The following is a 72,089-nucleotide window of genomic DNA, read 5'->3' as shown; positions in this document are numbered from 1 at the left end:
AGGAATCTCTTTGAACTCTATTATTCTCCTACGTACAATTCTCCCAAACAAAATACTGACTTTAGCATCAGAGGCTCCCAGGACCACCACCAAGCCCACATTTGTCTTTGTGATTGCAAGTAGAAACATCCCCGCCTGAGTTGCAAGAACTTAGCCCAGATGTACGAAACACGACCTTAAAAGTGGCACCGTCTGTGGGACTCTAATAGACTTAACGTGTCTTTCGTATGCCTGCTACTGCACGTTCACAGGCAACCCGTGAACAAGAAGCGATGTCAATGAACATGGAAGGACGTTTCGTAGAGATGGAAAAAGGTATGAGAAAGATAGCGGAGGAAGTCAAGAACCTTCGCCGTAAAGTTGAAGCTCTAAGACAAGTCAACACTAAAATGCAGCAAGGCCAAGTAGGAATGAGCAGGAAGAATCCCAGAGTATTGGCGGGGTAGACATCGGTGAAGAAGAAAGAAGGAAGATGCACCATGAGTTGCGGAGCCTCATGAACAAGTATGAAGAGATGGTGAGGAGGATGGGCGACTCCTCATCAGTGGATCAGCTGCTCACTAATACAAACTTACTCTACAGTGCTGAGGTAATGGTTGCACGGTTGCCACCAAAGTTTAGGTTCCCTCAAATAGAAATGTACGATGGGTCTAGGGACCCCTTTGAACACCTAGAGACCTTTAAGGCTCATATAACCCCGCATGGTTTCCTCAGGAAAATTGCTTGCAGAGCCTTCCCATTAACCTTGAAGGAGGCTACGAGAGGGTGGTTCAAGTCATTGGCACCCGGATTAGTTGACAGCTTTGGAAGACTTGCTCATCTGTTCCTCACACAGTTTATGGCCAACGGGGGGAAAAGGCGTCCAGCAGCGTACCTCCTAACCATCAAGCAAAGGAAGAATGAAAGCCTGAAGGCATACCTCTCCAGGTTCAACAATGAGCGTTTGAAGACGGATGACCAAGATGAAAAAATCACATTGGCAGCAATCATGGGAGGCGTATGGCCCCGAAACCAATTTATATCAGGGTTGGCAAGGAGAACCCCCACCATGCTACGGGAGTTCATAGATTAGGCTGATGGCTTTATCAATGCCAAAGACACACTCCGAACCTTGATCGAGCCCAAAACAACAGAGCTTGAATAAGCAAACAGAAAAGCCAAGGCGTCTAGCAAAGCTAAAGCCCCAAAGAAGGCCAAATGGAGCCAGCAAGACAAAAGGCAAGATAAGGCGCTCCTCCCAAGAGGCCTAGGACCTCGGTAACTAAGCCTAATTACTTACGTAAGGGTTGTTCATCTTCTTCCTCAAGTCCCTAACGGTTTCTGCAGCCATGATTTGTTTTTTGTGAAGCTCTTCCATGTTACTACCTCCTCCCCTCAGCCCTGTCGGACTGAATTGCAGTTTCCCCAGGGAGACCAAACCGCTGCAAAATCCTCCACTCCAACAGCCCCAAATCCTCCACAAACAACTGTGATTGCCCAGCCCCTACGTTGCCACCCTACACAATGACCCATGCTACCCAGCCAACACCCGAGGGCAAACACCATAGAAACTGCCACAACCCTACACCATGAACCACCATGGAAATAGCCAACGGAAACGCCCTATCTTGCTACCCCCGGAGCAAAGCACCCATACCCATAACCCAGCCGCCACTGCACCCTTGAACAGCCCCGCATACCAGCCAACAACCAAGGATGAAGAAGACTGGCCAGGCCCACTAATGCTCTACCCAAGTCCCTGTTGCACAACCACCCAACCCCATGTCCATACAAATTGGCACCAAGAGGAAGAGAAGCCAACCACCCTGACCCTCACTCCCATGTTCAGCCTCTCCAAGATGCCACCGTTAGCAGCAACAGAGCACGTCGGAAAGCAGCCTCTCACAATGCTACCATCACTGCATGACATGCACTGTGAGAAAGACCCTATTCATACCGACGGTTGGCTCGCTGTGGGTTTTCACCTCTATTCACCGTCGACCACCATAGGGAAGGGCCCCGTTAGCCAAAAACTACCGGCCATCACCCCTCTTGTACTATGCTGCTAACCACCTTCGGCCTCCGCCTAGCTCACTACTTGGTCGCATGTCCCCTTCTCTCTTTGTAAGCCTCTGCCGCCCCTCTGCTACCCACAATGAACGTCGGCCTTGTTTTCAAAAAAAAAAAGAAAGAAAGTGAATTCTTTGAGTCTTGCGTAAAGTCTCTTGTGCAAAGTAGAGTAACTTTTTGAGATGAAATTACATTTATGCCCCTTTGAGTTACAAGCCAAAGCAAATGTGTTTTCAACTTGTATGAATATTTCAATTATGTTGTGCCAAAAAGCTTTTGAATATGAATATTTTTAATTGTAGCTCTGATCTTTTGATAACCTGTTTCGGTTCTACATTCTGAAAATAAAAATATTATGTTCTGCATTTTGAACTTTATAAATATTCATATTTACATACTAGTATATGATCTCAGTTTACTAAGTTGTTGATAACTCACTCCTTATCTCCAGTTCTCCACAAAAATTTGAGACAATTTTGATAGTTTAGCTGGAAATCAAGAGTAGGAAGCAGGGATAATGCTAAGTGAGCATAGTAGACTAAGTACAAAAGGATTACATAGTTATTAGATAATTTTATTCAGTAGTTTTGTTATGCTCTATTGACTTGGTATTTAAGAAGGTTGACATTCATATTAAGACTTTAGGGTGTTCCTAGTTAATTTTTGGAGAAGTTGGTTTAAAACAATGAGATATATATGTTATCAAGAATTTGGAGTCTATAAATATATGTTTGAGATGTGAACTTAAGTGACAGGTGATAACTCATATAAATAATAAGTGACACGACACGACACACACAACCTAATTGATAATTAATTTTTATTGGGTTAACATAAACACGACCCATTTAACTTATTTTATATAAATGTGTTGAACTAAAACATATTTATTTTAATCCAGTTAATATAAATTCATATATACTACATATATAACTATATAAATTGTTCATAATTACAATTGTATTCGTTATATAAGATAATTAAATAATCAAATATTAATATAAAATTTCAACAATAATAAAGGCATAAATCTAAACACTTATAAAATTTGAAAATACAATTTATTCATATTATAAGGGTTGATTGTAGGTTTTACAATTTATTCATTTATTAATCGTGTCTTATCAAATCAATTTTTTTTTAACTGAAATTCGTTTATATCAAATTTAAATATACTTATTTGTGTTGACTTCACAAAATGTATCATATATCGCCTCACGAAAGATATAAATATAAAATAAATGTACCAATGCACTCGATGTATCTCTAATATGAGTTTGTGGTCGTACACGTCAGTTCCAGGTATATCTGAAGATTATTATACTAAAGTTTCTGACAATTATTATAAAACAACTTGACTTTTGGATTCACAGTTGTCATTTTCCAAGAATTTGGTATTTTTACTTTTAAAAAAAAATCATAATTATATTTCAACAGAACAATCCTTTCCTTTTCCTTGTACCCGTAAAAGTAGTTCAGACTGTTCAGCCTTGTTTTGATTTTGGGCCCTTTGAGATTTTTTTCTTTTTGGACTCTTCTTGGAGAGAAAAATATTGCAAGTTCTTCTAGAGCGGCCAAGCCTACTTAATTCTTGTTACCCCTTTCAATTATTTGAGTTATGGGTTTGCAAGTAAATGGGCAAGGATTTCTCCTTTTTTTTTCTTCTTTCTTTCTTTTTTTTTAAACTTTCTGAGGGATGCTTAGTTTTTAAGCCCAAAAAGTTATACAGTTCATTATATATATATATATATATATCTTTTATATAATAAAAGTGCTATCTTTAAGTGAACAGAAATAAATAGTAATTTGTATTTGACACTTTATTTTCTATTTCCGTCCTTATATAGCTTTTTATTATTACATTTTTGTTCTGACTCTTGTATTTTACTTTCTGTTTGTACCCTTCTATGAGTGATCTTTATTATGACTTTGTTCCTGATTCCTGTGTTATTTGATTTTTTTTGTTCCGCTGATGCCCCTATTTGACTAAGTATTATTACGTTTTTGTCCCTGATTGATGAATAGCATTTTTTCGACCAACATTTTTTTTTCAATTCTGTTGTGTTTTTTACCTAGAAATTTCCTTCCCTTTTGTGTTTTTTTCTTCATTTCACCAGCTTATCTCTTTGCCTTCCAATTTTATCACTCATGTGGTGTCGCTTCTTTCACAGATTAGTCTGAAAGTTATGTCTCTCTCTCTCCTATCGAAAATAATTTTTCGCAATTTGTATACAACCTTGTACATTGTAGCTATCCAACACTTAAATTGGATAGCTAATTAACCCAAAATTATATCTCACCAAAAATTTACTGAATAAACAAGAGGGTGGGGAGATTTGAGAAATCAACAGCAGAAACCATTCCAGTGGGCTATAACCATAGGCATCTTGCGTCATTTCTATTAAGAGTACACACTGTTTTGTTTGATTTTCAGATGGGGCAGAAGAAGATGTCATTCGTTTGATTTTTAGATGAAACAAAAAACCATTAAAGACTAATAGACTAATAGAAAAACATAAACTTTTTTAGAAATGGTAGAAAAATGCAAACTTTCCAAACTTCTCATTTTTTGTGTTCGATCCGAAACGCCTCATCTCAAACATCCAACCCAAGACGCACAATTTTCCCGTAGATTTTCTCACATAGCTTAGATCTAAAAACATAGAAAAAAAGAGAGAAACAGAATAAAAGTGATGAAATTTGTGGAGAAAAAAGTGGGAGAGCAGATAAAGGAAAATGCTTACTCTAGGAGAAGGAGGGAGAGAGAGAGAGGGGGGGGGGAGTAGAAAAGAAGAAAGACAATTGTTTTGCAACTGTCTATGTGTCCTCTCTTCAAGCTATGAAGTAAGAAAAATGTTTGGGGTACCCATTTTGAGTCTGAGCATTTCTACTGATTATTTTTTTTAATAATGATTAAGTAAGCATTTTTTTAATGATGTGGTAATTTAAAAAAAAATGTTTAAGAGTATAAAAAAATGTATAAAAAAATATGAAAAAGAAAAGTTCATTTGGCTTTATCAATCAGACCTCTCGTGCTACACGATTCATGAAGTAATGATCAACGTTCCAAAGGATACATCATTGAAAGTTAACAATTTTATAATATTAATTTTAATAAAAATTTTATTTATCATACCCTAAACCACACACCACATGTCTTTTAATTTTGTTTCCTTTTCTCATAAAAAATATATGTGATATATAGATGATGAATAAAACAATTCAATTAGTTTAACAAAAATAAAATAAAATCATGTAAACAAAGTAAATTTTAAAACTATATTATTTTCATATTCTAAAATTTAAAGAGTCATATTTGAAAAATATGTTTTGTTCATTAACACTACAAATATATATCCCATTTAGTTTGGACTTAATATTTAGAAGATTTTCAAACACTTGGCTTAATTTAAAAGTCATATGCTAGATTTAAAATAAATACTTGAGATAGCAATATTTTTCTCCAAGATTTTCTAAAATTCTAAATTTATTTCATGCAAGAACATTTACCCTATTTGCAAAAAACATTGCGATCCATGCTATATATAATTTCATGTAGGAACAACGACATAAGAGATTTAACATGCTGTCCATTCATCCAGTGACTTAATCAACAACATAAGTTTCAGGTATATATTGCCCTCAAACTACAACAAAACCGTTTTGTTAACTTAAATTGTTTTTTACATTATATATATTGTTCACAACAATTTGCCTCTGAAGAGCTTTTTTGACATTTTTTTATACATGTTATGAGATTATGATGTTTTATTATTTAAAATTTTTTTCTTAATTTTTACATTATTTTTAGATGAATATTACTATAATCTATTTATGTGAAAAGATTTTACTTTTTTATATATCTTTTTTTTTTCTACCAACCGGGCATTACGTACAAAGGGCATACGTGCCGTGCACGTACCACCCATACATACATATATATATATATATATATATATGTATATAATTGTTCAAAAAAGGAGTTAAAAGGGTTATAGAAGTAAGTGAGGTTGAGGTTATAATTTGATAAATGTTTTACTCACAAGTTTTTTTTATAAAAGTAAACTTATAAACTGATATCGCTTAATGTTATTTGTTAGATTGTAAAATAGATCTAACATATAACATGAAACTACGTTAATTTGTGAGTTTACTTTTATGAAATATTTTTATAATTGTAATACTTCTCTTATAATTTTTTTGGGAGCCAAACCAAATTTTGAGATGGGCGAATCTTAAGTGAGTTGCGATAAAATAAGTTGAAATGAAAGTTGAAAGTTGAATAAAATATTGTCAGAATATTATTTTTTAATATTATTATTGTTTTAGAATTTGAAATAATTGAATTGTTTATTATATTTTATGCAGAAATTTAAAAAAATTATAAAAATTAGATGAGTTGAAATCAACTCTGAATCTAAACGGAACCTAATGTTTAGGTCCATTATATATGAAAATATTAAATTTCAACAAATCTTTTATTTCTATTTTCTAGAGGATGAAATATTTAGAAAAATTAATCTTTCAACAATTAAAAATCAAAACTTTTGATTTGCTTTCTCACCAATTATGAAATACTTAGTACTTAAATACAGTACCTACTCAACGAACTGATCTACTCGATCGGTAACAATTTTTCAGATCATATCTATCTTTTATCTCTGTTAACAATTTATTTACACCAAAATTGTACGGCATCCAGCTTAGTAATGTTGGAACTTATTGCAACGTATCGATGCATGTTGTCAAAGTAACCCCCACTAGTACTTGTATTTTATTGCTAGCTACAACCCTACAAATCCCAAATATATATCTTTTGCGCATGTACTTTGTAAAAATATAGCTTTTACTAAAAAATAATGAGTTTTTTTTACAACTTTTTCCTAATGAGATCTATATTTTTACTAAAATATTACGCATGATTTATCTATTTACTGCTTGTAATCATTATTCCGTATTTTATCTTCATGCTCTCTACGGCCACCACGAATTCCATGCAACGTACTATGCATAATTCAAAACGACAAGAAACAAGTTAAAGGATGCAAACAATAATGAACCTGAAATATATCATCCTAGCGACATCATGAGAATTTTTTATAGGAAAAATGCTAGTTTACTTTTCTAGTGCAAAAGTGTATGTCATGTGTTTCTATTTTTTAATATTCAAGCTCCGTTTGGAATTTAGATTGAACTGATATCAACTCAATTCAATCTAATTTTAAACTAAATCTAACATCAAAACACTCAATCCTCAAATCATTAAACTTATCTCAATTCAAAAAATCTTTACACATGAGACTCACAACTTTTTTCAATTCAACATCTCTTTACACTCAAGATCTATAGCATTTTTCAACTTTTCATAAATACATCTAAACTCATCTTAACATCTAAATTTATCTTAGATAGGTCTTACAAAACTCACTTCACAATCTCAACTTACTAATATTCATAAAAAACTCAGCTCATCTCAACATCTAAACGGAATCTTAAACAAAATTATAGGAATAGTCACTCTTGATGGCATTCTAGAGCTAGAGTAGCAGCTCCCTTTTTTATAAGCTTCACCAAAATTTGAATATCAAATAAGGGAGGAGGCCGCAAGCCCATCATTCAATCCTATCTTTTATTCTCCTCTTAAAATTCTAGAAATCAGTACCATTTGATATAGTATTATCAACCAATTCTTCTCTTTTTTGTCCTAATTCTTATGTTATTTAAACTGATAGAAGAATTCAAGTTGAAAAATGTGAAATTATCACTTATCCTAGAAGTTAAAATTGATAGAAAAGAAATAGATCTAATTATTTATATTTATCTAAACACTCATTTTCACATGTAGGTCAAACTCTCACTTAATAAATGAGCGAAACATGTAACATATTTAATTAAATGAAGTAGAATATAGAGTCAAGATTCGAATTCAAGATTTCTGCTCATATATTATGTAAAATCATCACTTATCTCAAAAGTTAAAACTAATAAAAAGAATAGATTTAATAATTAATATTTGTCTTTACAATAAATATAAGCACGTCGTACACATAATCAGTAGCCTTTTCGAGTATATGTATGTATGTATGTATAGGTATATGGCCTGTTGGATGATATTAGATTCCAAAAAATAAATAAGCAAACAATGTACGTCCATATGGCTTTTATGGAAGGTAAACTGTCGTGCTGCATGATTGTTTCAATTTTCTGTTTTGACAAGTGATTAAGTAAGCCTAATTACATTCCAAACATGATTTGGACAGCCAATAATCCCAAGTGTTTGATTTAATTGGTAAAATTAAGGAATGAATATTGTCAAAGAATAATCAATATATATATATACATAAAAATGGGTACATAAGTACGTATGAATTTGACTAGGCCTTTGACTACAAGTTGTATGTACGAAAAAAAAAAAAAAAGGTTTCTGTCATTGCACTGGACCATATGTCTAGAAAGATGGGTTGGGAGTTTTCTAGGAAAGTGGCAAGCCTTGGCATAAAGCTATATATATCGTATTTCGTAATCGAATCCGAAGGAAAACTCTTGCATTATAGCTCTGCACAAACTTTTTCATGGATGAGTTGGAAGGTTCTTGGGAGCCTCCATTTCAATGAAACAGAGACTCCTTCACATCATGATTTTGGTAAGGGACCCTTGAGTCAATTTGTATTATTTGTGACATTTGGATCTACATTCAAAAGCAAAAAATCTTGTCGCATTAACAGCAAAAGGACATACATATTCATGTCTGTTCTTGTCAACTTGTTTGAGTTTGGTTAACACTGTAATTTTACTTATAAGTTAAGTGTGTAAATCTTTATAAACTTGGTCAAAATATCGATACTTATAAAATTATTTTTTTAAGTATTTGTATATATAATCGTGATGTGCGTAAAATTATTTTGAAAAAGAGTGGGTTTACTATTAAAAAATTAATTTTTTGTATATAAATCTCATATTTTATTTACTTTTTTTAAAATGATTATGCAAAAATTATATAATTCACAGTTATAAATATCTTTTTTCATATAAAAAAATTTAGAATCTATCGAAGCCGACCAGGAAGAAACATGATTAATCATATCAATTTTTTCTATAAATCTACTCTATTTTTATCTCATCTGTTATATTATTAAACAATAATAAGAATCATTGACCAGTATCTAGAATTTTGTGCACGTAATTAACAAAAGAAATGATTTTTTTTACTTAGAGAGGCATGTATTAGAATATAGAACTTATAAGCGGTGGTGTCTGATTTCTGAGCCATGGATGGCAGTGGCAGTAAGTAGGCCAGAGCAGATAGATAATTGGCGAATGCAATGCATACAGATAGAAGCGTCCCCATTTGGGACCAGCGAAAGATTGGGGGATTTCTAATACCTCCTGACCAATCCCATCTTCACGGAAGCATCGCGCTGGGCGCTCCCAGACAATGCCATCACCCGTTCGTACATTTTATCTGCATTTATTAACAAAATGGCTGGAAAACTGAAAAGCATTAATCATACAGATCTTCCAGCTTTTAGTGATTCAAAATGCCCTTCTTTTTTTCTTTTTCTTTTTTCTTTTTTTCTTTTCTGGATTATTCAAACGAATGCCTGGAGCACTTGGGTTCCTCGATTTGTTTAGGAATGGATGTTGACAGATTTGGACATGTGTATGCTTAATTCAACTCCTAATTTGGCTTTTGGGTTGGCCATTTTGAGCGAAAAAAAAAAAAAAGTTAAAAAAAAGGGTTCATACCAAATACATTTTAATAATTATTAACAATATTGTAAATAGAGGTCCAGATGAGGAGTTTTTTCAATCCATGTATTTTTATTTTGCACACAAGAAAATGCTTTTCCATGACCAAGCATGCAGTACCTTCCCATGCAACTTCGAGGAAGGAGAAGTGGCTCAGACCATGAAACGGCCACAAATTATTCACAGCAAAATCCCGGCACTAACCTCTTGTTGAAACAAACTCTCTTATCTTATCTGTATCTTTGTTCTCATCCTAATCAACCTCTCCTTCCTCGAAAACTTCCTTTCAATTTCCTTGGGTTTCTTCTAGATCGCATCCTCCTTCTTCGTTTCCCTGCCGCGTGTATATATATGACCTCCAACCTGGTCATCTTTCCATAAAATATATCCGAAGCAAACGTAGACTCCCGCACAAATTTTAAAAGTTGTTTGATATTTAGTCAAGTACGTACGTAGTTCCTAAGCTCTCAATCAAACTTGGTTAATTATCATCAATGGCGTCACGCAGTGGGGTTGTTTTCGAAGACTTCTTTCCCGCCATGGTCGAGAAGTTGGGTGCTGAAGGATTCATGAAGGAGTTGTGCAATGGGTTTCGCTTGTTGACGGATGGAGACAAGGGTAAGATCACGTTCGAGAGCTTGAAGAAGAACGCGGCTTTGCTGGGATTGCAAGGTATGAGTGATGAGGAGGTAATGTGCATGCTTAGAGAAGGAGATTTGGATGGGGATGGAGCTTTGAATGAGATGGAGTTTTGTACTCTGATGTTTAGGTTGAGCCCTGAGTTGATGGAAAGTTCAAAAGAATTGTTGGAGGAAGCCATTGTTAGTGAATATTAGTTAGTTTCCTTTCCTTTCCTTTCCTTTCCTTGCAATCCAAACCCCCCCACCCCACAAGAGAGAAAGAGAGAGAGCTTTGTTCCTGTCCTTTACTTGGGGATTAATCTTCTCTGTTCTTACTGTTTTCCTCGCCGGATTGGGTTCTCTGTTCGTTCGTTTGTTTGCTTGTTTTTTGTAGAGTCCTCTGTTTGTTAAGGAAGTTTTTGTTACAGAGACACCCAAAAGAACAAAAAAAAAGAATGTAGTGTCTCTGTGTTCTTCTAATGAGCATTATCTCTCTCTTTTTTCCAATGCTGTTATTTCTGTCTGTTTGATAAAGAATCAAAGCTTGTGTCCTCTGTTTTTTATGTTCCGGAAACATTACATCGACTCTGTTCCTACCTTAAATCAACACAAGATGATAATTTGGCTTTGCATATTTGTTAGCTGATTGCACGTGTAATGAACAAGAGAGACATGCAAATGACAATCAATATTCCTGGAAATGAATTCATGTATTAATGATTGAACAGTTTTAGTGTCCTGGATCAAATCAGAAGACAGAAATCCTTGAAACTCTACGAGGAATGAACTTCCTGTATCAAATGAGACAATCCCTCTTTATTTCTATTATGGTTGGGCATGGGCTGGACAAGGATTGTACTTTCCAGCTTTTCACAAGAAACCGCCTAGTTTAAGTTCAATTTGGATATATAAAATTATCTCCTCTTATTTTATCTCACTTCATAGTTATAATTTTTTATCTCACATCGTCGTTATAATTTTTTTAAATTTTTATATAAAATATAATAAATAATTTAATTTTTTTAATTTTTAAATAAAAATTATATTAAAAAATTATATTTTAATAATAATTTATCTAATTTTTAATAAAATATCTTATCTAAGTTGTATAATCAAACGAAGTATTAGAATGAGGCTGGTCAATGAAAGGTTGAGAAACAGATCGTGACTGACTGCCCACACTTTATGTTGGTCCCTGTTTCGGATGTCAAAAACGACAAAGGTTCAAGTCATTATTGGGGAGGTTATTAATTTGAGTAATTCTATATACAGTTATAGAATATATAAATATCATACAATCATTTTGAAAAAGAGTGAAATCTATTATTAAAAAATTAAATTTTTTTTATGTAAATCTTATATTTATTCACTTTTTTTAAAATGACTATACGATACTTGTATACTCATAATTACAAATATCATTTCTCTATTAATTTATACTAATCCCTTAGTCTCTTGACGTATTTGTGACTTCTTACAAAATTTAAAATATATATATTTAAATTAAAAAGTCGTTAAAAAATATGAAGAGATAAAAATCAAAATTTTGGTTTCTTTCTCTTTTATATTTATATTTTTAACTTTTTAATAAATCACATTAAAAGAATTAAATAAATAATATAAATAAAGAGACATAATAACATTTCTCTTATTTATAACTCCATTTTCTCGAGACGTTTATGATTTTCCAGCTTTTATATGGATTTCATCACGACTTTGGGCCTCCTTCCGGGCACTGTAGCTGCCCCATGGCCGCCATCCGAAGCGTGGCCAGGCCTAGAGTTCAAGCTACCGGGAAATCTAAAACAAAGAAGAGGATCGTGACGGTTTGTAGCCCCGGTTTGGTTTTACAATGTTAACGCATAGAAAATTATATTTAGAGAAATGATATTTGTAATTGTGTAAGATGTAAATATCATAAAATTTTTTTGAAAAAAAATGAATAAGTACGATTTATATGAAAAAAATTAATTTTTTAATAATAGATCTCACTCTTTTTTAAAACGACTGTCAACTCTTATATACTTTACGACTGTATATAGTATTACTCATCTATTTATAAGCAGGTATAAATAATATATTTGGTAAAGTACTTATATGACATAATTTGATTTAAAAGATAAATCTAAAAAAAAACTAAATTTTACAAATTAAATCTTATTATATAAATAATATGGATTGTATATTGTACATACGTGTTTACACAAATAGAATAGCTTTTATGATAAAAGAGAGAGGAATATGATCCTCATAATTATTTTACAACTATTTTATTATTCTATATGGAATGGGTGGTAGCTTTGAAAAATAGAAAATGATAGATATAACGAGAAAGTATACTTATCATTTAGATTTTATCTTCACAATCTCTTCACACTCTACACTCTATATTTTTTTTAATTTTTATTATTTTTTATCAAATATTTATTATATGAATAATGAATAGAAAATTTGAAATAATTTAAACAGAATAAACTCAAAAAAAATTTAAAAAATTTAAAAATTTTAAAAAATATAGAGTGTAGAGTGTGGTGGAGGTTGTGTAGCAAAACTCATGATATACCGATTAGGTTTTTTTATTTTTTAAGATTTGTGTTTGTTTAGTTTTTAGTATTGGGTTTTTTATTTTTTTTGCATTTTTTAAAAAATATATAAAAAAAAATGCTTCAAAAAAAGAAATAAAAAAAATTTACATTGTTGGTACAATTCTTCGGTAGGTTTTCTCGGTGGCCCAAACATTATCCGTGTAAAATTGATGTTTATTTTCAATAAAGTGACATAATTGTATTAATTGATTGTAAAATTAATTCTAAAAGAGTTAGGTGTATTTATTATCCTGAAAAAATGATTAACCAATTACGATGATTGGACAATGGACAACAACACCATTTAGCAAAATCGGATATGACTATGTGTCACGCATCCATTATACCTTATACTTTATAGGTCTCCCGCAATCCCCTGACCGAATACCGCATCCATCTAGGGATGAAAATGGGTCTGGTCTGGGGGTTATACCATTATGGTCCATCATTTTCCCGGACCACCGGTCAGGTCGGTCTAGTTTAATTATTTTATTTACTTTTAAAATAAATTAATAAAAAAATTATTAAAATTAAAATTAAGTAAATTATTAATATGAATTACGTAACTAACTCATTAAAAAAATATTTAATTATAATTATATTTATGATGTTAATAATTACTATTTACTAACTTAGACTTTACTCTTTAATATGCATAATTATTAATAATGTCATACATTTTACATATGATTAATGAATATTAAATAATATCATTGTCACTACAATATAGTTGCTTTTTAGTTAGTGACGGTTAGAAAATTATGACAGTCTCCAAACCGTCGCTAAAAAGTATTTTCTGTGACGGTTTGTGGAAACCGTCACTAAAGGTAGATGAGTTTTCTTTTTTACGTTCGAACGGAGAGCAAATTTACATTCAAACGTCACATATACGTTCGAACACTGTAGCTACCTACGTGCGAACGTCAAATGGTTTGACGTCAACGTTCGAACGTTAGTAAGTAATGTTTGAACATTAATTGTAAGTTTAAATAAAATATGACTCTAATGTAAAAATAATGTAGTTTTTTTAGTGCATAATTTGTGAATAAGTCTAAAAAATTGTAATATACATTTATATACACACAATTTGTAAAATATAATTATATATTTATATGTATAAATATATTTATGTTTATACATATAAATATATATTTATATATACATATATAAATATATATTTATGTTTATATATATTGGAAGTGCAGTAATTTAGTATTAAAGTTGGAAAATCTAACATTAAAAAAGATTGAGAATTAAAATTAAAAAACAATAGATATATTAAATAATATTGTTCCTTACATATATTAAAAGCAAAATAAAAAATATGATAGAATTTCGTAAACAATATTCACGTGAACGCGTTGTTCACAAAATTCGTACTTTGTATCTCTTCAGTCAAGCTATCAATCTTCTCATTGAGGATACCTACACAATGGGTTATCTCATCGACAAACTCCTCTACAGTCACGATCTGTCGATCGATATGTGCAGTCAACTATGAGATCACCTCATCAACCCAAACAGGCCGCGCATCTCCAGCAGATGTACTTATCCGCTGCTGACTACTACTCCCCACACTGGGCCCAGGTTGCGTCGGAGAAGCTAGATCTACTACAGGGGGTGGCTAACGTCGAGGATACCCCATCGCATGTCCAATGCTATGTTGATGCGTGCTCATATCAAGGGGGCTCATTTGATCTGTGACCCGCTCATCCGGCTAGAGTGGTACTCTCTAAGCAAGTAATAGATGGCTGATGATGACACCGTATGAGAGGTTGTCCTTGGAGACGATACTCACCTCGAAACGGATCCTTTCAAAGATGCACAATGGCAAATCGATGGGATCTCCACGTGCCACTCGTATCAAAAAATATGCCCGAGTTCGATTAAATGTGGTCTTATGTGCCACAAGATCCAGGTTTGTTGCAACAATAAGCTGTAACATGTGGAAGAAAGGTAGCAGGTGTATTTAGTTAAAGGCATTCTTCCTCTCAATCTGCGTGCGGTCTCTCCTGGTGAGACGTAGAAATCCTCGTCTCTGTTATCATCCCAAGCCTCATGGTCAGTACTCTCAACCTCTGACTAGTCTGCAACTCTGGCATCATCTACTGGCCCAGTTGGGCTAGAAGATGATGTAGAAGTGCCTACATCTGCATTGAGTGTGTCGTGTGCAGATGTAGATGTGCAAACGACGACTATGTCGCCAGTCTGAGAGTCAGCTGTAGTCGATTTATCAACTACTCGATGAATCCCGAGTAGCTCGGCGATCACATCCGGTGAAATCTCAAACGACATACCGCATACAATCACGGTGTGAGAGGATGGGTCCTGAGACATGGAACACATCCCCATATAGAATTCTCAAACCATTGAGGGGTATACCTTCCCCCTCAATGTGCAGATATTTCATCAGCCTCTACTGATGAACTCATCTCTAAGGTTCGTCTGCTCTCATCTGAGCTCGTCGAACTCATTGATCAGGACTTCTCGCTCCACCATAACAGTACGAGCCTCGATCCGAGCAGTGTCCGAAGTGGCTCATTCCCTCCCCCATTTCCGGGTATGTAAAGGATGAGTCATATCCTGAAAATAGAAAAGAAAAAAAAAATTATTAGTACTATTGATGCATCTTTCGTATTAATTTTAAACTACTCTTCATTAATGTTCAAAAATTATATAACAAATGTTCGAACGTTTTATCTAAAGATGCATGTTTATTAGATAAAAATTATATTAACGTTTCAAACATAATATAATATACACGTTTGAACGATAAGGGCATAACGGATAAGAATTTTGAAATGTATTGCGTTAGAACGTTATGCCTTCCAGTTCGAGCGTATGGTTTTTACGTTCCTTCCAGTTCGACCATATGGTTTTTACGTTCGAATGTCAATAACTTACATTCGAACGTATGTTTTGTAGTTCAAACGTATGTTTTTAGTTCGAACATATGTTTTTTACATTCGCACGTATGTTTTTAATTTGAACGTATGTTTTTACGTTCGCACATATATTTTTTACATTCGAACATTAACATTAAACGTTCAAACGTAAGTGCATCGAAAAGTATTGTTCGAATGTAGAAAAGATACATTCGAACGTGGAAGGGATATGCAATTGTAACGTCATATGTTTGAACGTTTCGACAAAGAATGGGCAAGTCGACTCAGCCATTATCGAAAATCACGTACGACAGTCTAAGTGGTCAAATACCACCATAGAAATGAAATATACACTTCAAGAAACTTTTCTACGATGACCATTTGGCTAATGGCAACCCGTGGTGGCCGAAAAATGGAATTGAAAATCCGGCTACCAGTAACATCCAGTTTACACAAAATCCTACTAAATCTTTAAGAAAAACATATAAGAGGACAAAAAAGGGATGCCTACATTTTTGTGACGATTGTGGCAGGGTTTGACGGCGGAGGCGACGGTTTGACGGCGGCATGCAACGGTGGAGAGATAACGGTTTAGTGCTGAGAATGATGTTTCCTGTTTCGGTTTTGGGCTTAAATACACGTAACATTCGAACTTCATTTTGAGTTACGTTTGAACGTTTGGTGACTTAATTCCCAAAAATATATATAATAGAATACAGTGTATTATATATATAATATTTTATATACTATATTATATTGTATATTATATATAGTTAATATAGAATATAAAATATTTTATTTTATAGTATATATTATAATATATACTATATATATAGAATACAGTGTATTATATATATATATAATATTTTATATACTATACAAAAAATATATAGTATTATATATACACTGTATATAATGCTATCTACCATATATAGTATATTGTTGTTGTTAGTATAGTAATACTATATAGTAATGCTATTAGTATACAACATATAATATTAAACTAATTCTATACTAATATATTATAGGGTATAATGTTATAATATATAACATAATATATTAAGTATTATATATATTATTGTATAATATAATAATAACTATATATAATAATTCTAATTCATTAAAATGTCTAGATTATAATTTAAGACTTGAATTAGAACATTTGATGAATAATATAAAAGATCTTAAAAGAAAATAACAATTAATGAGATAAGACTATACATTCCAAAATGTCTAAATATCATATATATTAAAGTAAATAAGCGGCAATAGAGGAATGAGAAGCTGATTGTAACTTCCTAAGAAATGATTATCATTTCGTATCATATATAATGATGTTTAAATATCATATATACTAATACTATACACTAATACAATTAATTATGCCTTTTTGCCATTAACAAATCCTAATTTTCGGTTAGCTATCTAATATTAATATTGGTATTACTATATTAGTACATAATACTAATATTAATATAGTAATTACATAATATATAATACTAATATACTAATATATAGTGGAGAGATCTATTATAGCAATTATATAGTAATATAGTATTACTATATAGTATAGTAATAATATATAGTAATGCTATTAGTATATAACATATAATATTAAACAAATACTATATTAATATATTATATGGTATAATGTTATAATATATAGCATTATCCTAATATTATTAGTACTTATGCTAATACTATTAGATATATACTAATACTATACATTAATACTGTATATATAATGGAAAAACAATTTATAGTATAAGTAAAGGATTGTATGCATTTATAACAAGACATTAAATTATTCTAATAATCTTTTTGTAGACCATATTTTATTGAGTATAAGTTAGAATATTACTAACAACATTATCATATATTAGTATTGCATATAGTCGATTATATCGGCTATTTTACATGCCTTCATGTGTATGGCTAATTATACCGCCTATTATTATTTTTATTATCATATAATATTATTATTAGCTATTTATTACCTAGGATTTACGTCTTTGGTATCATAGTCATATGCGATTATTTTATTATATTATTGCTATATCACATATTATTGTTACAGGACGACCAACTGGCCAACTAAAAGGCTGGTGGGATCATTACCTTTCAAATGTCGCATCTCCTTCTCAAAATTACTCACCCTGGCATTCACCTCTCAAAATCTTGAAAATGAACATTTTTCTCCAACATATTCACAAGTGATTGAAGATGATGCCCAAATATAGACCTTGAGTTAAGAAGAATTTAAAATTAACAAAGAATATCTCAAACAAGATTATATGAAAGAATAAAATAGTCACAAAAGGTTAGTATTTTTCTCAACTTTTCAAAAATAAAAATTAAATTATATTCAAGAGAAATATTATGAGTATCTAGAAAAAACACATATATATAAATATTATATTAATAAATACTAACTACTGAATAACGTCCTAAAGTAACGTTCGAACGTACATTATTGACGTTCTAACGTTTCAGTATAACGTGCGAACATGAATCGAGATATATGAGAGGAAATCAATTGATGTTCGAATGTTACATTACATTATAATACGTTCGAACACGAGAAGAAAAATGTGAGAAATTGCTCGCCTGATTTCGCCCTTATGTGATGATTTGAAACGTTCGAACGTTAGTCGATGAAATTTACTGAGAATTTATAAACATTCGAACGTCAAATTTCCGTACGTTCAAACATGAAAAGAAAAGTGCGAGTAATTTCCTGCTAGATTTCGAGCTCTGTCATAGTAAGATATGTTCGAACATGTATATTTAACGTTCGAACGCCATTTGAAAATTGGGCAGGATATTTTAACGTTCGAATGTACAACTTAAACTTTCGAACATTAAATCTAATGATTTAGTTTTTGCATGAATACACGCATAGGAGGAAGCAAACTCATTTCCGCTACTTCTCCCGTGCTCACAAGTAATCGAGAGAGAGAAACGGTGAGAGATAATGGGTCGTGGGTTAGAGAGAGGGGGTTAGAGTGAGAGGAGGTTAATATTTTGGAACTCTAGTTCCATTGATCTTGGTAAGGAAAAACTATTTTTCTTTTGTATTTTTTTGAATTTTATGATATTTGTCTTGTGTTTTTTTATATATATGCTTCTAATAAGTTAGTGTTGTATTTTTTTTAAGAATTGGTTGTTTTGGCAAGTTGAAAGCTTTGATTTGTAAGAAGATATTGTGAGTGCTAGGTATATTTCTAAACTTTAGCAATATGTTTATACATTTTGTTGTGATTTTATGCTTACTCTTGAAATATTGTGATTATTGTTTGTGAGTTTTGTGAATAGTTTGTGTGTTTATGGTGTTCATTGATGATGAATTAGTATGTTTAGAAATACTATTATGAGAATATTGTGAATATGTTGTGATATGTATTTGAAATATATTGTGTTTAGGTTGTGGATTTAAGTGAATTTTTTGATATAATAGTTTTTGGTGTTTTTTGAATTTGTGAGTTTAACAAGAAAATTGTAAGTTTAGAAAATTAATTCAACTAAAGATTAAAAGCATTTAATATACATTTAATATGAGAATTAATATGTAATATTTAATAATTATATATAATATATTCATACTAATTTAGTTAGAATATGATTATTATGCAAATTATAAGTATAGTATAAAACTTAATTTAAAAAAAAAAGAAAAAAAAAGTATATAACTTAACTATATATAAAATATAATATACATATAATAACTATAATTAATAATTACTTATTAAATAAGGATGAACTAAATGCTTATATAGAAATTATATACTTATTTTCTATATAAATAAACAACTTACTCAATTAAGTATAACAGTTAACATTATAATTTAGGAATGATAATAATTAAAATTAGATAATAACCTTTAAAATTATATAATAACAATTATAATAACAATTAAAATTACGTAGGTATCAATTAACAATGTCCTAAGATATATAATAATAATTAAAATTATAATTTAGGAATAATAATAGTAAATGATTGACTAAATTTTAGTCTAATTGGTTGACTGTCGTAGTCTCTCCGACCTTGAGAGTTGTCAAGGTCGGAAAGTTTGTGATAGTTAAGTAATTAGACTAAAATTTAGACATTTTTTCAAGATCATTTTCCCTCATTATCTATTCATGATAGGAAACTTGTGAATATATTCTTTCATATCTCTCTAGTTTAACAATATAACATGCACTACTATTTGTTTGACATTATTAATTCAAACAACATGCGGATATTGTTTGTAGTATTTTTTTTATAGATATGGTGTGACATTGCATAAATAACTTTAGACCCATTTGAGAATTAATGTACATTTATGTGTCCACTAATTCCTGAATTGTTCAGTGTGGAAAATTTGAGATTATATTATCTATATTGCACATTTTTGTTACTTTTAATCTCCACGTTTAATATAAAGTTTCGGTGTTTTCCTCTACTATTCTTCCGGTATAATGTTCGTAAGGTCACAATTCCTCTATTTGAACATGTATACTTGGAAAACTATGAAGAAGTGCTGCTGAAATTTCTACTAACGTGGAAACTAGTAGAGTAACGAGATTTGTGCTATATGGATAATATAATCTCAAATGAGATAGGACCAACTACCTTATCAAAAAAGCAATGTGAATTGAAGCATGACATGCATCTGAATTTTCTATATACGTGTTATTAATAGATAGATGTTTTTAGAAATGGACAAAAATTAGATGCGTCTGGACGATAGACTCAGAAAGGATTACGTATCGCATGCGCGTGGAGTAAGAACCTTTGTTGATTTTGCAGGGGCCTCTACTGATAGTTGTGGTTATATTAATTGTCCTTGTCAATGGTGTAAAAATTTGTGTACAATAGGATTGGATGAAGTTGAAAGTCATATATTTGTGAAATGTATGGATCTGAGGTATACCCAATGGGTAATGCATGGTGAGCCGTATGAACAGTCAGCAGATATATTGGTGGATCATCCAAATTATTTGCGGCACATGGATGATGATTATGAGCAAGATGATATGGATGAGATGTTGGGTGACATTGGAGCTGAGATGTTTATGGATGAGGTTGACGATAATGCCTCAAGTGGTCGAGGGACTGATTGTGAAAATTTTGCTGCAATTTGGGAAGATGCAAAGCGCAAGTTTTATCCAAGTTGTACAAAACATTCCAAAATGTCGTTTATTGTGTCGTTGCTTCACATTAAGTCATTATGTGGGATGTCGACGAAAGCAATAAATATGGTATTGGACTTATTTCACGAGGTGTTTCTCGAAGGGTCTGCATTGCCGAAGAACTTTTATGAAGTGAAACAGTTGAGAAATGGATTAGAATTTGAGTACAAGTCCATACATACATGCAAGAATGATTGTGTTTTGTTATGGAAGGAGAACAATGATAAACAAGCATGTCCTATATGTGAAGAGTCGAGGTGGAAGGTTAAGAAAAACGTGCCGGTTAAGGTGTTGTAGTATTTTTTCTTGAGACCTAGGTTGCAAAGACTATATATGTGTAAGAAAACAACTCACGATATGAAGTGGCACGAAGAGAAAAGAGTTAAGGATGACGCATATATGAGGCACCCAGCTGACTCACTTGCATGGCAATCTTTCGATAATCAATACCAAGAGTTTGGGATAGAAGCTTGGAACGTACACCTCGAACTCACAACCAATGGATTCTACCCTGTCGGGAATATGACTACAAGTTATAGCACTTGAGCCGTAGTGTTGATTCTGTACAATCTTCCACCATGGAGCTGCATGCCCAACTTTTTGTTAACTTTACTTATCCCCAGCCCAAGATCACCTGGAAATGACATTGACGTATTCTTGCAGCCGTTGATTGAAGAGCCGAAAGAGTTATGGGAAATAGGCGTCAGTGTGATACCCCGTATTTTAGTATATTTTAATTGAATGAGTACTTTAATTAATTTAAATATTGATTCTCTTGTTTTAAATTTATCAGATTTCTCGTTGGTTTATTTTTATGATTTTTAAGTTGTAAAATTTATTTTAATATGTTTTCTTAATATTCATTATTGTTTTGCATTTAAATTGCTCTTTACTTTAAATAAGTTTAATGTTAGACTTTAAAATTTTTGTATTGTTGGATTTTTATTATTATTTTATTTTAACTAGTCACTGCGTTTAAATTATTTTATTCAACTTGCTGTTTTGAAATTCTTTTTGGTGGATCAATTTTGTAACCCAAGTTGTGACGATTGGACCTCATTTCTTTCCCTCACTTTTTCTTTTTCCCCTTTTTCTTTCTCCTCTTCTCTTTTTCCTTATTTTCCTCTCTCCTTTCCTCTACTTTTTCACCCGCGCTCGCGCCAGCCCCTCCCCTCTACCCGTCCGTTTCTTCTTCCTCCTAGTGCGCTGTCGTGCACCATCCGTGGCCTCCACTACCCCTCACATTTTCTTCCCCTTCGATCGGTGACCTTCTCCCTCGCTGCCGTTAGCCCCACGCAATGCTTCAAGCTGCAACCCTCTTTTGTTCCAGCGCCACCATTGGCCACCATCTTTTCACCACAGCACTAGTGGCCTCCCAGCTACCTAACTCACCCAAGCTCAGCTCCGATCCACCATCGTTGAAGCCCCTCTAGCTCATTTTCCGATTTGGGTGTTTTGGCTTTCAATCGCCGCCCATGCCATCACCCACGGCCAACCACCACCACCAATAGCTTCACCAACACCCCTAAGCCCTTACCTAGCCATCCCAAGTCTTCGTTTGTCTTCGTTCAAAAGTTGAGTTTTTGAGACCCACGACCCTTGTCCACTTTGCACTGTTGCATTGTTGTGCTGCCACTTCTAGCACCTCATTGATCCTTCGAAAGTTATATTATAGCGCTGTAAGTATATTTTCAAAGAAATTTTGAGATTTAAATGTATTTTTGCGCTAACTCATATTTACTGTAAAGTAGTTGGTTATGCCGGACTGAGTCCAAGGAGTAAGGGGGTCGGTTGGATTAAAGGATTGAGTTGTTGTGTGATGGGATTACGCGGGAATTTGTTGGTTGTTGGATATTTGTGTCGTGTCTTGTACATTGCATAATTGCATGCATGTTCATATTTGTAATGGGATTATGCGGGGATTTTTTGGATGTTGGATATTTGTGTCGTGTCTTATACATTGCATAATTGCACGCATGTTCATGTTTGTAAATGAAACATGGGTTTTTGCATAATTGCATACATGTTTATGTGTATATTTGAAAACTAGGTTTTCATGTGAGAAATGGTTTTTGGGTGTATGAGTATCACGACCCCAAGGCGAGATGGGGCATTATCTCGGTGGAGCTCCTCTGATCACTCGAGAGCGGAATATACTGAGTGACATCCTCTAGGTTGTCGTCGAGCGACAACGGGATCGGACGGAATGGTAACGCTCTCGTGTCGACTCCATGGTCCCTCTTGCTGTTGGGGGTTAGAGGATTCTCGGCCACGAACGCCCTGGGCACAAAACTCGGCGTCACTTGTTACGAAGTCACTCGCATGGTCATTACCCGTGGTGTGACGAAGGGAGCCGAGGTGTGCGGATGGTCCTTAGGAGAGATCATGGTGCATACGGTTAAAATGAATTATTGGGCTATTTTCTGGAAAAATTGCGTGTGTTGGATAAAATGATTTTATGAGCACCATTTTCTGGAAAAATGGTGAATTATGGTTTTGGGCCATTTTCAAAGAAAATGGCGGGAAATGTTTTCATGAATATATTTTTGGGCCAAAAGGGGATTTTGACGTGCGTTGAAAAATATTCATTTTCGAGGAAAATAATGTTTTGGGTCTAATGCATATTTCATCATATGCATACATAATTGTTGGTTGCATCATTATGTTTTTATCTATTGGGTTTCTTGGTTGATTACTTGCTGAGATTCATAATCTCACGGTATTCGATACCCTGAGGTACTGTCTTATAGTATCGCAGATTTTGATACAGATGATGCTGATGTTGAGCTTGAGAATTTGGCTCTACCGAATGAGTGATATGGGATCACTCGCTCGTGTTTGGGATTTGTTTCCCGCTTGTTGAATTATGTATTTTGAAAATATTATGTTTTTATGGGAAACTGCATTATCCTTTAAAACAATTTTGTTTTTGTGAATTTGTATTAAGCAATTCTTGTACTTAGTCGACTTATTTGAGTTATCCGCTGCTTTCTTTTGTTATACACTGTTGCATGTACACACACTTGGCACTTATCATCGGGATGTGTGACCGTGTTGTCATCATCTAGGTGTCTCGATTCCCGAATTTCCGTACGTGGGGGTCGGGGGCATCACATGTGAAACTTATGATGCATCCATGTCGACATCTTTTCAGATGCATGTTCCGGTAATGTAGACAATAAATAACTTTCTGACATATGGGAATCTTTCCGACTGGAGTATGAAAGGGAAGTTAGCGTATCCGACGTGTAATAAAGAAACTGCTAGTGAGTGGTTAAAATATTCTCAGAAGTTGTGTTTCATGGGTCATGACGTTATCTACCAGCAAATCATGCATGGAGAAGAGAATGTGCTAAGTTTGATGGAAAAGTAGAGGACAAAATTGCACCAAATGAGTTGTCTGAGGAAGAGATAGTGGAACAACTGGTACATGTTAGAGTGAGCAATTTTGGTAAAGGTCGGGGAAAAAACACAAGAAAATGAGGAGCAGAATTGAATTGGACAAATCGTAGTATTTTTTTTTACTTGCCGTATTGGTCGTCCTGCATGTTGCGACTTAATTTGGATGTAATGCACATAGAGAAGAATATGTGTGATAATATACTGAGTATATTAATGAGCATTAACAAAAAGACAAAGGACACAATTAAGACGAGGAAAGATCTTTAAAGAAGAAGAATTAAACATAATCTACATTTATGGGTGGAAGGCGATGGTCATGCCGCATGCATGTTTTACGATGACAGGGGAGGAGATGATGGACTTTTGCAAATAGTTGCAAGGTGTGAAGTTGCCAGATGGTTATACTTCAAATATTGGTAGATGCGTGAGCCCTGATGACTGGAAAATCAGTAGATTGAAAAATCATGACTGTCACGTATCTTTGTAGAAGTTATTACCTATGGGAATTTATGGGAAGCTGACATCTAATATACGTGTTGTTATATCCGAACTCTGTATGTTTTTAAAGGATTTGTGTGCTTGGGTAGTAAATCGAGATATGTTGCAGAAACTGGAAGAAGACATTGCTACTATATTATGTAAATTCGAGCAGATCTTTCTACTATCATTTTTTAATGTCATGGTCTATTTAACAATACATTTACCTCGAGAGGTACTGATATGAACCCGCGGGAATGAAATACCTTGAACCCATAGTCAATTTGAAAACTCCCCAAGAAAGTTAAAATCAAGTCAATGGATGGAGAACCTAGACCCGATGAGAACTCGTTTCAAGAACTTAGATTATATTAAAATCTAGACCCGTTGAAGAACCCGTCTCAAGAACCCAGATTACAAAGAAAGAACACCACAAAAGTTGTGATTTACCTTTGATAAGTTCAAAAGTTCAATTAAGAACAAGAGGAGTAAAACTCAACTCACAATGAATAAATTCATCAAATTTCATAAACTTCATAAAAACTTCTGAAAATGAGGTTACAAAGAGTATTTAAACCAAAACCTAATTAAAACCCTAGATAAAATAAAACCCCATCTTCCAAAAATACCCCTGAGTGAACAGTGCCGCGGCTACAGTAACCCTAACTCTAGTTCAATAAAATAATAACTTTCCCAACATGCCCTTACATAAGCATAAACCCAATTATTCTAAGCAAATAAAATAGGTCCTTGAAATTAATTAAATAAGTTGAAAGCCTTCAAGTGCCCAAAGCCTATAAGTCATGTTGTTGACCTTTCCATAGCTTATGAAATTAATCAAAGCATAATCTTCATCGTTTAAGCCCTTGAACTTGTATTTGCTACATCTGGAACTTGCAACATATCTTTAAGACTAGGCCCACATTGGTTCCCATCACAAAGCCTTTAAGTCTTGTCGTTGCAAAACTGGATCTTCATCCTTCAAGCCCCATCTTGAATGTTAGGCTCTTGCTAAACTTGTTCCAAGTGAATTGCTTCAATCCTTACATTGTCTCCTTGATCTTCTTGGCCCATCCGAAACTTGCAAATGATCTTTAAGACGAGGTCCATCTTGGTTCCCATCATTAATGATATGAACCCGCAGGAACGGAATCCCTTGAACCCACAGTCAATTTGAAAACTCCCCAAGAAAGCCAAAATCAAGTCAATGGATAGAGAACCTAGACCCGATGAGAACTCCTTTCAAAAACCTAGATTATATTAAAATCTAGACCCGTTAAAGAACACGTCTCAAGAACCCAGATTACAAAGGAGGAACGCCACAAAGGTTGTGATTTACCTTTGATAAGTTCAAAAATTCAATTAAGAACAAGAAGAGATAAACTCAACTCACAATGAACAAATTCATCAAATTTCATAAACTGATTAAAATAAGGCTACATAGAGTATTTAAAGCAAAACTTAATGAAACACTAGCTAAAATAAAACCCCATCTTCCAAAAGTGCCCCTGGAAGAACAGTGCCTCGGCTACAAAGTGCGCTATAGTAACTCGGCTACAGTAACCCTAACCCTAGTTCAATAAAATAATAATTTTTCCAACATGCCCTTGCATAGGCCCCCTTAAGTGCTTTCCATAATAAACTCAATTATTCTAAACTAATAAAATAAGTTATTTAAATGAATTAAATAAGTTGAAACCCTCAAGAGCTCAAAGCCTTTAAGTCTTGTCGTTGCCCTCTTCCATAGCTGATCAAATGAATCAAAACTAGATCTTCATCCTTCAAGCCCCATCTTGAATGTTGGGCTCTTGCTAAACTCGTCCCAAGTGGATTGCATCAATCCTTGCATTGTCTCCTTGATCTTCTTGGCCCATCTGGAAGTTGCAAATGATCTTTAAGACTAGGCCCATCTTGGTTCCCATCATTCCCTCTCTCCTCAAAAGGATTCGACCTCGAATCTCCACCTAGATCAAAGGGAAAGTGGTTAGTAACATTGAAAATAGTAGAACCAGGATACTTACCTGGAAGATCCATTAGATATGCATTTTCATTAATTTGTTCAAGAATTTGGAATAGTCCATCCAAGCTACTCATATCATCAACTGGTGAAGACTTTAAATCTAAAATAGAAAATAGATTAAGTCTATAAAAAATTTCAATTGTTGAAAATTTAGTAGTGGCATGAACACTCCAATTATATGTAAACTCAATGAATGACAAACAATACTCCCACAAATGTTCATGAAGCACATCTAAAGTCTTCCTCAAACCAAAATAACCACTCCAATATGCAAACTCAATGAATGGCAGATGATACTCCCGTAAATGTTCATGCAACAAGTTAATGAGTGGCAAATAATACTCCCACAAACGTTCATGCAACACGTCTAAAATCTTATTTTCACCAAAATGACCACTCTAATTATATCCAAACTCAATGAAACGCAAATAATACTCCCGCAAACATTCATGCAACACATCAATGTATGGCAAATGATACTCCCACAACTGTTCATGCAATACATCAATGAATGATAAATAATACTTCCACAAACATTCATGCAACACGTCTTTGAATGGCAAATGATATTCCCACAAATATTCATGCAACACAACAAAAGTCTTCCTTACACCATGGTTACCCAACAAACTACCATGTCTATCACACACAAGTAACTTACGCATAAAACTAGTAGGCACACAAAATCTATTATTTCTAAACAAGTACCAATCTAATTTATAGAACTTACCAAATGATGCTTTCTCACATGTTCCATACACACTAGCAAAGTCATCATCATTAGCATGCAATTCCTTATCATATTCAAGTCTAAAAAATTTTGCATCTAAAATGAAGACAAGCACATACCTTCTTGCTAAAGCATCAACCACAAAATTTTCCATACCTTGTGTGTATTTGAATACATGAGGAAAATTCTCAATACAATCCTCCCACTTAGAATGCATTCTACTCAACAACTTACCTTATCCATTCAAGTGTGTCAATGACTCATGTTTTTCAAAGAAAGGTCGGGTAGGAATTGTCGCACCTGGCACAAAATCAATGTAGTGCTCTATCTCCATAATAGGTGGCAATCCACTAAAAACATCACTTGGAAACACGACCTCATATCCCTGCAACAAAGAGACAACAATACTAGGCAAACATACGTCAAGTTCGTTAGGATTAAGACTCGCCTTAGTATAAAAATTCACCTTTCTCTTTACTTTTCTCTCACTTTCTTCACACTCTCTTTTCTTTGCACTCTCTTTTTCTTTTTCTCTCTCTTTTTCCCTTTCACACACTTTTTCCTTTTCACTCTTTTTTTTTTTTTTTTTTTTTTTTTTCTGTCACTCTCTTTTTCTTCATCTTTTTTTTTACTCTCGACCTCACAATTATTTTTCAACTCATTCTCCCTTTTGCTTGACTTAGTCTCACCCTCTTCTTTTTTCTCTCTCATTTTTCTCTCTTTCTCCATTTCAGTCTCATTATTTCTTTTCTTCTCAATCTCACATTTACTCTTACTTTTCAGCTCAATTTCACTTCCACTCTCACCTTCACTCTTGCTTTTTAGCTCATTCTCACTTTCACTCTTACTTGTTTGCTCAATCTCCTTTTCACTTTTTCCTTTTTTATCACTCTCACTTTTACTCTTTCTTTTTTTATCACTCTCATTTTCACTGTTTCTTTTTTGATCAACCTCACTTTTCAGCTTCAATTGATCCCCATGGACCTGTGTTGGAGTTAAAGGAGCAAGTTTGATTATTTTTCCATCATTTTCAAAAATGTACATGTTCCTTAACCCATCATGGATCACCTTCCTATCATACTGCAATGACTTCCCCAAAAAAATATGACCAGCATGCATAGGCACTACATCACAAAGGACCATATCCTGGTATTTCCCAATTGAAAAAGAAACTAGGACTTGCTCATTTACCCTAATCTCCCCACAATCATTCAACCACTGCAACATATATGGTCTAGGGTGTTTCAAGGTACGTAAATTCAATTTCTCAACTAAAGTAGTGCTATCCAAATTAATACAACTTCTCAAATCAATGATCATACTACATAGCTTGTTGTTGATGTGGCATCTAGTATGAAAAATATTTTCACTCTACTGCTCTATATCATCCATCTTAATTTTTGTATTGAGTGTATGCCTGGTAACAAGAGAATCAACATAGTCTTCATTCTCATACCCATTTTCAACACTAAACTCAGGACGCCTCCTATCTCTCCTGCCATGAAGATTTCTAATTACCGCATCTTGATGATCCATCCTATCCCTCACTTCACCCAACACCAAGTTCAATTCCTTAAACTGTTGTTGCATGGCTTGCAACACAAAGAATGGGTTATCTGCCACACCCTTTGATGATGAGTCACTTCTATGAGACATCATAAAATGCTGCACAAAAACAATGTTAGTAGAAAATCTCACACACTCACTTACGTGTTTACACTCGAATAATGGCACTCCACTTGTGTGTCACTCTTAATGGCTTTTTCCCGATAATAGTCTCGCACTCTCTTGCCTTTTACCTCAATAGTTTTCCCGCCCAAGTTCTTTAAGAACTAGTTGAATTAAATCAAGATAATACAACCTTGTATTATTCCAACCAGTAATATAGATCAAAGAAATAAGGAATGAATAAAATGACACGAGACTCAATGCATTTATATGAGGGAAAGAGTAATCATAAAACAAGATACCAACTAGAAAGATGTAATCAGCTCCTATGATAATAAAAACTCAATCAACAAATACTTTATTTCTCTTTGTTGTAACTTTGTGGCAACTTTGAATATGCTACATTCTCTTTTCTTCTTCTTTTTTTTTTCTTTTTCGAATTTTTTTTTCTTTTCCTTTCTTTTTTTTTCCTTTCTTTTCTTTTCTCTAATTCAATCACAAATAGCAATATTCAATTGTGAAAATCAAGCAATTGAATTCAAGCAGGAGAACGAAGTAGAAGAGAATCAATGGAATGGCACTCCAAGCCATAGATAAACTTAGAGATGCAGGGAAATCCTAGAATTTTGAAACCCTAGGTGATGCAAATTTCAACCAAACCCAAAATCCTAAGAATTTCGACAGCCAACTTTTTGTTTCTATTTTTTTTTTTTTTGACAACCCTAGAACAATGAAACCCTAGAATTAAATTTAAAAATGCAAGAAATAAAAGATAGAATCAAACCTGATTGGAAACCTTACTCTGAATACCAAATGATATGAACCCGCAGGAACGGAATCCCTTGAACCCACAGTCAATTTGAAAACTCTCCAAGAAAGCCAAAATCAAGTCAATGGATGGAGAACCTAGACCCGATGAGAACTCGTATCAAGAACCTAGATTATATTAAAATATAGACCCGTTGAAGAACACGTCTCAAGAACCCAGATTACAAAGGAGGGACGCCACAAAAGTTATGATTTACCTTTGGTAAGTTCAAAAGTTCAATTAAGAACAAGAGGAGATAAACTCAACTCACAATGAACAAATTCATCAAATTTCATAAACTTCATAAACTGATTAAAATAAGGTTACATAGAGTATTTAATGCAAAACCTAATGAAACCCTAGCTAAAATAAAACCCCATCTTCCAAAAGTGCCCCTGGATGAACAGTGCCACGGCTACAAAGCGCGCTACAGTAACTCGACTACAGTAACCCTAACCCTAGTTCAATAAAATAATAACTTTCCCAACATGCCCTTGCATAGGCCCCCTTAAGTGCTTCCCATAATAAACTCAATTATTCTAAACTAATAAAATAAGTTCTTTAAATGAATTAAATAAGTTGAAACCCACAAGAGCTCAAAGCCTTTAAATCTTGTCTTTGTCCTCTTCCATAGCTGATCAAATAAATCAAAACTAGATCTTCATCCTTCAAGCCCCATCTTAAATGTTGGGCTCTTGCTAAACTCATCCCAAGTGGATTGCATCAATCCTTGCATTGTCTCCTTGATCTTCTTGGCCCATCTTATAACGCCCGTCCTTGTGGTGGGACTTTTTCTAAAATATTTTTATAAAAAGGACGACGGGAATTACCGTCCTGTTTAAAACTTTTCACTTGCATCCCCAGGGTGCGAGACTCTACACTTATAAATAAAATGTGCTTTGATCATAAAAGAGGGTTACAGCGGAAAACATAAATCTTATAATAAAAAGGCCTTGTACGTTTAAAACTCGTGCCTAGACTTCCGTGCTCTTCCTCATGGGCCGTGTCCGTCCTGATCGTGCAGTTCCTGTGAGGGGGAGGGACATGCATAAAAACTAAAATGAGTCGAAGACTCGTAAGCATTACTTCATACGGTTAAAATATAACAACATAGGTTTTCAATCATGCATTTGTCATTCGTACATACTATTACGTGCGTGCCTACGTGTCTTGTGTGCGTTCGTTTGAAAATGTCACTGGACGGGGCTTTTCTTTTAAAAGGCTTTTCTCTATTTAAAACGTATCCCCCGTCACTGCCTTCATTTCTTCAAGAGTCGGTGTACGGGATTTTACTTTAAAAAGGGCTTTCTCGTCGTAAAACGTTTCCCCCGTCAGTGCCTTCATTTCTTAAAGAGCCCGTGCTCTTGTGCTCTTGTGCATACATGTGCATTCGTGTGCTCGTGCGTGCGTGCGTACATCCATTCTTTCTTATCGCTTTCATAGGCCAGTACACACAATTACGCCCCGTGTGTTTGGGGTTAGCGGTCTTCCTTTGGACCCGGATTCCGCCCGTGGCCACGGATTGGGAACCCCTTTTCATAGGGGCAGCACTGGGTGCACTTCCAGCACTACTTACCCGGCATTGCAATCTGCCCATTCATCGGTACCCTTTCATTCATGTCATGTGGCCGTTACGTGTCTTCATACATTCATGCTTTCGTTTCTTTCTTTTCATTCATTCGTTCATGTCAGCTCGAATGAGCTGACAGCTTTCATTCAGTTCGTTCTTTCATTTAACAGTCCTTTCTTTTCGTGAGAAAACATTTCTTTTCGTGAGAAAATATCGTTTGGGGCGTAAGCCCGAAAATGGTCTTTCCGTTTTCTTTTTCAATTTCATTTCAGCTCTATCCTCTTTTTAACAAGGAACATACATGGGCTTAAGCGTCAGCTTCCGTGGCATCCTATAAGTGTCACCTTGAACGTCGTCAATCATGGCATCTGCGAGTATCACCTCGTGGTGCACATGAGAGCGTCGGTTCGTAGGATTCACAAAAGCATCTGCTTTCTTGCCTTTCATGTATCTTCATCAGTTTATGGATTTTTCTTAGAAAATACATACAATAGATACAGCGTATAGTCATCCATTCACATGCGTACAATTAATACTTTGGGGTGCGTAAAAAGGGGCTGCCAATGAGGGGCCGTACATACTTATGCTTTTGAACATTTAGCATTTTCTTTCTTAAAACGTCTTTAGTCTTTTCGTGAGCATTTTAAAGGAAAAGCGTTTCTTGTATCTTTGATAACTCTAGAAGAGTATGAACGTAACACTTACCTGGACTCCATGCTACTTGCATGTCATTCAGTCCATTCACGTGCTTGTCAGATGGCAACCTACATGCATACACATAACCTTAGCATCATTCTCTATCTAATGCATAAGTAACTTAAACTATAAATAGAACTACGCTATACTTAGAACACTCTCCTTCTATCCCATGCACTTACGTGCCCTTCACTAGGTTAGACCCTTCGGGGACCACTTATGGTCACCACAACTTCCAACTCAAAGTCTTATCTCGAGTGCTCATCCACTAAAGTGAACCCCTTATTCACCCTAGGATTAAGACACTAGGACATTCATCTTACTCTTCTTACAACCACATTCGACGCATGATTCCGACCGGTGGAATCACACATCTCAATCCTAACGATGCATCCGTCACTATCTTCATGCAACTTGGCCCACACTAAATCCTCATTCCCATCCATAAAGACACATGGCTCTAAGCCAACTCTGAGGCTTAAGCACCGTGCAACTATGCTCATAACAGATTACCCATTACATATGGTGAATCCGTCCGGCACGTGTCTCTCACCATGTTACACAGGTACCTCACCCCTTTATCACCTAAGATCACGTATATAATACGTTGATCACCTGCTCGTAGGGACAAGGGCCATACTCCGATACCAATCTTCTCTTAACCCGGCTAGCATGACTCTTCACGCTACCCGTCCCTTTTGACAGTTCATCCCAACACTTAACACGACAAGACTTCATCCATAACTACGTTTCATGTCACGTTATATAGCCCGAGATTGCTCCAGTGCTACACTGTGACCTTGTCGTGTTACCTAGCATTCTACTTCATCACTCCTGACTCATCACGAGTACGGTTCCTCACGTACTCCCGTCACATCGTGACATCTCGTCACGTTCCCATTACGCCATTTCTACACTTTAACACTTCACCCATCATAAGCATGACTTCCAATAACCACGTCACTTCGTGACGTTGCCCAGTCATGCTTCCGCTGCGTACTCTTACACTTATTCCACTACTTCACCCATCACAAGCACGACTGTCAATAGTCATGTCACTTCGTGACATTCCCCAGTCATGCTTCCGCTGCGCACTCTTATACTTGTTCTGCTACTTTGCGCATACTCCTGGCCATAAGTCCATCACAGTGACACCTGTCACTTCAGACTACAGGCTACGCCATAACTACTTCGGGACACTGTTCCACAGTTCCCGACACTATCCATCACGTTCCACGCCCATCAATCACATAACCATCCTTATCTCTACGACACGCCACACGGAGTGTCGCTGCTACGTGGAGTACACTCCACATACACTCCATACACACCACATCACCATTATGGCGTACCTACCATATGGTACATCACTCCATCATAGGGAGTACATTCCACTCGTACTCCCTTTACATACGCTCCATCACCATTATGACCTACACGCCATATGGTGCATCCCTGATCATATGGAGTGCATTCCACATGCACTCCATCCATACACACCATATCACCACTATGGCATACCCGCCATATGGTACATCATTACATCACATGGAGTACACTGCTCGTATACTCCCTTCATACACACTACGGCACATCACCACTATGGCATACACGCCATATGGTGTATCTTACCATCTCATGGAGTACATCCCATTTGTACTCCCCACATATACAACACGCCACATCACCACTATGGCATACACGCCATATGGTGCATCGCACCATCTCATGGAGTACATTCCACATGTACTCTCCTCTTACACGCACTACGTCACTGAGTACACTCCACTTGTACTCATCCCGTTCCACAATACGCCAGGAGGGTATATTTTACATATACTCTCCTTGTCTCGCATTACGCCACACATAAAGTACACACAGCGTGTACTATTCCCATCCCATATGCCACATCACCATTATGGCATATCCGCCACATGGTGCATTACTCCACCACATAGAGTACACTCCACGTGTACTCCTCACATATACTATACCCCACACAGAGTACACCCATCGTGTACTCCCTTCATACACATCACGGCATGTCACCATCATGGCGTACCCGCCATATGGTGCATCTCACCATCACACGGAGTACATTTCATTTGTACTCCCTACATATACAACACGCCACATGCACACAGAGTACACTCAGTGTGCACCGTATCCATTCCACATACACCATGCCACCATTACGGCACATATTCCCAATCACACTACACAGCACACTTCCCAATTACGCCCAACATATCACAGTACACTACACGGCACAATGCACCTCCATCCAATACAGATATGCCCAACACTTCACTACACAGAATGCCCAACACTTCATCAAAATGCCACAACTCCACAAATACTAACAGCACAGTCCACAACCTAGTCAACTAATCAATATCTAACATAATTAACAAGGGATAGAGGGTTATACCATCGACGGGATAACCCGTGCGTTGCTCGTTGACCGTCATAGCCGATGATGTCGGAAGAGTCGTACGTGGCGGCTAACTCACGTACGGTGACTGTTTAGGCGTTTGGATAGCTAGGTGTGGTCTTGGAAAGGCTCGTGATAGCCTTGTGATGATGGTAAAGAGCATAACATGGCGGATCTAGCCATGTACAGTGGCGGTCAATCACACGCAGTGACTGTCCATCACGTGCAGTGATTACCCATCACATAAAGTGATGGTTTAGACCTAGGGCTTGGCTAAAGGAGGTGTGGTGAATCTCGTGGTGGCGTCGAGGTGGCGCCACGGTGGCTCACGGTGGCAGATCTGGCCATTCCATGGAGGAGAAGCCGTGGGAGAGTGAGAGAGAGTGTGCTCTCGTGGGTGGCAGATCGGGGCCAATGGAGGTCGGGTTGGCTTGGTGGCGGCCTGAGTCGGCTGGACATGGCGGTCATCAGCCATGGGTGGCGGTGCACGGTGGTGCACGGCGTGCAACCCGTGCGTGCGTGAGTGAGGAGCCGTGAGGTGGAGGAGGGGGTTTCTGGCCATGGGTCACATGGAGGAGCTCGGGGAAAGGGAGAGGAGGTCCATGGAGTCGCATGGTGGTCGTGGGTGGCCGCGTACGGCGGCGCACGGTGGGAAATGGGCTAGAGACCCATTTCGGGTACTTGCCGTGGAAGGAGGGAGATGACTGCTTCATAGGGGCTAGCTTCGGTGGAGGATGATGGCCGGTGGGAGCGGAGCTCGCCGTGGGAGCGGTGGAGCCATTGGGCGGCGCACGGCGGCGCTACGCGCACTAAGCCCATACGGGCTGTGCAGTCCCAAAATGGAGAAAGGGAGAGCGTGAGGGGGAGAGGTCGGCATGGATGGACTCGCCGGAGGGAGAGCAAGCCGTTGGTGCCGGCGGTGAGGAAGGGCGACGCACGGCGGCACCGGGCCGAGGCCTTAAGCCGTTCGGCGTGAGGTGGTCTGCGTACAGCGTACGCCGAAGGAGAGAAGGAGGAGAGAGAGGGTTACGGGGAAATGAGAGGGAAAAGAGAGGGGTTTGGATATTTAACCCAGTCCTTTCGTCTGGGGGTCTACACGACGATCTAACGACGAATAATTAAAACACTGATTTGAAGATGCGTAAAACATTAACTTAATTAAAAGCACTTAGAGGAATTAAGGTAGACATTATTTTAAACTAACTTTAGTTTATAAAATAGTATTCTTCATCATTAATAAAATGATGAAGTCTCACTTAACATATTTAAAAGGGTTAAACCATTTAATTAATAAAAGTTCTCAATATAATTTAAATCCCATAATATCTTAAATAATTGAAATCATTTTAATAATAACATTAAAATGATTTCCGGCAATTATAATATTTTTGGAGCTCTTCAATAATATTATGATTGTCGTATTTAAGATCAAATCTTAATTCAACAATGATGGAAATACTCCTTATAAATATTTCCAGCATATTTAAAACACCGGGCGTGCCCTAGAAGTCACACGATATCTTTCGAGACACGCTATCATGGTTCGACACGCATAACGTGACTCGCAGTCGGTAGTGAGAAAGACAGATGATCACATAATCTCTGCCATTAGGGTTTGCTTACGTCATCAAGACGAAACATACGTCAGAAAGAGAGAAGCGTACGTAAGAAGAAGGAGCTGGGTATTACACATCTGGAAGTTGCAAATGATCATTAAGACTAGGCTCATCTATTAGATGGACCGATGCAGTTCCGTTGAATGTATCCAGTTAAAAGATATTTGGGTTGATTGAAGTGTACTATTGGTAATAAAGCCAAAGCTAAGGGTTCAATAGTAGAAGGTTATATACACGAAGAATGGTTAACATTTTGTTTTCTATATTGTCATGATGTTGAGACACGATTTAATCATCAAGAGCGAAATGTTCATCTTGCTGCTCCGCCTCCTCCTAAGCTTTCAGTATTTTCCCAGAATGTATGACCCTTAAGTGCACAAACGGGTTACGATTTAATTGATGGAGAGTTCAGTAGTATGTGCTAAATAAGTGCCGAGAGATTGATGGCTATCTCAAGTATGTCGTTGCATGCTTTGAATAATTCTAGTTTTTTTAAGTTTAACTATAACTCTTGTACTCAAAATATACTTATTTTGCACTTATATACAGTGAGCACATGAACAAACTTAGGACAGAAGGTATAGAGAATATAGAGGCAAGACACGAGAAAGAATTTTTCGGATGGTTTGAAGAACGTGTATGAACTAAAATTATATATATGTTACATTTTGAAACTTTTAACTCTAGGTAACTTTTAATAAATATATACTATTTCAATTGTTAGATTTTAGAACAACGTGCTCGTGATCCCAGATCAATTTCTCATGAATTGTATGCATTGACCCATGGTCCCTCAAATAGAGCACTTCGATGCACTGCATGCACTATTCGAGATTTTAGATTCTATACTCTGGAGCATGAATGTAATAGAAAGACTCAAAATAATTGTGTGTTGGTCGAGGAGAGTCATGGAACATATGATATTGACTATTATAGTGTCATACATTATATTATCGGATTGAAATATCTTGGTGGATCTGTAACATATGTCTTTAAATGTGATTGGTATGATCTAGGCAGTGGTCGGGTTTTGATACATAGGGATAGTCACTTTACGAGTGTCAATACTGCATCTAAATGGTACGAAAATGATCCATTCATATTGGCTTGTCAAGCTACCCAAGTCTATTACTTGATTGATCTAATGAAAAGCGCTGATGAAGATAATGGAGAGATAACTTGGCAAGTCGTATAAAAATTTATCATTCAAAATATATATGAAACAAAAACAAGTGCAGATTACGAGAATAATGGAGATGAAGATGACACTGATTGTAGAGGCATACCAGGAAGATGGAGAGGGTATTAACTTGTTTGTTGACCTCGGTGCACTCGAGTTGCTCCCCTTTTGTAGAGATGATGTCTCACCCGTCCATCTCGACCTGTCTGTATTAAATGATCATTGAAGTAAGTGAGGAGGATGAAGAAGAAGAAGAAGTGTCATAAGATAAAGACGAATCAGAATCCGGGCATGAGGTGGATAAGGAGGACGAATAAGAGGTTGATGATGATGATGAAGATGTTATTAAGGGAGATTCTGAAACAAGCATGTAAAATACATCCGAAGATGAAGAATAAAAGTACTAAATATTTTATTCATATAGGTAACTATAAAATATTATACTTTTCATAATTTCTTCTAATTAATTTCTTTGATATAACTAAAATCATTTTCAAGGATGTTGCCAAAACGACAACAAAATAATGTGTTTCCACCAAGTCCAAGTCCCGAACCCATTGAGGACCCCCCCCCCCCAGGAATCCATTTCTGAAGATCAAGTTAACACGTAAGAGAAAACCAACCAGTCGACACATACCAGTAAGAAAATATTGTGGTTGATAATTAATTACATAGTTAATATTTTTGTCTCAATAACTATATAACTATAATTATACAATTATCATATAGTTGATGCATCTACACGTCGTAGTCGTGGCTATACACGTGGCATCTCACTTGAAAAAAAAAAAGTATGGAAAACTCAAGATTACCATTCCTGATAATTTCACTGGATGAGTGAATGATAGTGCAGCAACGCTTTCCTCCTATATTAGCACAGTAGTTCGAGCTTATGCTTCATTTTATGTGCGCTCATGGCGAGATGTTCCGAATGAGATTAAATAGCACATTTGAAGTCGTGTACTGGTGAGTTTACTTTGAGAGTACATTTTTTTCACCTAAATTAGTATATCATATTTTTTATCTGATTCACTTATTAGGATGAATTCGACCTCGACTTTAACAAGGATTTGAGAACCGTGAATGAGTTGATGGCTACACTATTCCAACGTCACAAGGAACGATATCATGATCACTTCAAGAAGTTTGAGACGCTGGAAGTATAGTTGTGAATTTCGTACCGTACCAGCCGGTACGGCCGAAATTTTTCGTACCGGTTGTTTGACCGATACAGGTACTATATCTATTTTGTACCGGCCAAAATACCGGTCGGTAGTGTTTTTTTTTTTTTTTTCATTTTTTCAAACTACAAGCTTATTTTTTAACCCCCAATTCAGACTAGACTATTTATAATTTATATATATATGTATTTATATATAATTTATTTATATATAGACTATTATTTTAGAATATAATTTTTATATATAATTTATTTATATATCGACTATTCCGAAATATTATTCCGAAACGCTATCCCGAAACGGTACCGGTACCGAAATATTTCGTTCTAGTGCCTTGACCGGTACAACATCCGGTACGGTATTCAAAACATTGGTTGGAAGAGGCTGCGCAGTCCCCTTTCCAGCAGATGAAGTTAGATGATTGGAGAAAGTGTTGTGATCTTTTCGCATCTTCAGATTATCAGGTATTTTACATTTGTATCCTTTAATTATTTGCATTCATATTCGTTCTATATATTATATGTATATATATTACAATTAACATTCTTAATTAATTTTATAGCACTTGAGTTCTACAAATGCACAGAATAGATTTACTCTAATTGTCACCATCATGCCGGCTCAAGGTCATTCCACCGTCTTGCTGAAAAAATTGTAATTAAAAAATTATAGAATTCATTTGTTTTTTTATATTCTTTTATTTAATTACTAACATTATCTTTTTAAAATTGCTAATTTCGCTTTGTTAGAAATGTGATAATCCTGAAAACTTTTCCCTCATTCATGTTCATGCTGCTGCTCACACTAATGAGCGTAGCTAGTGAATTGATCCTACCATTGCATATAATTATGTAAATGGTGTTAATTTTGTTAAATAAATTGTGCAACATGAAAATAATTTATTTTTTATTTCTATTTCTTTTAATACGCTACTTATTAACAATGTGTTTTCTTTCAAATTACAGGAAAAAATGATGGAGATGCAATCAACTTCTAGGGAATCCTCTCCTAGTGACAGACATATCCACGCAAGTGCTCGGGCCATAGTCTAGTATAGCAAGAGGTTTGGGACGATCTTTCAAGCACAGATGTTCATCCTCCTCAACCTCCTCGACTTCACAAATTAATAATTTTATCAAAGATTTAGAAACTGTACGCCGTGAAAATGAATATATGAGGTCGAGACAGCAAGAGTTAGAGTCTCTCTTAGAGCGACAGCCTCATTTAGAGACTCGTTTGCAAGATCAACAAAGAGACCAGGAGGAAAGATTGCGCAGTGAAGTCCAAGCGCAAGTGCAGTGGGAGATGATGGTGCAAATGGAGCATGTTATGTCATTGCAACATAATCGCGGTAGGCGAGGAAAGAAGAAGAAATGAATTTTATCAATTTTATTAGGGTATATAACTAAATTTAATATCTAATTTTAAAATTTTATAAGACATTGTTAGTTGTTAATTGATGGTGTGTAATATAATACAATTGGTATGTTTTTAAATTTTATGAAATTAGCATTTCTGATCTGTACGTTCGAATGTATATTAAATGTAAGACCCGGGCCAGCCAAGCCACTTTTAAAAAAAAAAAAATTTGAGTTATAGTTATGAAAAATCGTTTGGGATTACAAGTAAAATTTTAGAAGAGAGTTTGAGTTTAAGATATTTTTGGCGCTATATAATTTTTGTCTGTAGGTTTGATAATTAGGTTTTAAAGTCTTTAATGAATCAAGTGGATGTTCATCAGAAAATTTATGGAATAATTATATTTATTTTAGGTTGATTAGAGACCCAAAACTTTAGATAAAAGCCATGCAATAATCTCATTAAGAGTCCAAGTCGTGGGCCTAAATATATTTTGTTTTTCTTTACTTTATGTTATGTTATTTTTGTTTTTTTCTTTTCTTTTTAGACGTAAGAACCCAATCCGTGGAATCGTTTTTCCAAACTCCATCGCACGGTTTGCGCCCAATTTCCTTTTTCATGCAGTCATTCCATCCTCTCTAGGTTTTTATTCTCTTTACTAAATATATCTTATATATATATATATATATATATATATATATATATGTGTTAAGCATCCTCAACTTAGATTCAACGCCGCTGCCCCCTCTTCACACTTTCAACCATCTAAACTCATCTAAGCCTCCACCCCCCAACCTCAGTACAGACCACAGCCAGCCATCACTTCTCGGTAAAACACCAAACCGAAGGGCTCAGTTTGTTTCCAGTAAACCGCCACCCTAAAGCTAATCCACGTGCAGCGACCCGCCAAGCACCGTCCGCGTCTACACCTCAGCCTCTCTTAGTTCACCACCCCAACCATGCTCAGCCAGATGAAACTGCCGCCCAGCGCCCTTGAAGCCTCTATTTCAAGCCTTGTCTTTCTTTATTTGTGATATCCGAAAAACAGAGTAATTCAACCACCATAAGCCGCTTCACTCACCCTCCACCGAGAGCTCCACCATGTTGTGATCCCACCTCACGAAAACCACCGCGGTTAACACCACCGCGAGCCACCCCTCTCACGGAAGACCCAACAGTTTTTCCCTGTTTTTAGCCACCCGAAACAGAGATCCACCCACTGAACCACTGCACTGCACCGCACCTCACCAGCCACTCCAAGCCATCACCACCCGCACGGAAGAGGACGCCGGACACTCACAGACCACCTCAGCCCGTAGCAACCCCTCACGGTGAGCATCTGCTTCTTTCCGCACTCTCTCACGCTCACCTCTCCTTCTCTTTCTCTCGTGCTCAACGCTGCTCGACGGAAGCTCCGTCGCGCTCTTGCTCTTCTGCCACGCCACCACAGCTCCTCCAGCCAGCCCCGTCACCCCTTACCCCTCCACGCGTGCCTCGGTTTCCCTTGGGTAAGCCCCTGTCGTCGCTTACTGGGTATTTTGGTGTATGGTGTGTGCAGAGAGTTTTCTTTTTATAAGTGAGGTACGTACATATATATATATATATATATATACATATATATTCTAGATATATTAAGTGTTAACTTGATAGTTGAGTTATAATTCCAGTTTTACCCCTATACTTTGCAAAAATGTGTTTTAGGATAAAGGGTATTTATTTATTTATTTATTTTTGTTGTTATATTAAAATGAGTTTTGGTTTTTAAGTCTCATAAAACATTATTTTGTGTAGAAAATATTCTAATAATATTGTTAACTAAAGGAAGTAAACCTGTTTATAAGAGAAGAGTTTTGCATGGCGTATTTTATAAAAAATTTTAAAGTAATCTAAGCATTCTATTAATTTATAATATGTTGTTGGTACTTTAGATATTTTTAAATATTACTCTTTATTGAGTTCCATAAATGTCTAAATACTTGTTCGATTAACTCTCTTATTCGGTACAAATTCGATTAAGTGGATGTTGGTGGTTTTAGAAAATGGTGGTATTATAGGAATTATGAGAATTTTAGGTTTTGAGGATTTAAAATAGGTTCTTAGGTTTAAATACCGAAATAAGTGATTGATTGAAAATTTACAGAAATTACGTGATTTTTATAGGTGACGATTAATATTTGTTCGGCTTTGTTGAGGAATTTTTGAAAGACTAAAAAATCCAGGTAAGCGGGGTTCCTATGCTAGACTTTGCATAAAAATAAAATAGACTAAGATCAATTTTGAAAATGTGCATGTTTTGTTATGAAAGGAAATTTTGTAAACGATCTCAGTTATTTGTTCAGAGCATTACTCATGAAATTTTGTATAAGAATGAAATATTTTCTGCCATGACTAGTGTAGACATAAGCTTATTTTGATATTTTGCTTCCAAACTGTACAAAAGTGAGCGAATATGAAAATTTGTGCATAAATTATATTTTTGTGATCTGATTCTGTTCTGTTCTGAAAATGTTTTGTACTCTGCTATGATAAGATGTGATTTTTGAAACCTCTGGCATGACATTTTGTTTCTGTTCTGACCTTACCACGGGTGTAAAACGGTGGCCTCTGTTTGGGTTGGTACCAAATTTTCTTTTTCTGGTGCACCTACTTTGAAAACAAAGTGGTTTTCTGCGTGGTCTTTTCTATGTGCACACTCGAGGCTCCGAGAATGATAAGGAGAAGATGCTCGTTTGGCCACCGGGTTTGCACAACCCTACCACGGGGGTTAAATATGGAATTTTGTTCTGATATGATGTTTCAGTTATGTTGTGCCAAGAAAATCTTGAATAAGAAAATTGTGAACTTTCGCTCCGATATTTTTGATAACATGTTCTGACTCTGCATTCTGAAAATAAAAAGTGTTTTGTTCTGCATTATGAAATCTGTAAATGCTCATGTTTGCATACTAGTATATGTTCTCTGCTTCTTGAGTTGTTGATAACTCACCCCTATCTCCATAATATATTTCAGATAATTTTGAAGCAACAGCTAGAAGTCAGAAATAGGGAGTGCTTGCAAGTTTGTTGACCAGAGAAGACTAAGTGCCTTAGGGTACGATGACTATTGGAGAGTCTTTTGGTAGTATTGATATTTTATGTGACTTTGGTATTTTGAGTAAGGGATATTCCTAGTCCTTGTGGGAAATTTTATGTGTATTAATGAGGCACCACTGATGTACCCTTATGTAGGAACATGAATATGTGTGTTAAACAAATTAGGCTGATATGTTATGGATATTCTGGTTTATTTTAAAAGTATTATTTTGTAAATGATTTTTAAGTGATATGAGTTAACTCTCCGAACCCTCGGGGTCGGGGTGTTACATTAAAAATGTTCGAATACTAGTTCACATTCAAACAAATGTTCAAACGTTAATACACAAAATTATATAGTAACATTTGAATGTAGGCCTCAATGTTCAAATGTACTCACCCTCAAACGAACAAAACATTCGAATGATTAAACGATTCACATTCGAACAAACCTCCAAACATACCACTTGCGTTCGAATGCTTCTTTGTTAACATTCAAAATAATGTCCGAACGTTAAACCCGTTACGTTTGAACATTGGTCCGTTAACATTCGAACGTTTATTGCAATTAAGTTCAGACTTAGAAACGTTTGAATGTAAATATGATACGTTCGAACTTGAATCAACGAACGTCAATTTCTGTCATTTGAACGCCAATCAGTTGGGTTGACGTTCGAATGTTCAATTGGACGTTCGAACGTTACTTTCTGTGATAGATTTCCATTGTCACAAAAAAGGGAACATTCGAACGTTACACCAAATGGAACACCTCCAACCATCACTAAAAATATTTTTAGTGACGGTTCAACAGTAAACCGTCACCAATTGTTTTATGTGACGCACATTAGGTGACGGTCGTGGTGACGGTTTCAAACTATCACCAAATATCTTTAGTGATGTTTTGATTTTTTGTGACAATTTTCTCTATCATAAAAGACAAATTGTGTTGTTGTGTGTATGGGTGCAAATCGGTCGAGTCGGTCCATTTGGTCCGGTCTCTCTTTTTTTTTCTTTTTTTTTTAAATTAATTAATAAAAAAAATTATTTAAAATACTAAATTAAACGAAGTGACTTATTAATGTGGATTATGTAGCAAACTCAATAAAAAAAATATTTTATATGGTCAATGATAATAAATTAGATGAAAATTACATTATTAATTTATATAATTACTATATAATTAACTAATTGATATTATATACTAGTAAATTCATAGAATATTAATAAGTGTTAATAACATATTTAAAATTTTATATTGTTAATAGTGATAGGTTAGATGAAGATATATATAAAATATTATTAATTTATAGAAGATTAACAAGTATTAATAATATATTTAAAATTTTATATTGTTAATTGTACAATTATTATATAAATAATATATATAATATTTTTTTTTCATTCGGTCCGGTCCGGAAAAACCCTGGACCGTGGACTAAACCAAAACTTTTCGGTCCTCTAAAATGTGAACCGAGACCGACCGGTCTCACTCTCGATCCAGTCCGGTCCGGACAGATCATTTATCACCCCTAGTAGTGTGTACATAGATAATTCATGTTTGCTTACAACTTCAGTATTTAAAAACAAATTACCTAATTACTTTAATTAAGTGTAAATAGTAGAGTATGTATATATGTATTTAATTATTTACATATAATGACATAAATCATCACATGATTTATAATTTATTATTTATTAATAGCACATATTATTTTATATTTTATATGGTCATTGATAATAAATTATATAAAAATTACATCATTAACTTATATAATTATTATATAAAAATAATATATTAAATTATTAAAAATATTTTTAAAATATATATAGAGGTTCGGTCCAAACCGGTCTAAAGTTTGTAGATCCCAAGACCGGACCGAATTTCATCAGTCCACATATTTTGGGACCGAGACCGACCAGTCCAGAATTCGGTCTTGTCCAATTAGTTTTGCCGGTCTAGACCGAATTATTTACATCCCTACATCTATCTTCTCCCAGGCGTGGAGGAAAGGGAAGCTACTCTCTTGAACCCTTAGCAAGGATTGCCTACAATCTGGGAAGGAGATTTCAGGAGACCATGGTCTCTCAACTACATGGTATCATTTCAATGTTGCCATCAGTGCTTCGGTACATCTCATCTCATCTCATTTTTACTTTAATTATGGACAATATTGCAGCAGCCTATTGGAACTAACAACGAAAAATAAATTTCAAAGACAAATTGTAGGAGATGCGTAGAAGGGTGGCTGAAGAAAGCCTAGGAGCATCCAACTTATGAGTCTGGATGGGAATAAAGATTACAAAGGGATTGGATTGGATTGGACCGGACCCTCCAATAGGCAATACCCGCCCCATCTCCATGTCAATTAAGGTTGTAAAGCAACCCCTTCAGTTGGCCAATAAAGTAAGTACCTTGGCCTCCTCCCATGGTCTTCCTCGGCAGGTTTTTGTTTTTTGTTTTTTTATTTTTCAACCATGCTGTTAGGTTTAGTTTGTTTTCACAGTTTATCTCAATTCATTTTATTTAATTATTATAATTTTTTTAAATTTTTATATAAAATATAATAAGTAATTTAATTTTTTTAAATTTCAATTTAATTTTTTTAAATTTTAAAATAAAAATAATATTAAAAATATATATTCTAATAATATTTTTTTTAATTTTTAATTTTTAATTTTTATCTCAATTAATCTCATCTCATTTCAATAAACGAGGCATCATCTTGACAATAAATTAATTCGCTTATGATATCACAATAGGCACCACAAACAAAGTTTGGCAGAAATTTGGTGTGCACGGAATCAATCTACAACAAAATAATAGGAAAAATACATTAAAATAATAAAAAAATAAGGGATTAAAGATTTAAATGATTCGACAGATATAATATATAAACAAAACTCCAAAAAGTCTGTCCTCGTAGCTTTGGCAATTTTATCCAAGTCGAAAATTTTATTAAAGTTGAGATTTAGGCTTTAGTCAAAGTCACTGAAGAGGTTAATTCACGTTAAATTATTTATTTAAAAATAATAATATAATATAATATTAAATATTTTAATAATAATTTTTTTATATTTTACAAATATACTTTAAATATTAATTAATAATTTAATTTTTATTTAAAATTATTATTGCTTAACTATTTTTTTCGTCAACTTAATTATCCAATAGTACCTATTAAAAATATTTTTAGAATAAAATATTATTTTAGAGATGAATAGTAGCCGATCAAATTTAGAGAAATAGATAGATTTATTGTAGTTCAAAAGTGGAACCTTGAAATTTTGATTACTCTGATACAGATCACTTTTGAGCTATTTAGTCAAAATTTGACTAGCTACGGACATTTCATGGATTAAACACAACAATAAGAAATTAACCATAAGTTGTAATAATACAATACTGAATTGAAATTTATTTTCATTTTAATTATCGTTGTATCATAAGCTGTATAAAATTCTTGACGCGACGTGACATTATGTTCTTATGGAATAAGAAAATATCCAAACTGTAATCATGCACCCGACCAAGAAATTTATATTTATATATCCTGGGAGCCCATACAAAGAGCAAAGCCCATGTGAGTGAGCCTCTGAAAACAAAAACTGAGAGTATCCCGAAGAGAGAGTACAAGACATACTCAAGAGAATCTCCTTTTTTATTCATTTGTTACAGCATCATTAAAGTTTACGATTCATTAGAGAAAGTATAAAATGCCTATCAGTGCCTGGATTTAAGTATAAACAGTAGCAAGTTGTCCAGCACCAGTTTGACGATTACAAAAAAATAATCATTTTTTTTTATAGTAACAACAGGTCAGAGAAAGAAAAGCAGGCCAGGGAATAAGCATAAGATGTGATCAGAGGTTCAAGATCTGGTACCATTTCTTTGAGATTGAGAAAATGAAGAAGTGCGATCTCTGTGACTCTCCAGCCAATATTTACTGCGACTCTGATCAGGCTAGCCTTTGTTGGAACTGTGATGCTCAGGTTCATGGTGCAAACTTCCTGGTGGCTAAGCATTCCAGAACCCTTCTTTGCCATGTTTGTCAGTCTTTTACGCCCTGGAATGGCTCCGGCCCCAAGCTTGGTCCTACCATTTCTGCCTGTGAAAGTTGCGTCAATAGCAATGCTCAAAACGAGGCAGGAAATGAAGGAAACAACCGTGATAATGATCATGGCGATGCTGGTGGTGGTGGTGGTGATGATGATCGACCCCATAGAGAAGCTAACACTGAGGAAGATGACGATGACGATGATCACGATGATGACGACGACGACGACGACGATCATGGTCATAGGGATGAGGATCAAGGAGGTGTTTATGAAGACGATGAAGAAAATCAAGTAGTCCCATTATCTTCTACGCCGCCTCCCCCAGCCTCAAGTTCTGCCACGAGAAGAGGGCTTTCCTGATACAAGAACCCCATTTTCATGGGAGAGTACCAGTTAGAATGCAGAGTTTTAAAAGTATGTGTATATATATATATATATATATATATATATATATCTTCTCTTCTCTTCTTAAGATTTGTTTCCTTGTTTCGGTTATTTTGTTCTAGTTTATACATGATTTCTTGTTCCTTTTCCTGAGCTTTTCTTTTTGCAGATAATATTAATCTCTGGACAGATGCAGTATTCAAAAGTAGAATGATCAAAGGATGCCGGTTCTCTCAGCTAAGCCTTAGAATCGCAAAAGAACTGTGACAAAGCAGATTTGGGAATGCTGAAGCAAGGAAAGACAAAGAGGAGGAGGGTTCCTGAAGATATAAAAGCATGGTTGCCAAGACTGGATGTTTCATTTCTTGATGGCTTTTTTTACCTGCCTCGTCTAGCCCTTCAACCTGATTTCAGGTAAATTTCTATTTTTCTTTTTCGTTTTCATTTATTTTCAAATAATGATTGAGGTCTTGGAATTTCTCTTATTATGCTCAGTATAATGTCAACTGGGGTTGGGTCATACAAGTATTTACTCATTCATTTGGTCTATGGATTGTAATGTGTTGAACAGAGCAGTTTTTGGTTTTCTTTGCTTCTTTCTGTAGCTTAATTTTCAAAAGAGAAATGTTATGTATAAGTTCTAAATAGACAAGTCTTGTACAAGTTTTTTGTAAAAAAATAAGTCTCACTAATAAAAAATAGTTTTTTTTACACTGTTTTTAGGTGGGATCCACTTTTTTACAAATACTTGTATGAGACTTGTCTATTTAGAACTTGTACAAATCATTTATCTTTTCAAAATGTTATCACTATAACAGAAATATTATTATTATTATTTTTTTTTTTCTGGGCCACTAGACAAATTTGTCGGCATCATACTTCTTGGAGTGTAAATCTTATCATATTAAAAAATAATTATTTTTTTTATGTGAGTCTCGTATTTATTCATTTTTTTCAAAATGATTGTATGACGCTTGTACACTTAACTATTATTTCTTTAATTCATTTCCCTCAATTTGTGCAGGCAACCTTTACTCCCTTCAATTGAGTCAATGACCCACACAAACCAGATAACAAAACTCAAACTCTATAAGGAGGGTATATTAGAGTTTTGTTGTTCCACTGCTTTTTCAAAATCATTTGGCAGAGAATAAGCAGAGTCTGCACAGATGGGTGCAGGCATATTGTTTTCACCCTTTTACATGTAAAAAGTGAAAGAGTTTTAATTGGAAATTAGGCTATTGGGTTTTTCTTTTTAATTTTCCGAGTATTTAAACTAGTGATTCACTGTGCAGACGAAGTGTATGGCATGAAGGGAAGTTCATCATACTAGGGTTAAAATTTTAGTTATTTCTAAGAAAACACTTGGTGATCTTGTATTGGAGGGTATGGTGTCTTAAACAAATGTATTGGAATTGTAGTTTTAAATAAGATCGTTGCTGAGTTTTAGCAAATATCTCTTTTAAGTTTGTATCAATGCTCAATTGAGATAAAACAGACTCATAAAGTGAACCCTACAACATAAAAAGAAATACTTTATCTACAAAAGAATTATATTAAAATAAATCTACAAATTGACATAGTTTGATGCAGTACGTCAAATTGTAAAGTTACTTTTAGTGTAAAGTGAATCCACCGGATCACGTAAAGCCATATGAATTTGTAAGTTTATTTTTATATAATTTTTTTATGTTTGTAGTAGTTCTGCTTTATATATCTTCATCTCGTTTAGAACCCTCAAATCCGGAGAAAAAAAAAATATTAGTTATTTATCATATGCACAATCAATGCATATAATTTAGGTAGATCTACAGTCTAATAAAAGTAGATTGTAAGTAGGATGATAGAGGGAGACAAATATTACAATTATAAGATAAACTAAGACTAGAAATGGGGTCAAGCTTTGAGACATATCCACTTGCCCACCATAAATCCTGGCTTAGTATTTTAATCGACAGATGATTAAGGATCTTAGAGAGAATTACTAATGTTCTCAGAAAAAAAAAATAGAGAGAAATAGAACCAATTAAGAAAGGAGTCGAGATTGTGTTTGTGGTGGAAAATGGTTGCTTGTAGAGGGAGACAGTTTTGTGTGGCTGTGGTGTCTCTATCCCTTTGAAACTTTCCCCGCCATTGAAGATGTTTGATATTCTGATTTCCTTTGATTGTGCTTTGGATTCTTTTTTTTTTTCTTTTTTTTCTTTTCTCCCCCACCAACTGTTTGTCCTTCGATCTGTGTATGCGACAGCCACAAAGGGAATTATTATTATTCTTCATGTACATAGCCTTTTGTAACTTGAAACGACAGCCACTTCTTCCTCAATTCTCTTTATGGAAATTGTTACAAGACGTAAAAGGAAATTCTTTTTCATCAGTCCAACGTGGGTTCTATTCAGTTTGGTTGATAGAGAAAGTGAAATGCCTCATCTTTTATCTTAAATTTATGGGCTCTCTCTCTGGATGTCACTTAAAACCCATCACATCAATCAATGCGACTGAGAATGATGAACTCTTGAGACGAAAAATGCACATATGGGGCACTGGCGTCACCTGGATTTATTCTTTTTGTATGTTTATCGTCTAAGCAAGCATGTAGAATTCTATGACAAAGTGAGCTAAAATTTGGTTGATAGAATCCTCCCTCCTCAAACTCTCCTCAGCCTCTCTCTCTCCGACCTCCTCAAGCTTTCTCTCTCTTTAACCTCTCCCTCTCTCTCCTCAAGCTCTCCTCGGCCTCTCTCTCCGACCTCTCTCTCCTTAAGCTCTCTTCAAATTTGGTTTTATAACATGTCAAAGAGAAGAGAAGAAAAATAAAATAAAACCTCACATGTCAAGTGTGGAGTGTAGGATCAGCAACAGATGCTTATCCATAGAGTTTTTCAAATAAAATACAGCCCAAGAATATAAAAACAAGAATAGGCCACTCAACGTGATGCCAAACATTGAATCCTTCACTCTGTGTTTAAACCAAATACCTAATTTGGCTGGTTTAAAAATTATGTGACATTTCAAAATGTGTTGTCTTTACGAGGTTCATATATCACCTAAATAACCGTGAACACGTTTCCTTTGTCATCATTCATGCTTTTGAATGATTGCTAATAGAAAAATTCTATTCTTAAGTCTCATACACCACACACCAATCTTTTTATGATTTCTTTAATTTTATTCTCTTACCAAATGTGTAGCATATGGATTATGAGTTGAATAATTCAATTATTTTAAGAATAATAAAACCAAAATAAACTTTAAAAAAATTTAAAAAAATAAAAAAAATTTGGTGTGTGGTGTATGAGCTTATGAATAGCAATGCTCAACCTGAAAATCATTATAAAAAAAAATAGAAACGATTTCTTCTCTGTATTGTTTTCTATTATGCTTTACTTTTCCAACTTTTTTGAGGTAGGTCTCAGCTGATTATAGTGGGAAACTCCTGCTACTAACATTTACCTTTTCTTTCACTAGGCTCCTAACAAAGCCCAACCAAACCAAAGAAGAGCAAAGAACAGTCAAAAATCAACAGAACGATTTCGACATTATTTATAGCAAATCATGTCAGTTCGTAAATTTATTTTCTGTAAAGTCTTTATCTAAACCTAGCATTTGATCTCTTATTGAATAAAGATGTCATCACGAGAATATAAAGTGGCTTGGTAATAGCTAGCATGGAGTGTGAATAGAGTTTAGATTCAGCTTCAACATATGAAAGGTGGAAACAAAGGCCACTGAAGCAATCTCAGAAGAGTTCTTATACTTACAAAGTCAGTGTGTAAAAATACAGCTTCCACATCAGTAATGTGTTTAGTATGTCAATAAGCAGACTAAAAATAAATTTTTCAGATGGAACCTTCAAATGAATATTGTACACTGCTGTAGGCTCACATATGGCTTCTAAAATTTTAAGGTGTAAAATTAAATCATGAACTCTTTTAGCTCCTTGGAGAAACATGCTCCCTTGTGCTTTCTTTACTTATAAAAAACAGCTGTAAGAAACTATTATTTCGTGAAATAGCATCACTTGTTAACAGAAGGAATTCTCAGCCCTTTTTAAATAAAATAAAAAATAAGCATTTTATAATGATAGGCATATATCCAATTTATATCCTCTTCTTGATGTTATAAAGCCAAAGCATGAGGTTGCAAACCGAAGAAAAAGGACTCCACAGAAAATTTTACATGGCAGGAAAATAGTGCAGCCTATCATATTTAAATACCTAAAAATATAAACAAGAGTTCATTTGTCATCCATTCCAAACTTCATAGATATATAAAGGAGCGAAAGAGGGGCAAATGCGAGACCAGTACCAAACAGAGTTTTTGAAGAGTCAAACATCCTTTGACGATCCCCACCATCTATTCACGAGGCTTTGTCCACGTCTACAAGTCAAGAAAACCAGGTTTCAAGACCAACATTCACATATAGCAGAGAAATAACGACATGAATTGCATAAAAAATATATAATGTGACCCAGACTACAGGCTATCAAACATGTGTCAAATTTCTTAGGTCAAGAGTTGCAGGGTGATAACTCCCCCCCAACCTCTTCTTTTTTTGATAAATGAGTCAGATGATCAGGGACATAAATGAAATGTTCCAACATAAAATAACTATGACCTCTACAATCGAGAAATAAAATAAAAATTAATTATGACCTGAAGTGAACTGCCTAATGACTATAAAAGGCAACAATTTGCTCTGCCATCTTTAACAGCCACTTTATATACCATAGAGCACAGGCAACCAGTCAATCAGCCGGTTCAATAACCGTGCACAAAGCCAATGTCCTAGCCACTGCTTTTACTAAAATACATTAAGAGCTTGTCACAACCCCAGGAAAACTCAAAGCCTCATTTGGGACTATAGTCCAAACAGACTAAGTAAAGATTATACAATTTGGAATTATAAACCGCAGAACTTTTCATTCTCAAGCAATGCAAGGATCCCATTCATAACCCTCATATACTCAAATCCGAAGTAAAAGAGACCTCCTTAAGAATGGCATCAAACTTTAACTAGTAAAATACTTCATATACAAAAATTTGCCATATAATCTATCCGTCTGGATGAAAACCAGTTGATGCTGCTTCCGTATGGAGGAACCCCAGCACTGAAAGCTACAATGTCAGCACTGTGAAAACAACCTTTTCTAAACTGAAGCTCGTACTGTACAAAGTGTACAAAATCCTAGATTCTATCATTAGTACACATCAGCAATCTCTTGTTCTTTATTCTATATGTACTTATCAAAAAAAATTATGTTCAACTTTTACAGTAAAATCTCCCTGCAAATATAATGCTAGACCTATCTACTGAGGCCCTATCCTCTTATTAATAAAATACATTACAGACTCCTAACCGAACGCTCCTACTCTAGCTACTACTACCTTGCATGCAATCCATATCCCTGCAAGTCCCTTCTGCAGCTACCCACATGCGCTCTTTGTAATACTCCCCCTTAACAGGATCCTTTTACCCATAACTCAATGGGCACAGCTTACATCCTCAGTTCATGATCTTCTCCAATGATGAATGCCATTTTCCTGTTCCTGGAGCAAGAAAACAGAAACCTATTTCTAGCTTTCTATCGAACTATCTGAGCCTCTCTTTGGAAAGAATAACAATAGATTGTCCCAAAAGCATAAATCACTATTCTGTGCCAGTGCCTCAAGGGTGCTATTCAGCTACACCAAAATCTTTTTTCCAGAAATATTTATACTCCACTAAGCACATCTTCCATCTTCTCTTATCTCCAATATGGCATAACTGGCTCTCAAGCTTGGGAACTGCTGCAAGTATATCGACTGTAGTGAAGTTCCAACCATAATATCTAATCTTAGGGGTAATTACACTTTGCAATTCCAAACTAAGACCCAATAGCAATGTGGACTCCAACTACGAAACAAATTACAATGTGCACCATAAAAAACTACTAAAATTTTGTAATGCACACCTTCCATTAAGATCTAACTCTTAATATTACATCACCAAGCATACTTTTCATCCATCTCAATGCCAAATTGAATTAGTACATGGTTCTTAAATAACAAACTCTCATGCGATCAACAGAATTTGGAAAGATTTTAAATAAAGCATTTAGAAATTTTCCTAAAATGGGCCTTTATTGATATCTACAAAGATATGGCAAGATCAGGGATAGAGATAAACAAGACTACTCTAAGCTTGAATCGACTCATATTAGATCTTAGAAACTCTTATAACTTCATGTCTAGTATTTTTTATAATATTGATATTAATCTTATAATGATAACATTTTAATTTTTTTTTATAAGTAATAATAACATTTTCAATTATTTAAAAGATAATAGAAAATCAGATTGCTACTATGATGCATGTTGCTAGTAAGATACATAGTACATAAATCTATATATTGTATTATATAAATATAATATATGTATACATATATGAACTATAAAGGCATTTATGCAAATTCAAAATGAGTTTTTCAAAATCAAAGTTATAAGATATAAAATCAATAATCTATCTTGTCAAGATTTCATCAACAAGAACTGATTTGAATAATAATCGAGTTTTTCATGAATATAAAATAAAACTCAATGACAAGCTCTTGTTCGACTCTCATTCGAATAAAATCAAACAAATAGTGTTTGACTATCAACTACTCACTCGAATTCGACTCGTTTATACCATGTGATACATGCAAATATATAAATTTATATATATATATATATATGGATTTCTTTGTGTGTGTGCCTGCATCCATTAATTATTACAATAACTTAACATGAGCAAAAGGTGATGAATTCAAGCCTAAAAGGTAAATAGGTCAATTCAATTAACAAGAAACAATATGGGAAACTTTTTTTTATCAGTAAACCAGAATTTTAGTAATGATATTGATAGGCATAGCCCCAGGACATATACAAGAGCGACATCAAAGTATGAGTGTCTAGCAATACAAGGAAGTCATGGATATTCAATCCAAAAAATTGTGTAACTTAAAGCCCCCAAAGTCAAATGGGCTTACCCCAAAAAGATTAAATTGGATGCTGGATGTATTTAAACGAAGATAGCATTTAGAACCCAAAAGCAAACAAACCGTATTCGTATTTGAAACATTGAACTTAGAGTTACGTCACAAGGGAAATTGAACAAGAAAAGAGAAGGAAGGAAACATGGTCTCTAATCTTACCATTATGTGCTTCTAAGAATTCAAAGGCCCAGTGGAGGAACCAGAACTTTGACTTGGAACACAGGGGGGGGTATCAATCTATACGATGACAACTATGCTTGCATACATGTGTATGTGTATGTTTATATTATACACTTTGTTGTTTATAATTATAAAAAATACATTCTAGATGCAATTGCATTTCATATTCCTTCAATTTATAACAAACATTTTTTATCAAACTCAATAATTGGTCACATTAAAATTTTTAGTTAAAATAAAATACGAAATCCCACTGTATATTTTTGTTCATGTATTTTTCATTAACTAAAAGATTGATTCATTGATTGAAGAAACTTAGGAGAGAATATGCAAACGTTTAAAGGTTTAAAAAAACACTTTATTTATTTATTTTTAAATGAGGATTTTTATAAAAGAAATATTTTTTTATAAGTGATTATTAAAGAAATATATATGAATGCATATAGATATATAAATTCATAATTTAGCAACCAAATTTTGAGTTTTTTGACTCATATCTTCAAGTTCTTAAATTTTTGGAGGCATATTTTTGGATTTTTTAGATATGTATACTCATTTTTATATTTTGGAGGCAAAATTCAAGGACTTAAAGAAAATATAGACAGTTTTTTTCATACTTTTAAGAAGACTCAAGAATTTTAGATGGGGTTAGAAGAAAATTTCCATATGTTTGAAAGATTTCAAGAAGTTTTCAAATTTTTTGGGATCAATATTATTTTTTACCAAATTTTATTTCAATTTGAATAATAATTATTAATTATTTTTTGGGAGGGTGGGGGATCATGGCCCCCTCTGGTTCTGCCAATGCAAAGGCCTCTTTAAAAATGCACTAACCCATATACCGTGCCCATTAAAATACAGTAATCCAGATGACACAACAACCTAATGTAAAACTGTTAAAAGTGCCCTCAAACAGTAAGTAACTGAACTCTCTGTAATAAAGGGCATCATCATGTTTCTCGTTCGAAATGAAACACCTCGCTTAAATGGCTGTAATAATAGAAGATCCGGAACTGTTAAAAATAAATATGGCATCTGAACCTGAAGGATAGATTCAGTGAAAATTGAATCCATAAGGCATAAGTTACATGTAAACAAGGAACAAGGGGAGAAAAAAATTAAGCCTTCATCCATATTATGATGCCATTCAAAAAAAAAGGAAAAAAGGAACACATATCAGGTCAGGTGTCAGACAAATATGGCACAGTCCAGAGCATTTGACAAAAGACATTGAAACAGTTAAAGTGATGCAAAAAAGAAAATTGAACCAGATCCTCAATATATGGGTGCCGTGATGTTTCACTCAGAAATAGCACACTTCAACAAAAACAACTGCAAAGAAAGACTATTTATAACTTTGACACCGATATACTTCAAAAATTTTGTTTGATAATAACTGAGACACTTTAAAAACAAAACGATCACCTGTAATATCCTTGATGGATAAAAAATAATGAATAATAAGTTTAATATAAATTACAAAGAACAAGATGCTGATGAGGTGGAGATAAATACTAGTTGGGTCCCTCACAGTGGATGTGTATGTGTTAAAATGAAAGGGTATTTCAAGTAAAAGGAGTACAAAATGCATTCCTTGCCCAAAACTTGTAAGGTTTAACACGAAAGAATTCTATAGTAAGATTGCTTTTGTAAAAAGGTCAGTGAACACACTGAATCATGGAGTTTGAATTGCTAGTAGTCCTGAATGGGTTGCTGGTACCAGAGAAATATAACCGCAAGGAAAATAAGAAAACATACAAAGCATGGGGGGAATAAAATCAATAAACAATATCAAGATTAAATGCGAATCAACAATGCACCATGTACAAGCAACATTAACAGGAGGAAAGCTGACCTTGCGCTTGAAATAAGATATAAAACCAAAGGATATGTGCTAAAAAAAAATTGATCGGTAAGGATATGTGTTAAAAAAAAAACAAAAAAACTTTGATCGGTAAGGAGCTGTGTTAAAAAATAATAATCACAAAAGCTACTTTTTTCCTGTGCAACTGAGACGATGAGAAGATAACTTAACGAAAGAGATGAAAGATAAAGCATAATTACCACAATCTAGGACGATATTTGGCATCAGGATGATCGCACATTAAATGAAAAATAAAAATGAATTTTCGATCCCTAATAGAGAAAATTATTTAGATTTTCCCCCGAACAGGATCAAACTATCATCTTCTAGTTACTTCATAAAACAAAACAAAACAGACTGTCAAAACAATTTTCTATCAAAAACTAAAATCTCAAGGGAAAAAAGGAAGGAACCATTAAATTATGAACTAAATAAAATTACCAGTTTGCTTATCCAATGCATCATGGTACTCCTGCTCATCCTCCACACCAGCCTTTGCTACGACAACAGGATTTGTGTCGGGGCCATCCTTCTCTTCGGGGAAGCGAACGACGACGACGGGACAGACGCAGTGGTGCACACAGTAATCGCTGACGCTGCCAAGGCGGCCCTTGGAGGGGCGGCGAGAGGCGCCGAACCCTCGGCTGCCCATGATAACGGTGCTGAGGCCAAGGCGCTCGACCTCAAGGCAGAGGCGCTCCTTCATGTCGTGGTCCTTCACGATGTGGATCTTGAAGGGAATTTGTGAGTCGACGAGGGGCTGAGCAAGGTCATTGGCCTTGGTGGAGGTGAAGGCGTCGAAGTCGTGCTCGAGCTTCTGGTGGGAAAGCTCATCGTCGGCGAGGTCGTGGACGGAAAGGTCGATGGCACCCCAGTCGGCGCCGTATAGGACGCTGGTGGGACGGACGTGGAGGAGGATGACAGCGTCACCGGGGCGGAGGTAGTTCTGGACAGCCCATTTGACGGCGAAGGCGCTCTCGTCACTGAGATCCACGGCAATCCCGATCTTGCGTTGGGCTCCGGAGGTGGGGGTCCCGCTCATGGGGAATCTCGGCGACGAAGGTTGCACGGTAATTGCCGTCGCCGTATCTGTAGGGTGTTTCGGAGAAGTCATAGGTTGTTGTTGTTGTCGTCGTCTCTGTTCTGATGCTCAGAGGGTGAGAGCCGTAAGCTGCGTGGGAGGGAATAATGTGAGTGAGGAAGACGAATATTTTGGAGGGTACTGTTGAAGGAAGGTTCTTCTGACCACTCACGCGTGTGTATGTCTGTCTGTCTTTCTGCGTGGTGAGGTGAAAAAATTTAACTTTTTTGCTCCAATTTTTGCTTTGATCCGGATTAGGATTATCTCAACATTCAAATACAAACAAAAGAGTATTTCAATATCTAGGAATTGGTTTAGATATTTAATTTTTTTTAATAATAATTAAATAATTTAAATTAATATATTTTATTAATTTTAAAAAATAAAAGATAAAAAGTTAAATAAAATATTATAAAATTAAAATTTTATTTGAATATTATTTTTAATATTATTTTTATTTTAAAATTTAAAACAATTATGTTATTTTTTATTCTTCATTTAGAAATTTGAAAAAGATGTATTGAGTTTTTTGTTTAGATAATAATTAAATGAAAAAGTTGAAAGTTGAAAGTTGAAATTTGAAATTTGAAATATGTTTTATTTTTTTTAGTGATATTTGATAATGAAATTTTAAGAAATTTTAAGAATATCCAAGTGTCCAAATAAGCCCTGACAATATCTAATAATTTTATAAATAAAAGTGAAATAATTTATGAATAGTAGTAAAAATTATGAAATAGTTTAAGTTAAAATATTTTATTGGAAATGAGAAGTTAAATAAAAATATTATAAAGTTAAAAAAAATTAAATATTATTTTTTATATAATTTTTATTTTGAAATTTGGATAAGTTATATTTTTTTTTGTATTTTGTTTGGAAGTTTAAAAAATTTGTATTGGGTTTTATATTTGGAAAATGATTAGGTAATGTTTAGATAAAAAAAAATTGAAAATTAAGAATTAAAAAATATTTTATATTTGAGTGATATTTAAAAATGAAATTATGAAAAATTTTAAGAATATATGATGATATAGGAAAATATCTAAATGTTCAAAAAAATCCCCTAATTTAAGTTCGTGTTGAGCTACTTGAGTTTGTATCGGTCTATAATTGTTATCACTCTCTAAAATTGTGTAGAGGTTTTCTAATGAATCTATTTTAATTGTATAGAGTCTTTGTTTTTTGGGTTTAAATCCTCTAACATCTTTATTAGTTTGGTCAAATTCATTTTCAAAATTTAGTCAATATTATACTTTTTTACATTTGCCTATTCCATTTAAATTCAACACCCACATTAAATTATCCATTCACTCTCTATATAATAATAAAATATTATTAATTTAATAATTTTTTTATTTAATTTACTTTTATCAAATTTTGTATTTCTACCAATTAAATGTTAATAATAATTATATTCTAATTAAATTAATATTAAAAAAATCATATTTTCAAAACTCATTTAATGCTAATAATAAAAAATATTTGATTAAACTCATTTAAAATTCTATCTAAATTTCTTAATTACAAACCAAATAGTATTTTTGCTTAGAGTGAGAAATTAATATTTTAATATATGTTTGGAGTGAGAAATTAATATTTTAATATTTGGTGAATCAATTGTGGTTCTCCATATTTGGCCAACTACTGTAGCAAAAGTCTAAATTATTTTAGATTTGTCCAATTCAATATGAGATGTTTTTTACATCAATTATGCAAATTGTAACCAACCTATTGATATAGTGCTCAATGCTCATCCATGAATTAAATGATAAATAAAACACATGAAATATAAATAAAGAGGTGCTTGCACAATAAATACACGGTACTTGCACAATCTATTGATTATATATATCATTACTCTTTTACTATTATTATGTAACATTTAATGACAAAACGGTTGGATGGATGTTCTACAAACATTTAAAAAATTCATTGATCCTTAAAACTTTCTAAGGTTTATAGTATGGACATTGTGAATTGTGGGAATATACAAAGTGAAATGGTGTGTTATGAGAATGAACTTGGGTTGGACTTGGACCTGAAAATAACATAATTATTAAGCGGAGCAATTTGAATTGTACCAAATTTTTTTAGTATAATTAAATGTAACTCTAATCTTATTATTTTATATTATGATATTTGCATGGAATTAACGAATCGCCTCAAAGATTACTTGTCCTAAATTAATTAAAAGTTGACCCTCTCCTCACTCCATATTCCTGACAAGATAATGATATATTTATTCATCTTTTACTACTATTATACTGTTTAATTAATTTTTTTTTATTTTTTATTTTTGCTCTTTCCATCTGGATTAAAAATCTTAGAATATAACCTTTTTGCATAATGTAGAAGAAAATAAATTCAATCAACTAATGTAATTATATAATTTAATTAAAATTAAATTAAATTTTATAAAACTTGACCTTTTACTCTGTGAGTCAATTTTTATAAAATTAATTTTATTTTGAATTAATTTATATGATTAAGTTGATTGATTGAATTTATTTTCTTCTAGATTATATAAGAATGTGTCATATTCTAGAATTTTTAATTCAGATTCAAATAGTAAAAAGGAAAAAAAAAATAACTAGACAATAAAACAATAAGTAAAGAAAGTGTAAGGATATCGTCACCAACTTAGAAGAATATCCTGTTACATACCTTTAGCACAAACATTATTCTTTTCAAATTTGAGAAAGAGTAAAATAATTTGTTATTTAAAAAAACAATCTCAATTTAACGAAAATATAAGGTTCGGACAAATAGATTATTTTTTCTTTTAATATTTCTCATAGCCTTTTTCCATTTCGATAAATATGATGGTAGCTAATTTTCCATATCTCTCTCGAATGCCAAGTGAAATTGTAAATCTCACTCTATGATATTGTAACACCCCATTTTTCGTAAGTTATGAGTGTCACTTATTTTTCATAAAATAAATCCGGTAAGAAATATCATATTCAATAGCTGAATTTAGAATTTATTTTGTAGAAAAATATTTTGAAAAAAATATTAAATGAATAAACTGAATAAAATTTATGTCATAAAAATAATTTTATTCTAAATGTCTGAAACTAAATTAACTACTCCTTCTAATCCTGGTCAGCCTGCTCGTATTCATCATTCTCAACTGGGTGGTTAAAAATATGAAATAAACTAAAATGAGTCGAAGATTCAGTAAGAAACCATCACGACGTAAATATAATAAACATAAAGTTTTCATGCTGAGAGTTTAAAAGCATAACTGTTCGTACTGATGTTTATGCTATGCATGACCTAATTTATCTGAATTAACTGATTGATCTTACTTGACTGACTGATCTGACTGGCCAACACACTTAACTATGTGTGCAAGGTTATGCATCGACCCCACGTCCCGCAGCTGGGAAGGGAATTGCTGATAGTATTATGGCATACTATATACTATGGTGGACTACGCTTGAGTCTATGGCTTGCATCCACCCTGAAATTGAACTGCATTGGTACCATGCATCTGAATGATCATTTGATTAACTGATATGATCTTATCTTGCACTTGAACTGAAGATAGCTTACGTGTCTTGTGCATATGAGATGCATTACATAATACATACATAGTTATAATTTCTAAATTTGAACATGATGTGGAATAATATGATCGTATGTTATGCTGAATGACATGTTTGCATATAACATGAGTGATGCATAAATAATGGCTATCAATGAACTGGTTTGAATGATACTTATATATAAGCCGAACTGTGATGATCCTAATTTATGATCAAATTACTTACCTCGCTGCACTTCTTCTTGAATCTCACTTCGAAGCTCGTCACCTATACGTAGTATTAACTATCACTAAATATGTCTAGAATCAACATGTATTAATATCCTACTTAATTAAATTTATAATCTAGAAGATAATCAAATAAATCTTTTGTTGAACACCATACTCAATAAATCCTTATATTTTAAATTACTTAAATACTAATAACATATTATAACTTAGTAGAATACTTGAGCTATTTTAAATAAGTCATAAAACTTCAATTCTTAAAATAGGTTTCATTTCTTAACATAATTATTCAATTTTAGAAATCTAATAAATATTAATATTGTTTAAATATTCTTAACATAATAATTTTATTAAAATTCTACTAAATAGAAAAGTGAATATTAACAAAATATTAGGCTCAATAGTATACTTTAAAACATATTTCAAATTATTTCAACACTTTCTTATAAAAATGAGCATTTGACTAATATATTTATTTAAGCAAAAACTCACATTTAAAATATTAAGCCCAACCCATCAACAAATAAAATACTCAAGCCCACAAGAGTCCAATCCCAATTAAAATTACAAGACCTTTTAATAGTAAGCCCAACATTCTTTGTCTTAGGAAAAATACTGGCCGTATGGGCTTAGGGCCTAAGGCCTGTTGTGAATCAAAGGCTCTTGGAAATTTAAAGCACATGGAAATAGAACAAGGAATTGGACGTGCGTAAGAGAGAAACAAAGGGCTCATCGAGAGGGGCACACGACGGAGATGGGTTGGATGACGGCTCTAGGTGGCTAGAAGTGAAGGCAGCGCAACTGGAGGCTTCTATGTGGTGGTGTGACGTCGAGAGAGGGAGAGAGAGTTTAGAGAGAGAGAGAGAGAGAGAGAGGATTAATTATCGAAAACGAGAGAGAGGGAGAATGGCAAACGATTGTGGCTTATCGGGATGGGGTGGGTGCAATGGGGTGGTGCTGGTCGGCTCTTTATGTGGTCATGGAGAGGTGGTCCGTCGTTCCCTAAGGTGATTGACGGTGGGCTGAGCAAAACAAACAGGGCCTCTTTTAGTTGTTGACAATGAAGAGACGCAGTTGACCATTGGCTTACGGTGGCTATCCAAGGCGTCGACGTATTTTGGGTAGTGGTGGTTGGCAATGATGGACAACTGGTTGCTGGGAGGGAGGCTGCGGTGGCTGCTGGAGAACAAGGCTCATGGTTGGCAGTTTGAGGTTCTTATAGATGATAGAGAGGATATATAATATGATTTTTTGATATGAGTTGATCTCCTATTAGGATTTAAATTTATTAATTAGGGAATAAAGATGAGTACGAGACTAGGATTATAAAATCAAAAGATAGGAGATGAGGCTTACGGGTGGAGATAGGGAGAAATAAGTTTTCAAATTCAAAACAAAATTATAATGGCTATTGCTAAAAAATTGGGTCATAATAAAATATCAATAATAATAATCTTATTAAAATGAACAACGGAAAATCTAATAATAATAATAATAATAATAATAATAGAATGTCGTGATTGGAGTTTTGGGTGGACCTGAAGACCGACCCTCAAAAATCTTCAAACAAACGAGCCCTCCAACTCCGACTCCAATTCCAAATTTCTAACATCTCGAGATTTTAGGGTTCGTCCATACTCTTTCTTCCTTCTGATAACTATCCGATCCATTGGCGTGAGGGAGAAACAAAGATGCCTCAGAGACACTCGAAGAACAACAATGATCTCGCTTTCTTCACTTACGACGAGAAGCGCAAGCTAGGCTACGGCACGCAGCGGGAGAGGCTTGGCAAGGACTCCATCAAGCCCTTCGATGCCTGCTCCCTCTGCATCAAGCCCCTCATCGACCCCTTGTGCTGCCTTAAAGGCCACGTATTCTGTAAGGAATGCATTCTCGAGTGCCTTCTTGCCCAGAAGAAGGACATCCAGAGGTCTCTTCCATCGCCCTCTGTTTTATTTATATGTTTATGTTAATATCATATGCTGATTTTTGCTCAATAAAATATTTGTTTATCGATAAAAAAATTTCGATTTTGTATCTATTTAATTGTAGTCCGTGTTATGGGAGTTTCGGAATTATGGTCATTCGTGGAACTTGAATGAAATTATCTGTTTTGGTTGGATTTAGAAGTGATGTTTATTTCGTGTTTCTAATGCGTTTCTGACATAATTGGGGAAGAAGGTAGCTAAAACTTATTTTGGGTGTGTGCTTAAGGTTCTAAGGACTACTTCCCACTAAGTAGACTCTTGAGTTGAGTGTCAATAAGAAATTTTGGGATTTCTATGGGTTCGAAAAATTTTCTAGGCCCAATGATTGGTTAACATTCGTTGCTGAATGCGTTGTGTGATGGTGGCCATATATGTATCCGAACGGTTAATCACTATTCAAAACTTTTCACATATGAAGCCGTGGATAGACTTTTTTCTCTCCGTACACATGCGAAATACTATGTTTTTCATTGTTGGTGATTCGTTTATGGCGCAAGATTTCTGAAGTGATTACTGTAAGTTTTCAAGATTAAGATGGGACAATTGGTGATTGAATCCAAATGTTTCATCTTGTCTAAACTTAGTGAGGTGGTGTACGAGTAACAGAGAGAAGTTGGAAAACAGAGCACTCGGTGCTGCTGGGGTACTCTTCAGTCCAGTGGCTTTTGAAGGTGTTGGAGGAGTGCTTGCGTGAGGGGAAGAAGGAGGTTTATTCGGCAACTCGGAATGGATTCTCCAGCATTATAGCACAACGATGCAAGAATAGGAGAGGGAGATTCATTGAAATATCGGAGTATAATCAGGGAGGGAGGAGAAATGTTATTTGTGTTCCTGAGGGTGAATACGGAAGGGGATGGAGGCAGTTGAAGGTGAAGCTGAGTGAGTTAGGAATGGATGGCTCAAGAAGGGTTGGTGGGCAGGAAGGAGGATGGCGGAGTTTTGGTAATGGGCCACTGAGAAACAACGAAAGATCATACAAGGAGGCTCTGTCCGTGAACATTTACTAGCGCCAGGGAGGTGAGAAATCGCGCGATGGAGGTATGCGCGATGGCGGTGGAAACCGAAATACAGAAGTTGCGGAAGGAAGAGGACATCGGCCATGGCAGCAGGAAGGAGTGCTGCATCCGAACTGTGCGTCGAGCCATGCTTTGTGTCAGGAGACGTGGGAAGTCAGAAGGCGGTTGGCGGATTTGCAGGGACAGCTACGTTCACTGCAGAGGGATGTGGCGGTAATAGTGAATTATGTTGGGTCTGTTAAGGAAATGGAGGATACGGGGGTTATAAAAGGGAAGGAGAAAGTGAAGGATAATGGGCTGGGCTATCTAAATAAGGCCCAACAGAAAAATAAACACGGAAAGGGCTGGGTTGAGTGGAGAAAGAAACGTGGGCCGTGGCGGCCCAAGATAACCCTTAGTAGCCCGCCCGCATTCGCTCGGGCTGATGAGGCAGGGCCTTCTAGGCCTGCTGGACAACAAAGCGTTGGGCTTGGGCCTGGGCAGGCCCAACCCAGGAAATCAGAATGTCTCGGGTCAGAACCCGGGTCTTCGGGTTCGTGCCCTAACCTTCCTCTACCCGAGCTGAGCAGCCTCGGGTTCATGCCGGATAGCCAGCCGACGGCGCTGGGTCAGCCGCCGATAACACAGACGGTGCCGACGGTGGCAGAGGATGCCGCCGATGAGATGATGCCGAGTTTCTGTGCGCAAAAGGCGCTGGTGGGTTTCGAGGAGCCATTTTCTCCGCCGTGCGAGGGACAGAACCTGCTGTTGAAGGGAGTTGGAGTGTTATCGACGCCGATGGACTTACCAGTGAGACATTTGGAGGAGATTGAGGTGGATGAAGAGGGGAATGAGTCGGATGAATTAATGCACTCCGTGGAGGATGAACTTTTCATCCCTGAGGCTTGCGGTTTTGATGAACTTTCGGTGGGGAGTGGTTTTCAGGATAATAAAGTGGGGAACCCAATCCCATTGAACTATTATTTTCCAGATCAAGTCTCAGATTGGGTAATACACAAAGCAAAGGAAATTCAAAATGTGGTAGGGATAGCGTGTGATGGGTATGAGGAGCAGTTCATAGCTTTGTTAGCTGCTTTGGAAGCTGGGCACCGCCAAAATAAGAAGGGGGAATCGAAGAAAAGCCGGGAATTGAAAAGATTGATGTGGTCGATGAACTCGGAAGGTGGTTCTAGTAGGAATAGGGTTAAGGGGAAGGGGCTGAATGTTTCCCAATGAAGCCCAAGATTGTTTCTTGGAATGTTAGGGGCCTCAATGAGGTAGAGAAACGTCTTCGGATTAAACATTTAATTCGCGAGTGGAAAGCTGACATTGTATGTCTTCAGGAGACAAAAATGAAAATGATTACCAGGAAGATTGTGAGAAGTTTATGGAGCAACATATATGTGGACTGGGTTTATTTGGCCTCTTCAGGGGCATCGGGAGGCATTGTGGTGATGTGGGACAAGAGAGTGGTGGAGAAAGTGGAGGAATATCTAGGGAGACATTTGATAGCCTGTGCTTTTAGATGTGTATCAGATGGCTTTTTGTGGGCTTTTGCAGGGGTATATGGGCCGAATCAAGATTCAGATAGAAACAGGCTGTGGGATGAGATGGTAGGGGTGCATAGTTGGTGGGAGCTCCCTTGGTGCATTGGTGGGGATTTCAATGTGGTTCGTTTTCAAAGTGAATGTTCTGGAAGTAGAAGATTGAGACCAGCAAGTTTGGAGTTCTCGGAATGTATCTTTGACTTGAATTTGATCGACCTTCCACTTGTTGGGGGTGTTGCAACTTGGTCAAATAATCAGACTTGGTCCCGGCTGGACCGTTTCTTAATTTCACCTGAGCTGGAAAGTCATTTTCCGGATATTTGGCAAACACGTTTGGTACGCCTAGCTTCAGATCATTGGCCAATTTTGCTTGATTGTGGAGGTATTCGTAGTGGTAAAAGGTATTTTAAGTTTGAAAATATGTGGTTGAAGTCTGAGGGGTTTGTGGATAGGGTCAAACAATGGTGGAGATCGTATCATTTTGAAGGTACACCTAGCTACATTTTTGCAAGTAGATTGAAAGCACTAAAAAGAGACCTAAAGGAGTGGAATCAGCATACTTTTGGCAATGTAGAAGATAATAAAAATACCAAGTGGGAGGAAATACAAGAGTTAGAAAGATTACAAGAAGGGAGACCACTTACTGAGGAGGAACAAGCTCATAAAACTATGCTGGCTGCAGATCTTGAGAGAATAATTCTACAAGAAGAGATATCATGGCGCCAGAAATCAAGAGCCCTTTGGTTAAAGGAAGGGGATCGGAACACAAAGTTTTTTCATAAAATGGCAAATTCTCATAGGAGAAATAATACCATTGAGATGCTGAAAATTGAGGGGGTCGAGTGTAGAGAAAAAGAGGCTATAAAAGACCATGTGGTTAATTTTTTTGGTGAGCTTCTTACTGAACAAGTGGGATGGAGGCCGACTTTGAATGGGCTGGTTTTTGGTACTATAGAATTGGAGGAAGTCGCAAGGATGGAAAGGGCTTTTGAAGAGGAAGAGGTCTATGATGTAGTAAAGAAAATGGCAAAAGATAAGGCCCCCGGTCCGGACGGTTTCTCCATGGGTTTTTACCAAGAATGTTGGGAGGTGATAAAGGGGGATCTCATGAAGGTGTTTCAAGAGCTCTTCTCGGTAGGCAAATTTGAGAAAAGCCTCAACACCACGTTTCTTGCTCTAATCCCTAAAAAGGTAGGGGCCTCTGAGATTTCTGACTTTCGGCCTATTAGTCTAGTGAGTGGCACGTACAAGATCATTGCTAAAGTACTTGCTAACCGTCTAAGTGGGGTATTGGGACAGATCGTTACTAAGCCCCAAAATGCTTTTGTGAAGGGTAGACAAATACTGGATGCGGTTCTAATTGCTAATGAATGTCTGGACAGCCGTGTGAAAGCGGGTAGCCCAGGGTTGATGTGCAAGCTAGACATGGAGAAGGCATATGATCATGTTAATTGGGATTTTCTTCTATATCTACTGGGTAGGTGTGGATTTGGAGAAAAATGGAGGTCATGGATCAGATGGTGTATCTCCACAGCAAGATTCTCTGTGTTAATCAACGGCAGTCCAGAAGGTTTCTTCCCGAGCTCTCGTGGCTTGAGACAAGGGGATCCATTGTCTCCATTACTTTTTGTTATTGTTATGGAGGCACTAAGCAGGATGATTTCAGCCTTAGTGACTAATGGTTATATGTGTGGCTTTCAGATTGGAACGGCAAGTAGGGGTACCACTACCATCTCACATTTATTATTTGCAGATGATACGCTTATTATGTGTGAAGCTGAATTAGATCAACTGAGGGCTGTGAGGGCATTGTTGCTTTGTTTTGAAGCAGTGTCTGGTTTAAAAGTGAATTATGATAAATCTGAGTTGGTGCCTATTGGAGAGATTCAAAATTTGAGAGTATTGGCTGGCATACTGGGTTGCAAGATAGGGTCTCTCCCTATAAACTATTTGGGATTACCTTTGGGTTCAGCCTCGAGGGCGATTTCTATTTGGGATACAGTGATTGAAAAAGTAGAGAGAAGATTGGCAGGTTGGAAGAAAATGTATCTGTCAAAAGGGGGCCGGATTACGCTTATTAAAAGTACGCTCTCTAATTTACCCACTTACTTCTTATCCTTATTTCCTATACCGGCTAGTGTAGCGGGACGTCTTGAGAAGATACAAAGAGACTTTTTGTGGGGGGGTCTAGGTGAAGAATTCAAATTCCATTTAGTCAAGTGGGAAATGGTGTGCCGTCCGATCTCCAATGGTGGTTTGGGTATTAGAAATTTGAGGATGTTCAATCGGGCACTACTTGGCAAATGGTTGTGGCGGTATATTAAGGAACCGGATGCCTTATGGAAGATAGTGATTGAGAACAAATATGGTAGTCTTGAGGGGGGGTGGTGTACTAGAGATGTTCGAGGGGCTGCTGGTAAAGGGCTATGGAAACACATTAGGAGAGGATGGGTGGTTTTCCATCGGCACACAAGATTGCAATTGGGTACAGGTACAAAGATCAGATTTTGGAAGGATGTTTGGTGTTCCGATAATGCTCTACAAGACAGGTTTCCTACACTTTTTATGATTGCAAATACTAAAGATGCCATGGTGGCGGAGGTAATGGAAGTTGAAGGTAGAAACATCCAATGGAATATCAATTTCTTGCGAGCAGCACATGACTGGGAGATGGGTAGTTTTGTAGACTTTTATAGTCTATTATACTCTTGTCGCCCAAATACCCAGCATACAGATGATTTGTGGTGGAGTCCAACAAGGAAAGGGATCTTCACTGTTAGCTCCTTTTACAAGGTACTTACACAAGTTCCTGACAGACAATTTCCATGGAGAAAGCTTTGGCGCAATAAGGCTCCTCTCAAAGCTTCTTTCTTTGTTTGGACAGCGGCTCTGGGGAAGGTACTTACTACGGATAATCTAAGGAAAAGAAACATAATTATAGCTGACTGGTGTTGTATGTGTAAAAAAGCGGGTGAATCGGTGGATCATTTACTTTTACACTGCGAAGTAGCCAGGACTATTTGGGATGCGGTGTTTAACAAAGTAGATTTAGCGTGGGCTATGCCAGAAACTGTGGTGGATGCTTTGGCCTGTTGGACCACAATTGGAGGTGCGAGACAGATTAAAGAGGTTTGGAAGATGATTCCAAACTGTATTTTGTGGTGCTTATGGCAGGAGCGCAATGAGAGGATTTTTGAAGACAAAGAGAGATCATTAGCAGAGCTAAAATTGTTATTTTTTAGGACCCTATGTACTTGGGCTAATGCTGTGGCCTTTAATGGCACAGATTTTCATGAGTTTTTAGTTTCTAATGCTCCCACCTAATTAGGCTGAGGGCATTAGAACATTTGTTTGTAATTGACATTTGGCTGGATGAATATATTCTTATTTTACTTATAAAAAAAAAATGTATCCGAACGGTTAAAGGGATTTGCTCTAGGCGATTGTGCCAAGTTTGGACTAATGCCCTTTTACTGTCTGACACGCTTTAGTGGACAAGGTCATGGATACACGTTCTTTGGGTTTAAGACTTTCTGGGAGGTTTTCTGTAGATTGGTAGATATATATTTTTATTTTAACCCTTGCTAGGTTCGAAGGTGTAAATTGGATTTTGTGAAGTGAACCCCTAGGGGTTAGCTTAAGTAGTAAGGGCCTTGGTTTTGGTGGTATCCTCCCTCTAAATCTACGGTTTGAATCCTTGGGGGTGCAAACAATTTCTATCGGACAGTGAACACTTGTGAAAAATTTCTTGCCAAGGGCTTGTGCACCTCTGGGATTTTTCGGGACTTTGTTCTTGAACACCCAGTGCCAATATAAAAAAGATTGGATTTTGTGAAGTGACAGTCAGTTAATCCTTTTGTGCTTTATTTGAGAGTGTGTTGCTATTAATACTTCTGCAAGTGTATTGTGGTGAAGAAACGATTTTCTCCAGCTTTAAGATGCACCCACAAGATGCCGAGGTAGGTATACTGTGGATGCTTTCTTTGCACATTGCATCTAGTGGGCTTGGTGACATAAGAGTGGAATCTTAAATGTGATAACAACTATTCTTATGATTATTTGACTCAAGGGTAGCAATATGTAATACGACCTGTGAACTCAACATGAACACGACACGGAATTAGCGGATTTGAGTTTGATGTTAACAGGTTCGGGTCAAAACGTGTTGACCCGTTAAGACATGATTTATAAACGGGTCAATGACGGGTCAACCTACTTGTCCTGAAATCAATCCCTTTTGACTCATTTAGATTTTATTTCAACATTACAATTTTATTATTGTTGAGTTATAATATTGGTATTTTTTAGTATGCTTATGTTTTTATTTTTGTGATTGTAATTTTGGACCTATGCTCGTATTTTTTATTGTAGGATTTGTAATATTGGTTTTATTATATATTAAAATTTGAAAAATATCAATATTTTTTATTTGTAGGTAGTCTTATTTCTTTAAAATATATTGTGGCTAAATAAATATAGATTTTAACTTTAATATAAAATTGTGTTAATCAAGTCAAATGAATTATGCTTTTTAGTTCAACCCATTTACATGAAACAAGTTTGAATGAGTCTTGTTGTGTCGACTTATCTCTAATTAATTATTAAATGGGTCAAAACGAGTGACACAACACAGCCCGTTATCTAAATGGGTTGGGTTAGGGTTTGAAAGTTTGACATGTTTAGCTTAATGCGTTGGGTTTGGGTTGACCCGTTTGGTCATGACTTGACACGACATGACACGAACATGACCTGAAAATATGAATTGCCACCCCAATTAATTTGAGCATTTATATTTATTCCATAGCCTGTTTTCAGATCACATTTGTTTCTCTCCAAGAGGGGCATATGACAAATTGTATGTGTGAAGTAAATAGATTTGATTGTTTTAATAGCCGGTACCCTTTTTTTGTGGTGGTGGTGGTTGGATTTGTTGGATGCTCTTCTAAGAAGGGCATGTTAGGAACAATTCATGAAAGTATTGAGGCAGGCTTTTACGAGTAAGTGAATAATTCTTGAAGGTTGATTTTGATAGGGTTGACTGTTTATGTTCCCATGATTGAAGTGGGGCGCAGCAAGTTTACTGTGCCTGTTTGGGGTTGTGTTTCAGATGGTAAGAAGTGCTTTTCTTATTAAAAATTCATTTTCTTGTCATTTATAACCGTCTGGGTAATTTTAGAAACGACCATCTAGGATCTTTAATGCTGAAAAGTCGTGTCTTACCGAAGCTCCAATTCGAAGCTTTTCCCAAAATGAACCTTTAGAGCTTATGCGGGATGCTCTCATGAGTTTAATGAAATATGTTCATGGACAACAATGCCCATGACTGTTTTACAAAATAATGATTGTGCCAGATTATAAATGCCTTTCTCTTCCCATTTTCTCACTGCTGAAATTGGAGCCTGGGGTTCTTTCAAGCAGCCAAAAAGCTACCCTGTTTGTACATGCATGGCCTTTTTTTTGTTTTTCAGATGTGTCCTCGTAACCTTCATATTTTTGTTGTATACAAAGAGTATCTTAGAGGAAGAGGATAAGAAAATCATGTCTTTAATGTCCAGTTCGCATGTCCATGGCCTTCATATTTTTGTTTTACTGGCAGTTTCTTGTTTAACTTGCAGTTCTTATATCCATGGCCAAATGTCTTTTTTTTTGGTCATTTTCACCTCTAAAAGCACTTTTTATTTTTATTACCAAACAATTGTAATGACTTTAAAAGTATTTGATATTTATGGTTACCCAACAATAAGTAACTTTTTAATAGTTGAATTTTTTTATAAAGTTCTACAGACCAAAGCTCTGCAAATAAAAGCTCTGTCATCCACAGCAATCCCAAACAAGCACTATGTTTGGTTGTTGAACCAAACTCAACTAATCTCAACTCATCTCAAACCAATCACTAATGAGACCCACTACTTTTTCAATATCCTA

At 35.3% G+C, this 72,089-nt stretch overlaps 4 protein-coding genes across 4 annotated transcripts in view; 3 read left to right on the top strand and 1 right to left on the bottom strand.

The window, feature by feature from the left end:
• The first annotated feature begins 9,954 nt into the window (after nt 1-9,954).
• On the top strand, nt 9,955-10,749 carry LOC108981088 (calcium-binding protein KRP1-like). Its single transcript, XM_018952164.2, has one exon. The coding sequence runs from the start codon at nt 10,293-10,295 to the stop codon at nt 10,632-10,634; it is 342 nt and encodes a 113-aa protein (XP_018807709.1). The 5' UTR covers nt 9,955-10,292; the 3' UTR covers nt 10,635-10,749.
• A 36,128-nt stretch (nt 10,750-46,877) lies between these two features.
• LOC109017893 (phosphopantothenoylcysteine decarboxylase subunit VHS3-like) lies at nt 46,878-49,141 on the top strand. The gene is made up of 3 exons (XM_035689021.1): nt 46,878-47,748; nt 47,888-48,132; nt 48,743-49,141. The coding sequence occupies exon 1, from the start codon at nt 47,182-47,184 to the stop codon at nt 47,692-47,694; it is 513 nt and encodes a 170-aa protein (XP_035544914.1). The 5' UTR covers nt 46,878-47,181; the 3' UTR covers nt 47,695-47,748; nt 47,888-48,132; nt 48,743-49,141.
• A 2,629-nt stretch (nt 49,142-51,770) lies between these two features.
• LOC108984242 (universal stress protein PHOS32-like) lies at nt 51,771-58,105 on the bottom strand. Its single transcript, XM_035689020.1, has 2 exons — nt 57,217-58,105; nt 51,771-52,095 (listed from the first exon to the last, which is right to left on the bottom strand). Exons 1-2 carry the CDS (start codon nt 57,887-57,889, stop codon nt 52,076-52,078), a joined length of 693 nt encoding a protein of 230 aa, XP_035544913.1. The 5' UTR covers nt 57,890-58,105; the 3' UTR covers nt 51,771-52,075.
• Nucleotides 58,106-63,155: 5,050 nt separating this feature from the next.
• Nucleotides 63,156-72,089, top strand: part of LOC108981398 (E3 ubiquitin-protein ligase CSU1) — a 10,900-nt gene continuing 1,966 nt past the window's right edge. The window contains exon 1 of the mRNA XM_035689509.1: nt 63,156-63,564. Coding sequence (XP_035545402.1) covers nt 63,326-63,564 — 239 coding nt within the window. The 5' untranslated portion in view covers nt 63,156-63,325. The remainder of the gene's footprint in view (nt 63,565-72,089) is intronic.

This window comes from Juglans regia, chromosome 4 (assembly GCF_001411555.2).
Source record: "Juglans regia cultivar Chandler chromosome 4, Walnut 2.0, whole genome shotgun sequence".
NCBI classification, from domain to species: Eukaryota; Viridiplantae; Streptophyta; class Magnoliopsida; order Fagales; family Juglandaceae; genus Juglans; species Juglans regia.
The sequence above is the reverse complement of the archived record's forward strand: the minus strand, read 5'-3'. Positions and strand labels throughout refer to the sequence as shown.

What these genes read in the sequence shown, in the direction of transcription:
- LOC108981088 (XM_018952164.2), top strand. Translation starts at nt 10,293, where the DNA reads ATGGCGTCACGCAGTGGGGTTGTTTTCGAAGACTTCTTTCCCGCCATG.
- LOC109017893 (XM_035689021.1), top strand. Translation starts at nt 47,182, where the DNA reads ATGAAGAAGTGCGATCTCTGTGACTCTCCAGCCAATATTTACTGCGAC.
- LOC108984242 (XM_035689020.1), bottom strand. Translation starts at nt 57,889, where the DNA reads ATGACTTCTCCGAAACACCCTACAGATACGGCGACGGCAATTACCGTG. An exon ending in TGCATTGGATAAGCAAACTG is followed by an intron (nt 52,096 to 57,216) that starts GTAATTTTATTT and finishes CTTGACTTGTAG; the next exon opens with ACGTGGACAAAGCCTCGTGA.